Raw genomic sequence first — 71776 nt, 5'->3', positions numbered from 1 at the left:
TTATGATGATGATAAAAATAATAATAATAGTTATTATCGTTATTATTGTTATAATGATGATGATGAAATAGATGTCTTGTGAATAAATACGTTCGTGACGACGGTGATGAAGTAATTATAAATATGAACTTTGAAATGTTACTAACATCCTAATCGTCGTCATCATCATCTTCATCATCGTAAACAAGCAAATGATCATAAATGTTGCATCATGCAAATTCATCTCCACGCATGTTTTTCATCACGAATGGCGGGTTTTATCCTCAACTATCACTCACTACATTTCAATTGTTATCATCCTCATCATCATCTTATCATCATTAGCATCATCATCATCATTCCCTCTTGATTAAAGACTTTATCATTCATTGATTGTCACTGATATTATCATCATCATCATCTTCACTATAATCAACACCATCATCATCAACACCATCATCATCATCATCAACACCATCATTCATCATCATCATTATCAACATTATCATTTATTATTATCATCTGATCATCGTCTACATCATCATCACTAATATCATCATCTGATCATCATCGTCATCTTGTAATCATCACTAACACAACGTCATCTCATTATCTTCATCATTATCCTCAACTTCTTCATCATCATCATCATCATCTTATCATCACTAGCATCGTCATGTCACTCACCACCGTGTAAATTTTTACGACGCAGTAAAACTTTTGGAAAATTTTAAATTTTTCATGTTTGCTTGCCTTAATAATATTATTTTGTCCCTATTTGCTGTTCTTATTAGTCTTAATGCAAACAATAAACTTTGTTGTTATTCTTATTATTCTTCTTCATATTATTATTATTATTACTATTAGTACTACTCTTTTTATTATTCACTTTTTACAATTATAATAATTATATAACCAAGAGTAATTATAGTTAATCTATGATGATATTTATTATTTGTTATTAATTCTATTATTAACAGAAAACAATTTACATCATCTTTTTCATCATCGTCGTCATCACTGCCACCATCGTCATCATCATTGCCATCACCATTTTTATCATCACCACCATTATCATTACCATCATCACAATTTTCATGATCCTTGCCATCATCATCATCGTCTTCAAGTCACTGGTCTTTACTTTTATACGTATTTATTGTTCATCCATTAAGCAAGCTGGTCATCATCATTGATTGGCTGATTGATTGATTGATTGGTTCGTTAGTTGATTGGTTGGTTCGTTAGTTGATTGGCTGGTTTGTTAGTTGATTGGTTGGAAGTTTGTTTTTGAACACGCTATAATTCTATAGTTTTTAGATTCCTGAACTGAGCAATGTTATAGAATGTAACTATGTAGAAGCAGAAACACATGTAACATTCTGCTATTTTTTTCATGTTATTTAAGACAAAAATGGAAATATGACTTAGACGGTAATATATGGCTCTCATTTGGAAAGCTTTTTTCGTTTCAAGCAGCACCATTTGCGTTTATGTTTTGTGAATAAAAATTAAAAGAGCTTTTTTTGTTATTGAACTATGCGTAAAAATAACTTGTTTACTTGACCTATGCCAGACTTTGAGCCTGCTGTGTCTGCTGTTTTTATTTGATAATTAATTACAACCCTATCTGGTTTCTACATATTTGTTTATGGTTTTCATAAAAGTTACATCTGATAATCTTATCAAAACATTCGTCAAGGAAGGCACTGCAAACATACATGCAGCCTTCCTTCATTGCCGATGCAGTGTTTTCATCATCATTAACTGTGGCTACGAAAATAATTGCCGCACTAATAATATCGGTAGTGGAGGTGGTAATGAAAGTCGAAACCACAAATGGTTTTGTTTTTTTTCCTTTCGCGATGATAAATGAAATTGTTCAGCAAGTAAATAGAAAACCACTCTTCTCTTTGATTTTCTTTTTATTTGTCCGTTGTTTATTTATTTATTTGTTCTTCATTCTTTTGTTTATTAGTTGGTTCGCGTCAACTGCAGACTGACTTCTAATGGCTTTCCATCGAATGATGACGCACGAGCGAAAGTGTGTCAAGGACGTCGTTCACATTACATTTGCTGCTCGTGGATATTCAGTCTATTTGAAAGTTGCATAAATAAGTATTATGTCTTTGTTCTTGCATGTGTGTTTGTATGTCTTTGTTTGTTTGTGCATGTGTGTTTGTTTGTACTGTGTGTTTTTGTCTGTGTTTGTCTGTGTGCAGGTTGTACAAGAAAACAGGACTGACTGACTGAAAGCTTCGATCGTTGCTTGGATGAATGTGCATTTGCACGCTTGTACGTTTACGCTCGTCTACGTATTGTTGAGATGTTAATTTCATCTATGAGCAAGTTGCTCCCTGTTTTCAGTCAGTATTTGCATGTACAACTGTATAACTGTATGCATGTCTATGTGTGTTTGTATGCGTGTATGTGCAACCGTATGCATGTCTATGTGTGTTTGTGTGCGTGTATGCGCAACCGTATGCATGTTTATGTGTGTTTGTGTGCGTGTATGCGCAAACATGGGTCGACTCAGTTACTGCGTGATTTTTTTTTGCATCAGATAAACAAAACTCAAAAACAAAACTCAGATTTTGTTTGAAATATTTAAAAGTTTTTTTAACGTATTTAGTGTTTACAACTGTACTACTGTTCGAACAAAAGTTTTTCGTTAAAGAGAAGGAAGTAATGCTTAGCTAAGTTTGCTATCATGCAACTTTACTTACTATATAGCACACACGCCAGTTATTCTTTAATATTTTACTGTTGAGTGTGAGTATTTCATTTGAATCGTTATATTAAAATTTGTAATCATTGTAATGTAGAAAACAAAAGTCTTCATCGTACGCGAAACAACATAATCCATCCACAACAATTCAACGTCACTCACTCGCTTACGAACAACAGCAACAACAACCACAACAACAACAACTGAAGACTGCCTGTTGTGCAGTGCGGTCTTCGTAAATATCGTGGTGCAGTTTTATCGTGAGTGTAGCTTATTATGACACTTCTTATTTATCAATAAGCCATGCCTGGATCGGTTGGTGTATGAATTTGAATTGCATGCAATATATCTGTACAATATACACATATAGAAACGTACACCTATATATTATACACATTAATTATTTATTTATGTTTATTTACTTTTTTTTTACCTAGGTTGGAGTTTATTTGAGCTGTTTACTTTTCAAATTTATATTACGATTAACTTTCATCTTCAAATGTTTTGGAAAGTTATTCTGACTTTTCATAGAATTTATTAAATTTTGCTCATGCAAGCTGTAAATCCCAACTGAACTAACAAGTAACAACACACACTCATGCTAGTAAACACATCGGGCTGAGCAACCTTTGAAGGTTTTGAGTAACTTCTTTATTTATAACAACTATTTTTTCACGAATATTACAATGCACCTATTACGTTGACAGCCTAAAATATTTAGAAAATTATGACAACAGCTTGAAATTTTTCATGTTATAAGAAAGTATATTTATTTTTCAAAATCGTTTCCTTTTATCCTGCGTGATGTTGTGATGGATGCTTCAAGGTACTTCCTACCTAAGTGTACTTTCAGTTGTTGGTTGACCACCTGTCGCTCGCAACCTTTCAACTTTCTCTTTCTAGAGTCTTCTGGAATCTTCATCACAACTCGAGAAGTTACATTAACAAATGCCTCGTGTCAACGATGACATTTGCTTGCTTGCTAGCTGTGCTTTTGTTTCCGTGTTGTGATGTGACGGTGTGATATACGTTATGTGATGGTGATGTGCCGTAAGAATTGCAAGTTATGTTACGTTTTTGTGGCAGGAGAAACTTGCTACCTTCCCGATTAAAAAATTATTTTTGAAAATGAAAAAATCAAATTAACTACTTCCGTGCATTTTTTCTGGATTGAATTTGTTTCCAGATAAAAGTAGTAGGAAAAAAATTGTCCCTCTTTCTCTTCCTTTTTTTCCTCTTGTCTTTGGCTCTCTCTTCCTTCTCCTTTTTCTCTTTCTGTTTGTTTCGCAAATCTACTGTTAAGTAGATTGTTATTTGTTGTGTTGGGTTATTTATTCATATTCTTTTAACATTTTGAAATAATTGTTCTGCCTGAGTGAGTAGTTGTTAGGTGTTTGTTGTTGACGTTGCTGTTGTTGACGTTGTTTTTGTTGGTTGTCAGTTTGTTTGCAGATCAAAAGTAGTGGGAAAAAAGGTTAACGCTTGTGAACGAATGTGATACAAAATTATATGTCGCTATATTTATAAATTTATACCGATGTTGCGATGAGTTGTTTGAGTTTGGTCAAAGTTCAAAATAATTATGTACCTGGAGTACCTTATCACATGTTATTGAATTCCTTTAATAAATGTCAAGTGGATTCATTGAGATTTCCTATTTAAGATCTTCTTTGTTTGGGCGGCTTATTTGAGAAGAACACCTTTAGAAGCGGTGTTTCGAGAACATACCGCGCCATTTCATGCATTATTCTTCTTATTAAAAGTGTAAACATTGTTGCTATAATTAGCAATCATACATTACTATTATAATTATCTCTTCTTACATTCGATTAAAAAACATTTATAAATACGGCCAGGCAACAAACAAACAAACATAATTACCCTACTTGCAATCACATGATTTTCTGTTTACCCGTGCTGTTAAATGATCAATTTTAGAATATTTTTGTAGCCTGGAGATCTCATTAGAACAATTTTATTTGTTTTTTCTTGTTTTTTGATTATTTTTATCATCCTGCAAATGTGCCAATGGTATTAGTAATGAAGTTTCGAGTTTCAGCTGCTTTATAGCAGGAGCATTGATCCGACCTAACTCATTCCCTCTAGCATTGATCCGACCTAACTCATTCCCTCTAGCCATTCATGCAAATGAAGTGTTTTCGAATCCACGGAATTAGGCTGAAATAAGCCGAAAGCAGCAAAAAAACTAATTAAATATTTTTTTTTTAGTTAAAATTAAATTGTGTCACGGGAGATCGTCGTTGTTATGAAATCGGTATACAAATAGGCATACAATCAATCAATTATACACACACATACATCCTCTCATCATAATCATATTATCATCACGAAATCACATCGCCATAATTTTAATCACATTATCACAACCACTGATCACATCACAATCGCTGATCCCATCACAATCATCATCACATCTCAGTCACCATCACATCACAATCATCATCACCATCACGTCATCAACATCATCGCCATCTTCATTGTAAATATTATTCTAGCCTAACTTTGCAAGAAAAACTAAATCCTAAAAAAACTATTTAGGTTGAATACACGTAAGGTTCATTTTATGTCGGTGTAAACAAATTTTTGCATGCAAGCGTTTATAGGCTGGCAGAGCGGAGAAGTTTACTTTCGTTTCGAAAGTGATGAAATATACATAAATATCATATATTTATGATCATATATTTTGATCATATATACAATAGTATATATGATCAAATGTATATTGAAACTAGCAATGACATTTTTATCAATGAATAATCGGTTGTGTGTTCAATTTTTCGTCATCAGCTCTTCTCGTTTAATCGCTAAATTTCCTTATTCATATAAATGTATATAATTTATATGTAAAAAAATTACATAATTTACCTCGTTAGTCTTTCAAATAAGTATGTATGCATCACACACACGCATATATATATATGTATATAATATATATATATATATATATATATATATATATATATACATATGTATGTGATAAAATCTAACGAATTTTTAGCTTCTGAAAGTTTAAAATTGATCTTTGCAATATTTCTAACAGTAATTTTATATTACTTATTTTTATTAAATTAGTAAATTGAATAATAATTATTAAATTACTGTTAGAAATACTTAAAAGTTCAATCGTAAACTTTTAAAAGCTAAAAAATTCGGCAGATTTTAACAAATATTGCATCAATTATGGTCCTCTTCCAGCCATATATATATATATATATATATATATACATACATATATATATATACATATATATACACACATATAAATACATATATATAACACATATACCAAATATGCAGATACAAATATTCACGAACATAATTTCATTCGTCACTCGCTCATTCTTTCTTTCAATTCGTCATTCGTCACACACAGCTGTTATTTTTTATTAAGTATTCATAAAATTTTTTTTTTCGTTTCTTTTTTCTGCTGTTTGTACCATCCATCCATCCATTCATCCATCCATTCATTCATTCATTTTTTCGTCCACCCATCCATTCATTTATTCGTCCATCCATTCATTCATTTATTCATCCATTTGTTAATTGAGAGAATGAAATCTATAAATATGTTTTAAATGTTAAAAGATTTTATTCTCTCAATTAATTTTAATTTTACTACGAAGAATATGATAATATGTATTAATCATAACCCTGCTATAGTGAGTTGTGCTGTCATCATTTCACCTACCTTCATACAGGCTTTTTTAATTACCTCATCTTCTTTTAGCTTTTAACACCTAGCGGATAGATAATCTTCACTCACTTGTTGATGTAAAACTTCATTCTTGGACACGGCAGCTGTTGCTGTTCATAATTGAATTTGATGTAAACAACTGAAACAAAGAACGTCTTTCACGTACGGCACACGTACGTTGGATGGTTAGTTAGAGAGAGCAAGTGAACGGATTCAGCATATTTCTTACTCAATTCATGTAAACAACGTGAATATTGTTTCTTAAAAAAAAACAGGGTTTTGCTACTGCTTGAAATCTATTTGTCGTAATTTTGGTATAATTGGACAAATAAAAACGTCCTTTCAATTTAAAAAATTGTTTTATTACTAGAAAGGTAATAGCAATAGCAGCAGCGAAGTTTCATTTAAAATACACATTTTAATGGTATATCTTCTTTCTATACGTTTAAAGTTAGACATCAGAAAAGATTAACACAAAGCAGTTTCATTGCTTTCATTGCATTTTTTCTCTTATTCAGTGATAAGAGGAATAACTGAGTTGGGTTATGTAAAAACATTTGTTTCGCTAATTCTTACCTTTTTTGAATTCTTTGAATTCTTACCTTACATGTTTTGGAAACAATTAAAGATGCGAGCACTTGGAAGGAGAAATGAGAATATTATTTTTGTTAGAGAAAAATTGTTCATCAAAGAAATAATTTGTTTACAGTAGTTTCTGTTGATCTCACAGCATGATAATTATTATTTCGTTTGTGTGCAACATTTTTAACCAAGCATCACTCATTGCATTGTTTCCTTCTGTTTTTAAACAGTGTTAGACGTTATATGAGACGTTATGAGAATGCATAAAAAATATGCAACACTACTTAGAAATTCTCTGATGAAAAGTACAAACAAACGAAAAAGATGATATGATGAATTGATGATGTTGTGATGAAACATCTTAATGACTAATTGTAATGATGCAACTAAAAAATTATTCACAGAAAATGTTATCTTCCCCACAAACTACGCAATATTTGTTTTCGTCAGGTATAAATGAACAATGTAAATCTATCAATCAGTGGAAATTATGAACGCGCTCTTATCATGTGAAAACATAAACGTAAATGTTATAGAGCTGAGATGCTTCAGTTCATTTCTTTCTGCATTCAAACCCGGGAACCATACAACAACGCGTCTTTCACATGCATTTTTAAAAATAATAATCTGGAGCTTGTAACACAATACGAAAAAAAATTGTGACGAAGTTTTTTGTTGAATTATACGTTATGATTGTGACATGACCGTTAATTAATTTATTTATCCTTTTCTGTAGAACAAGCGAAACTGAAATATGATGCAATCTTGTCTCATATAACGTTTAACACTGTTTAGAAACAGAAGGAAACAATGCAATGAGTGATGCTTGGTTAAAAATGTTGCACAAAAACGAAATAATAATTATCATGCTGTGAGATCAACAGAAACTACTGTAAACAAATTATTTCTTTGATGAACAATTTTTCTCTAACAAAAATAATATTCTCATTTCTCCTTCCAAGTGCTCGCATCTTTAATTGTTTCCAAAACATGTCTGGTAAAATATTAAGCAAACATAAATGATGATTTCATGTAATTTAATAAATGTTTGATCTTTTTGAGACAAAAGGTTTTAAAATAAAAAAATTTTTCGAAAGCAATTTAATTTATCTTTAATTTGTAATAAAAATTGCATACTTTGCACAATTTACATCGATAAATTTGATTGAACGGGTCAAAGTTTGAAAAATAAATGGTTTTCAGAAAATTAAAAAGTGAGAAAAACAGATAAAGAGAGAGAGAGAGAGAAAGCAAAAGTAAGAGGAAGAAAACAGGGGAAAGAAAGAAGAATAAAAAAAGAGATAGCGAAATGTAACGAAAGAATGAGAGAAAAAGAAAAAAATGACGTAAAGAGAAGTGTATAAAAAACGAAAGGCCAAACAAAGAAAATTGCACACAGAGCAGAAATTAAAACGAAACGATGTTTTGTAGTTCGTAAATAAGTCGAAAACCAATTATTGGAGGTGCGTGGCGAAACCAAAAATTGAAAAACAGTTAGAAGAAATGTTGAAGAGGTGTGAAGCAACGTTGTAGATTATCGTTCTGTCTTGTATTATATTTTTTCATTGTTTACCTTATTGTTTTTTTCCAAAATTTTATAAAATAATAACTCTAAAATATTTGATTGTAATGTTTTTGATTATTGCTTCGACTAAGTAATAATACAAATATTTTACGTAGATTTGGTTTGTTTAGAAAATCTGGAATTCGAAAAATTCTGTGAATTAAAATATAAACCTACTTTGAATTCGCTGAGCTACTAGACTGCTTCTGGATTGGAAAGTGCAAAAAAACACAAAACAAACTTATATTGGCTCAGACAAAACGTCCTTTGTTAACCTAATTAAATGTTATTTATTTATTCTCGTTTTCTATTTAGCAAAAAGATAAACTCTGATTTGAAAGGAAATAACCTTCAAAACCTTGCAGCAGGGCAGTAATCCCAAGTAAGCACTCCTCAATTTAGACGTTGTTGTTCTTTTTTTCTCTGCAGGCCATCAATCATTCGTCTAATCTCTGGTGGAAACATTTTCTAGTTAGAGTCCCTAGCTTTCTACTCATCCCTTTTCAAACAGGCTAACTCATTTTTTTTTGTTTCGATCTTTTTGATTGATTCACCAAAAAACAAATTTTCAGTTTTCGTCACGTTTTAATGCCTTCTCATTTTTGGGTTTCTCCCCTTACAATCAATTTCTGTGTCCATTCTCGTGGTAAAATTACTTTTTGATGTAATAAAACTTATTCTGCCGTTTCTGCTAAAACGGTTGACAATATTAAAGTTTATTAATAAAGACTGGCTTTCTGTCTACACTGACTTTTCATTTTGTAAAAAAAGATCCTTCGAATATATTTAACAGTTTGCTTTGAACCGGCTAACGTATTTCATTTGTTCTGCCAAATAAAACTTAATAAAATGTTGATGTTTCGTCACATTTCATTTATACATTTGTAGAAAAAACATAAGATACAAATTAGTAAACACGCTACATTAGATAGAACACACAGCCGTTAAAAAGTGAATAACCGAGATCTAGATACAATCCAACGTGTTTTGTTCATGCAATAAATTATTCCACATCGTCTGATATCTGCTGCCTATGTTGTGTTGATGCATATGCTATGTACGACATACACACTTTCTACGTTCGTACTCTGTCATAGTTGGAACATGTTATGAATAAATATGTTTACCGTAAACTTATAATAGAATAAACTTGTTTTTATGTTTATTGTAAATGTTTTAACAGCGTGTAATTGATTCATTTCCATGGTCTAAGCACGTTTTGTCGTGCAAACGTAACAGCGCATTGTAATTCAGTTGTACGTATCAATTCGCGTGCATTCTTTTTTTCGCATTTAAAACAATTGTATCAGCTAAATACAAAAGTTTGTATGTTTTATAAAATAAGAAACCATTTCTAAGATATCAATGAATGATAGTTATAAAAATATCGAATTAGTCAGATGGTTTATCATAATCTTTCGGCCTGCTAGAACATCAAACATAATTTTTCCTCTTATCATTCGACGAATTATCTCTTATGAAGTAGTTCTGAGAGTAAACTGTAAACAAAATATCAGCGTTTACAATAAAATCAACAACAATCACACCTATAATAACAATAAAATTAATTAATGACGATGTGGTTATTGCTATACAACAACAACCATAACTGATGCCATTGTTAAAAAGATTTTCAATCGTGCAATGTTGTATCCACTGAAGTTTCCAACGGCAGAAAACCTCTGAACTGCTGTTACCTCGCAAACTTCTCAAATATTAACGGCTTTGGTAATTTTTTTGAATTCCTAACTGAACTGACACGATTGCACATTTACCACAATATAATGTTCATGACAGGGAATTTGAAGCAGGTTGAGTTGGGACTAAACGTCCACAATGTTTGGTTAAAATTTTAAACTTTTCTAATTTTATTCTTTTTGTTAAATTATATGTTATGCCAAAAATGGTATAATATTTTTATCAATAATTGATAAGTGCTACTTTTTCTTACAATGTCAAATCAGTGGAGAAACATTTCTGTACATGGCTTGCAGAAAACAACACCTTTGTTATCACTTTGGCTTGGAAGACAATCAATCCAACATCATCTTCAATCGTAATACATAACAACTCCTTCACTTTATTTGCAGTCAACATTTGTCATTTGTTTTTTGATAATTGAGTAGAAGAGATTTGCCTTGGAAAAAAACTCTTATATACATACAATCACATACAAATATGCGCAAACATGCGCATTAACAATACGCTTGAAAATCTTTCCACAATATCAGTTCATGGCCTGTCATTTGACATTTAATTTTTTTGTTTTAAGTATTTCGAGATCGCATTTTTTTCTGTAAAAAATATGTAGACATACAATTAAATACATCTAATTTCATGTTTGTATGAAATACATATACATGTAAAGAAGTTGGATATGGGAGCATAACAATAAATGTAATAACTAGATGAATTATCCCCCCAGGCGGTTAGTTTCATTATCGAAAATAATTACGGTAGATTTGTTTTTTATTTGCCTTTCGCTATTCAAGATTTTACATGAGATGCCCATACATCAACATACAATAAATCAAACTTGTTTGCTCTGTTCATACGCACGTGTTTGAACAAATGAATGAACGATGAAACATATGTGAAAGAGCAAACAAAGAAAAGAAGTTAATAAAATAAAAAATTCAATTATGTCAGCAATCAATTTCTTTTTTTTCTCTCACTTTTTTAGCCTAATTTTCAAGAGTTTTATTTTGTTTTTTATGTAATTTTTATACTTTTATTATTTTTTTTTTGTTTTATTTAGGAGTTTTTAAGTGCAGGGAATAATTCAGAAGTCAATTTTTCGACACACTTTACATACGATAAATAAAAAAAGTCTGCTGCTGAGTATTTTTAAAAATTTTTTTTGCAGTTTTTTATTTAATTCAACGTGATGTGTGTGAGAACAAACTAATTTATTCTGTAAAAAATATCAGTGAAAAAATCAATTGTTTTTCGTAATTTTGTCTAGCTCTTTCATTTAATTTGCTTACGTTCTGTTTTATGTTTTATACATTGTTAGCGTGCTTCTAGCTAATAAAATCTACATTCTACCTAATTCGTTTTTTTTATTATTCAGCAATTTTTTATATTGTTAATAAAAACGTACCGTGAGATTAAAATTTGCAAATTGTTTTAAAATCTTTCATCTAACTGCCTATCTATCACTTTCAAACTCCTTTGTCTTAAATCATTCATCATCCATCTTATCACCATCTTTACCGTTTTCATCATCATCTTCATCATCGCCGTCTTCATCATCATCGTCTTTATCATCATTATCATCTTCTTCTTCATCATAATTGTTATCAGCTTTTCAACTTCAACGCTATCATGATAATTAAATTAGGTATCACATTTCTTTTATCATCTGACATCTTATATATCTTCTGCTAAATTTTAAGTGTGGCATGAGTTTTTTATTATTATTTTATTGCTAGAAAAGAAAAAAAAATTCTTAACTTAATTTTCATAAATAAGTAAATTATCCACTACCCTAAACTCCAAAAATAAACAGATGCACAATACTTATTAGACATCAAGGCGACCACACAGTCAACATTTACTACTAACAATCACATCTTTGTTCATAAGCAGGCCCTCTTGTAATTAAATATGAATATGTATAAGTGTCCTTAATTTTTTAATATATATATATATATGTATATATGTATATATATATATATATACATATATATTTATATATACATATATATATATATATTTAAGACTGTCAGAAAAGCAATTATTATTTATGAAAATCACAGCATGTTCGGCTTTAGTTAACCTCCAATTTAACTTTTCGATTTTTCTAATAGTTGATCGTCTTTCATCTAACTATCTATCAATTTACAATCAACCTTTTGAAAAATCCAAAAGTTATATATATATATGTATATATATATATATATATATATATATATATATATATTTAACGTTATTTTTTCACGCCAAGAACCATGTTTATTGTTAATTCAGCCCTAAATGTATCAATGCGTTTATGGAACTACTTGCCTGATATAATTAAAGAATCAAACAGTTTTTATCTTTTTAAAAAATCAGTTACAAATTTGGTTTTAAGCAAGTTTTTTATTTCTACTAATAAATGAGGTTTGAGTTTTAACGTTAATTTAATATATTTAGAACTATCGATTTTTGTTATCCTTCTTTCTTATCTTCTCATTTTGAATTTATTTGGTTTTATTATGTTTATTGAATTACTGTACTCTTCAAACATATACTTATTGTAATTTGTATTTAAACATTTTATTTTCAAATATTTTATTGATTTCTGAACTGGTGGCCGATACTAGATCTCAATCTTCCAGGTCTTCAGGTCAAATCTTCATTGTTTTGATGAATAAACGAATTGTGAATTGTAAATATATATGTTTACTTATTTATTTATGTATGTGTGTGTGTGTGTCATGTATGTGTTTGTCCATGTGTCCATGTACAATACTATATATATATATATATATATATATATATATATATATATATATATATATATATACACCATACTTATACATATCCAAAAAATACTATTGAATATTTTCTCAAAATATAAACGTGTAAATATTGTTCGCAATGCAAACACTTATTCTTTGAGAGGACGCGGATAGGTTGTAAATATTCATTCATTCCTTCATCCAATCATTTATTTCATTCATTTATTCATACACTCACACACACACACACAACACACACATAATTCTACACAACACACACACACACAATTCTACTCCACACTTGCAACAGTTAACCTTCTTTCATATAAACTACCATGAATTATTCACAACAAGCATGTTGCGTTTGTTATGTCGTTGTTGAAAATGTTGTTTGTTGTTATTGTTGTTGTTGATAGTGGTGATGCTGTAGTTAGTGGTAGTGGTGCAGTTGTCGGCGTTGTTGCAGCTGTAGTTGTTGGTTTTGTGAGTTTGAATTCGCGAATGGTTGATGTCGTTATTAGCTAATTGCCGATGATTATGTTAATGTTGTTGCTGATGTTGTTGCTGATGGTGTTGACGACAGTTGCTGCAACTGATGACATTTTTATTTTTCCCGGAAGTCATCGGCGACGAAGCTGGTCAGCAGCCTACAGATGATATTCATACTCTCTTGTCAGTTTTATTTTTATTGCTGCTGTTGTTATTTTGTGGCGCCAGGCTTTTTATAGCATTCACTCACTCAATGTTAACAACATTTCTACCATTCATGCCTTAATAACCATTGGTTGAATGCAGCGTAGCTGCTGTTGTTGTTGTTGTTGTTGACGACGACGTTGGTGGTACGTTGAGGTATGCGCGTCTATGCAATGCAATGATGTTTACATGCGTATTGTTAGCTATTTGAAAGCTTTTAATTTATCGAATAAATAGCGGCATAAATTTTCTATTGTTCTGAAGGTTTCAATGTTATGAGGAGAGCTAGAGCAATAAAATCGACAACAGCATCGAATTCGTGTTAAAATTCGTTCTGGAGTGAGGAGTAGAAACGTAAAGATGGGGTGTCGTTCTCAACTTTTATTCTAGTTTGAAATATATTTTTTATTTCTTAAAAGTTAAAAAATGTTGTTTAACAATGAAACAAAATATTTGCGCGGTGGTTGAAACTGCTAGTGAGTGGCATAATTTTTAAAGTGACGTGCGTGCATGCTTGGATGCGAGCGAACACGTGTGTGCAACATGCAACAACCGAGTTTGTTCAGTGAATAATCCAACATGATCGGCAGGATTCAATTGATTAGACTTAAATTAACGAAACAGTGAATGAATTGTTGACAAGATAAATTATGAGATAAACAAATAAAAAGAAAGAAGAATGTTTATGTGTTTGCCAATAAATCAATAAACATAAAATGAAGTACACACGCGAACATGTAAACAAAATTGTTCATATAGATATGTAAATATCTATGTATATTGTTCTTATTGATGCATAATTAAATTTACAAACATATGAGTTGACGTTGTATTCCCTATAATGTTGTTTACAGTGTTTATAAATACATTGTCAATATTTCTACGCGTTGTTACAAATATAATTGCATCCGAAAGCATAACAAACAGCTGACAATGCCTATGAGTTGAACATGCGCTGTTTCGTTTATGTTGGTTTCGTTGACACCATCTATGTATGTTTGGATGTATGCGTGTATGTATGTGTGTATGTATGTATGTGTGTGTGTGTGTACGTATGTATGTATGAATGTATGTATGAATACATGTATGTGTTTGTGTGTTTCTGCTTCACGACACGACAATGGCAGCGAAACCACACTCATTATAAAAACGATGTATCTAAGGAAGCTTCCTTCACGTCACTGTGCTAATTTATGTCGTTAGTCATGCCATGCCATGCCTTCTCATGAACTCCTTCCATCAGTACCTTAATTTGGGCGATAAATTATATTATATGAAGATTAAATTAATCTGCATTTATAATCTTTGATAACATCGGATGATTTGCGTCGCTTGGTGCTATTAATAAAACTATTGTTTTTCGCGGTCATTGTCGAATATTTAAAGTATCATCATCATCGTCGTCGTCGTCGTCGTTGTTGTTTACGTTGTCACCATTGGTCATCATCATCGCCTTCATCATTATCTTGTCTGGTCATTTCCGTTTGTATCATCAATATTGTCATCACCACTTGTCACCATCATCGCAACAACAGTCTCTTGCTGCTTGATCATTAATGCAATCACGAAGGGACACTCACAACATCGCTAGTTTATCGTTCCTCTGCACAAACAAAACAATGTTGTTGCACATATAAACATGTACGCGCAAGCAAGAAACTAGGTTGCACATGCATATGCAAATGCACTCGTAAACAAAAACAATGTACGCACACGCACACACACGCACACGAACACAACCACACACACACACGCACACATCCACACACACACACGCACACACAGATAGCACACAGCACATTGTGGCGTTGTACACTATCAATTGTTCGGTTGGTGGCGTGCTGATGGTGTAGCAGCGTGCCACGAAAGCTTTCAGGCTTCTTCACGTAAACAACATTGTTGGTAAACATCGTCATGTTTAAATGACATCATTACATCAACATGTTTAGCAAACATCATCATGCCATTATGTTTGTATGATACTATTTTCAAAAACACAGCAGCAATGCAACAACACAACACCACAAAATTCGGAATCAACCATGCCATTCACATCGTTATTATCACTCACTCACTCGCTCGCTCACTCACTCGCCCATTCGCTCACTCACTCACTCACTCACTCACTCAATCTTACTCACCGAACCTTGTCTGCCGTTTTTGTGTGGTGTCCCTTCTGTCCTGTCTTCGTTGTTGATGTTTACGATGCTAAAAATAACTCGCAAAAAATTAAAAGATAAAGAATGAAGAAGAAGAAGAAGAAGAAGAAGAAAAAGAAGAAGAAGAAGAAGAAGAAGAAGAAAAAGAAGAAGAAGAAGAAGAAGAAAAAGAAGATGTTCATACGCTGTTGATGACATGATCATGAGAGTGCAGACGATGACAGAATGATGTTTAGGATAGTGAAGATGATGAATACATATGATGACGATCACTGATGATGATGGTGATAACGATGATGATGACAATAATAATAGTAAATGGTAATATTAATGGCGATGAAGACGACGATGATGATGGTGACGATGATGATAACGCTGACGATGATGATGACACTTATGAATGATTAATATGTTTACTTGAAAATGATGTTCTATCTATCTGTTATATATAGCTCATGTTGATGATGTTGGTTATGATTAAGACGATGATGATGAAAATGATGAGGATGATGATGCTAGCGATGCAGTCGATGAATTCAAGGACAAACCAGCTTGCATGGCTCGCCATGAAGTAGATGATGTTTTACTGCCAATATTTTATTTAATAGGTCACACCATCATCATTATGAAGCATTAACGCATGTAAAAATACATTTAAACAAACAAACACACGCACACTCAAACGCATGCATACTCACAAACACAATCAATTACATTAAACAGATGGGTATTGTTTTTGTTTACTGATTTTAAATATAAACATTCAATCGAAAACACGTAAACAAATTATATATATGCGTGCGTGCGCGTGTGTCTGCGTGTGTGTTTTTGTGTACGTGTGTACGCGTATTATCCTACCTGACATATATACATAAAAAACGGAAACATAATTATACATGCACTGCTCATACACACTCGTAAATAAGACAATACATAAATGTATACATACAACAAGCCTACTTTTGTGTTTGCGTACATACAAACGAACACACACCCACATACATACACACAAGCACAAACACACACACACCCACATACATACACACAAACACAAATTCTCACACCACACACTTGCAGACACTGGCACAACATAGTAATTGATTCTGTATTCATTAACAACAGGACACCTTTAATAATGAATGCGTTAATGTTTCGCGAAGATTGAATATAAAACAATTTGATGATGTGTTGTTGTCGTTGATGAAGCTGACACACACACACACACACACACACACACACACACACACACACACACACACACACACACACACACACACACACACACACACACACTTAAACTTACACAAAAACAAACACACTAACCAAAAACAAACAAACAAACACGAACACTCACACCAAAACGTAAAAGTTCGTGGTGGATGATGATGATCTGATGATGAAGACGAAGACGACGACGATGATGTTCACTAATCGCCAAACCAACTTTTTAAACATTATTGCCACAAAAAACCCTGAAAAAGTTAGTGAATGAACGAAATATTCATCCGTATTTTATGTAATTGATGTAATTGCTTTTAAAGTATCTCTGTTGATATTCCCCCTTTTATTGCTGTTATTATTATTGTTGTTATTATTATTATTATTCTTATTATTGTATTATTGTTAATTAAAATTTTACAAATACTGTTAGTACTGCTAACAACTGTTGCTGCGACTTCTACTACTACTACTACTACCACTACCACTACTACTACTACTACAACTACTACTACTACTAGTCTTTTTGTTATCATCAATCTCCTTTTATTGTTAATTTTAATAACAATATAAGAAATTATTTAATAGTATTTTTTATTATTTTTATTGTTTTATATTTATTTTCAGACATAATCATCTTAAATTTGCTAGAGTTGTTACAGTTAAATACGATCTCTAATTCCACGAAATATACATTTTAAACAATTTAAATTTGCTTGCCTGCTATTATTATTATTATTATTATTATTATTATTATTATTATTATTATTTATATTTTTATTACTTAATATTTATAATGTTATTCTTCTTGTTGCCTATTATTATTTATATTGTAAATGTTAGCATTGTTATTATTATTATTATTGTTATTATTATTATTATCACACATAATAAAACTTGTTTACATACTACTTATGATTGAAAGTTGAAACGTCCAAAGGTTCCCTCATACAACCAACTCATAAGATCGCACGCGCACACACACACACACACACACACACACACACACACACACCACACACACACACATTATTACATTATTAAGATTATCCCATCATTTCTAATCATAACAAGCTGAGCAACAAGCAAAAGACAACTCAACAACGACAAATTCATCATCATCCACATTTTTAGAGAAAGATAAAAAAAATCGAGTGTTTTTTTGTTGTTGATACTCAATTGAAATTTTCAATCGAATACATGATTATGTGTTTATATGTCTCTATGTTTGTTTGTGTGTTTGTCTGTATCTGTATGTTTGTGTGTGTGTGTGTTTTGTGTATATATATGCTCATACTTGCAGTAATAAATTAAAGAAATCAATTGACATATTGGCATATAAGAAGTAGAAATAAAGAATTATGAGAGATCTTTATTGAGCTTAGCATCGGCAGACCAGTCAACAGAAAGAGATTATAAATTTAATTATAAAGATTTTTTTATTATTTTTTATTGAAAAAATATTTATAAAGTGAATGTATTTTTGTGATAGAGAAAACAATGTTACCGCGTGTTTCAATAGGAAAAAAAGGATGGGAAAGAAATAAAGAAAGTTGGAATGAGAGAGAGAGAGAGAGAGAGAGAGAGAGAGAGAGAGAGAGTTGTGAGTGAAACAGAAACGATAGTCTGTTTACTACACTAATGTGATTAAGAACTCGATATAATTAATCTAGTATCGTGTCTCTCAAATGTAAACCAAATCGTTGTTATAATTAATTTTGTTATTGCAAATGTTGCCTGTCAAAATTCGGTTACTGTATGCAAATGTACTGTAAATAAATTAGGGCGTTTATTTTTTGGAAAAATGACCGAAAGTTATCTGATTTTTTTTCATTTTTTAAGAAAAGTCGTCCTGTTATTGAAACATTATTGATGCAAAAAATTTATAAAATTGCTACTTGAAACCTGCTTGAATTCTGTAATCAATAACTCTTCATACGTTTTATAACTTGATCTTCTAACGATGGTTTATTGGTTTATGGATTTTCACAATGAATTTTAAAATTCCTGACGTGGCATAAACAAAAGCTGTAAACATACACCCGAATCTCAATCATCACCTTTTTGAAGAAACTTCTTGAATCGTGCACTGAAAACTCACGGAAAAATTGCAAAAAAAAAGAAAATATTAAAAATTGTGAAGCAGAAATAATATTTTTGCAGCGATCAATTTTTTCTTTTTAATGGTGGGTGATTAATGTTTTCAAAGAAACGGAGTTAGTGCATTAGAATGCATGTTGGCTTCTTAGTAAGTCGATGCAGCACTTAACGTTCGGAGGTGAATGACTTTGATGGCAGATATTTCTTCTTTTGAAATTAATGAATAGTTGCTCCAAAAAGAAACATCGATTGTTAACAAGGAAATTAAAAAGAGGCAAGAAAATAAGAAATAAGAGGAAAAGATAGATGGAGAAAGTTTCTGTGAATTTTGAATGAAAATGTTGTAAAAAAATGATTTACGGCACAAAATAAAATAAATACACGAAAAACTGAATAAATGTTACTGAAAAATGATAGCCAAATAATAAATTTGAATAATGATGCGTGCTCAACTCCCTCACTCAAATTTGCATACAGTTTTATTAAGTGACTCAATTAAATCAATTGATTGTTTGAAGAAAATGTTATTGAAATGTGAAAAAATGTAAAAATGTTGAGAATTTCAAGTTTGGCGGGTAGGAGAGTTTCAAGGGCTTCAGAATTATATGAAGAGATACCTTTGAAAAAAACCTCACACAAAAGATTTGCCGATCAGACAAAATTTTTAATAAAAGCTTGGCGTGATGTTAAAAAACCTGCATTAAATTTTTGTTTGAAATATGAAAAAGCAGGAGAGCAAAAATTTGTTTTTGAGCATTTGATCTTTAAAATTATTTTCATTTTAGGATGAAAAAATCTCTTTTGTAAAACACGCCCTTTTTTTTTGAAATTGTAGACATCCTACGCACAAAAAAAACTAAATTACGTTTCAGACATATTCGTTGAGTTGAGTTAGGAGGTTGTGTAAAACCTTATTGAAAACAATTCAATGTTATCGATCGTCTCATCATGCTTCTTTGCTTGGGTCTGCACTTTCAAACTGCATGAAAGACATTTAAAGACATTAATATCCATTCCTAGAATGAAAGTGATTGATGCATTAGCCATAGGAGGGCGGTAACTTGATCAACATTTTGTCCACAGCCCATTTTTAATAATTTTTTTCTTCAAATAATTCAATTTGATTATCTGGAAAATATAAAAATAACATGTTGTTAAATGATTAAACAACTCATTGACACGTAAGTTAAATCATCAATCAAGACAAAAGTATTGGTAACCATTCTGTGGACCTTTCGATACAATCTGACATGCAAAACTGATATTCTTTTATTTTTTGTCCATCCTGTTTACAGTTCATGAGAGCTATCATGGCAACAGCCCCGAATGTGTCTGCCTGGATTAATAAGGTTTCTTATGCTACAAATATTTTTTTTATTTGCTCGATAGACAAGTCATTTCGTGTGTTTTCTTGAGACAGACTTTTTGCATTGAGTTTCATTAATTTTTTTCTTCACAATAGTAGTGTCAGTTAACATTTTGAAACTACGTGCCGCTACTTTCAGACAAAGATCCACACTCATAAACGAAAAGAGAGACACATCTATAGAAATAGACACATCTATAGAAGCCCAAGATCATGTCTTCAATCATGTACGCCTTTTTAAAACATATATATATATATGTTTATATGAGTACATATATACTTTTATAATATTAATAATACACATTATACAACTATATATGCACACCTATTCACATAGCACACACACTCTTGCAAACGAACAAACCATTAAATTTTTACCAGAGAAAGTCAATTGGCTTTTTGTACATTTTTGCATTTCTAAATAGCATTCTGTGCGTATTCAATTTTTTAAACTCGATAGCACGCAGACCTTTAAGACTGACGTCGTTGCTTAAAAATTGTTGAATAATAACAACATCCTACCTTTTGCTTAACTAATAACTAACTAGCTATCTAAAATTTCTACCTCACTTATCTACCTACCCACCTACATATCTTTTATCTAACTACTTACTCATTACCGACCTAACCAACTACGCAACTAAGCCAGTTTTTAATGTGGTGTGATTTAACTCTACAAATTATTGGCTGTATTTTAATGTAAAATTGATTTCTAATAAGAAATTATTAGTAGACAATGTTGATGGTTGATTTGTCGAATTTGATTCATCTTTCATTTCGAAACAATTATAAATTGAAAATTGTTATCAGACAGAGTCTGACCGGTTAAATTTTTCATACAAGCAAACGGGAGAGTGAAAATGACATGAAATTCAATACAGATAGACAGACATGAACATCTGCCTAACATGGTTTCTATCCTTGGGCATATTTATCGAGTTAATAAAGATTTTTTATTTAAAAAAATCTGCTTCTTGCTTTTTTCGTTTTAATCGCTTCTTATCTAAGCGAAATTCTAATTTGGACGGCTTTTCTAATTCTTAAGCGGATAATTAGCAGATAAATTATGCATACGTCTTTGTTATATTTATATAGAAGTATAAACCTTATGTAGAAATATGTTGTGAATGTGAAAACAAGAGAGAAAGAGAAATGTTTTATTCCTTTAGTTTGAATTTTTAGGTCACCGCCTGCGGACATCTCTTAAATCTTAAATAAATCTCAACTTGATTCCAATTGTCAGAAATTTCGTCGTCATCGTCGTTATCATCTTAACATCATAATTATAATTTGCTCTTATTTTTGCCACTGAGAACTAGATACTGTTTCAATTTTACTACCACCATGTTATCTTGGAACGTGATAAGCAAATAATCTTCCAAATATTTCATCCAACTGTCGTTATTCAATATTGCAATTCGTTAAAACCTGATACGTGTTGACGTACAACAGTCTACATCCATCCTTATCTCGCCTATTTCGCAGATTTGATTTAATCACTTTTACGCTTTTTCTGCAGTTCTTTGCAAAATCAAAAAAAAAAAAAGAACAAATAGCATAATAGGGCTTAGGAAACAAAGAAAGTGAAAACAATTTTACGGCGCCATGTTTGTTAAAAACCTAAGATCACTATCACAATTATTTTTCATTTTTATTTTCTTTTTTTATTTTTTTCTTCTTTTTTTTCTTATACATTGCCGTCAACTACGCTCGTCCTCGAAAACGTGATGAAGTTACTTCATCTTAATTACATTTCTCAAAAAAATCTTTCACGTAAATGGATGACGTTTGCTCTTTTCAACGTTAATTCATTTTGTAGAGCTGATGTATTTCTGAGTTTGGCTATACTTTATAATGTATATGCGAATAGGTATCGATAAGCACACACACACACACACTTTTTCTCTCTCTTTCTCTCTCACTCATTCACTCACTCACTCACTCACACACACACAAACACACACACACACACAAGTTCTACTACATCACCATCAACCTAGTTTGCGTTGAATGGATGGTTTGACGTACCAGTTGATAGATGGAGAGATGGATTAATGAATGAATGGTTTAATGAAAGTTTGATTAAATGGTAAATGATTTTTTAATGATAACGTTCATGATTAGTTTGTATGTATGTGTTTTTTGTGTTTATGTATATATGTGCGTTTCACTTTACAAAACCACACGTTTGCATTCACAAAAGTTTACATGGATATATAAATATAGCACCATAACAAAAATAGCATTTTGAGGACAGCTTCTCAAATAGTGCTATTGAAACGAAACGGATATAAAACGTAAATGCAATAAGAAAGAAGGTTGCAATGAAATGAAATCGATATGGAGGCATTTATTTATTGCTCCACTCTACCTATGCAATATGAGTCTTGCTTGTTGGTATGCATATTTGTTTGTTTGCATGTATCTTTTTTTGCCTGCTTGCTTGTTTGTTTATCTGTGTGTGTATGTAATGCATGTTTGTATATGTAAGCCCGTATGAATGTGCGTGCGTATGCGTGTTTGAAAAAACTTGGATGTTACACATAAGGGAACATATTAGAAGTTGACGTAATATGTATGGATGGGATGAATAAATAGATGAATAGATGATTGAAAGAATGAATGCACAGATAAATAGAATACGACTGCAAATAAAAAAGTAGATTAGTAAATAAACTGGTGAATAAATAAATGCGATAGAGAGATTGATGCACGATTGAGCGAACAGGATAGGAATGAAAGTACAAAACAAACAGACAGGTGCGTGCAAAAAATATGAATAAATATAAGTATAAATTACATAAAAAAGCGACGAGCAGCAAGTTAGAAGGAGGGCGCTGACTTCGAAAGACGAACCGATGCAAGTCGTTATCACTGAAGAACCTATACAAGTTGTTATCACTGATGCCATAACTCATACTCAGAAATAAGATTTAATCGGGAATCTGTGTGATTACAATCAGAGTTTTACTACAGTTGCTTTGTACCTCAACAAAGTTTCATCTGATTTTCATTTGTTGTGTGTTGTTTTAACTAAAATTAAACCACACCGAGATTGATTGGATAATTTGATTGACCAGAATATGTAGAAAGTTCATTGAACTGCATGTTTTTATCTTTGAAGTCGTTCAACTAAGAGATCATGAATTTGCTTGACGGCAGCGTTTTTTTTCGTAGAATTAATTGAATAACTAATAAATGTTAATACAAACTTTTTTTAAATAAATCATCTCCTGAGCAAATTTCAATTTTTTCCTGTTTTTTTTTTAATCAAACAAGTTTCTTTTAATTTTTCTCGAATTTAATGAACAAAAATATCATTTGTGTGGTAAAATGTTAACGTCTATTTTTAGTTTAAATTAGAGTTAATTCATAATCGATGCGTAATACAAGAAATAACTATAAAAATATCCTTTTTCTAGTGCAATTGAAATTAAACGTAAAAAAATCCAATCCAACATTTGATCTAATTATTACATTAAGAATTCTTTGCCAATTGTTCATTGTTTTTTCATAAGTTATTTGTTTTTGCTTAAAGAGCAAATTTCCCATTTAAGGATAGTCTCAACCCTAGAGAGATAATTGATAATGCTAATCTTCTTTATAGCGATGTTTTCAAAGCAGCAGACGTTTGAAGATGTTGCTTAAATAGATAGATAACACATTTATGAAGAGGGTTTTACTCGTTTTTTATTCTGTTTTTATTACTGTCAGGTGCCTCATAAAAAGTTCAATTCAAGAGTGCAATGCTTTCGGAGAGATTTAGTGAGATTCATTAAGATGAACAACATTGTGGAGATAGTGATATATCCGCCGTTCACTTCCTTCTCATTTGTTCTTTCTGAAAATTATGCTGAGCATTGATTTAAAAAAAAGATTTAAGTTTTTGAGGTTGTTGACCTCACAAAATTTCAAAGCGAGTCTGTTTGTTTACGTTAATAATCCGCTCATTCTTTCTTGCCTAATATTTGTTGTATTAAACAGTTTTTGACAAGAGAAAAAACAACAACTATGTCGATGGAATTTTGAAAAAAATGACATTTAAACAAAAATTAGAAAAAAATAGTTTCACGCACCATCTACTCTGGCACGTATGGGTGGTATCCAGAGTGCCTTCATTCCACTCTTGGATACGTCAGCAATGACCGCCACGCTTCGTGATGAACGATGAACCACAGAAAGAAAATTTTATTCCCACTCAACTTGAATGTGGTTCGTTTTTTGACGCTTCAAACGTTTCAGTTTTGCCATTTTACAAATGTTTGTTTGCCTAAATCGAGAATCGTCACGTTTTAACTACTGAGCAATAGGTGAAACATTAACAGAAATAAAACTCATTCTTATTTTAAACTCGATTCACGTCAATTTAAAAAATTTTTCAATCTGAAGTATGAATGTTGTGTTAAAACTCAATTTGAAGGTAAAACATAGCAACTGATGAAAAACAATATATAGACACACACACAAATATATATAGATGGTGGGTGAGAAAGAGAAAAAGAGAGAGAGGGTGAGAAAAAGAAAGAGGATATATCTGATAATTTATTTTTGTTTATACGATCGTGAAAAATAAACAACGCTATTAATCTAATTTTTCATAGACAAAAAATATTGTGTTGATTACCAACAAGTTTAAAATGCTAAGAGTTCACTTTATAAGGTACGTTTGCCTAAAGATTTTCAATAGAATCTCAGAATATCGAGATAATTTTGTGTATTTGTGTGTGTGTTTGTTTTGTATTTGTGAGTGTGTGTCTGCGTGTTTCTATACTTTAAGACAATGATGTAGAAGAACCGTGAACACAAATGAACATGCGTAAGAACACTTTATTTATATGTTTGAATAATTTATACATTTTTAAAAATTTGTTAATTAAATCTTCTTCCATCTTTCTGTTGAAATTTTTGTTTTTTGCAGTTATCCCGTGCAAGACCAACAAGTATTGTTTTTGTAATTATATTATCAGTTATGAAAAAACCAGCGACGGAGTCGGAGATTTTTGCCGGAATCGGAATTTTTTGACGGACCGCAGTTTTTATTTCAGTGGAAATTTAAAGAGGATCTACTTTTGTCGACGTTTGAAGTAAAACTTTTCTAGTTAAATTACGTAACGTTGTGCACGTAAGACAACTTCAAAGGAGGTTTATTAGTAGAATGAATGTGTCTGTTGTATTTTCTAATTTAAAAAGTTTTCAGCACAAAGTACCATGCAAACATGAAACACTCAAATTAAAATGTTGCCTTGAATCTGCATGCCTCTTTGGTTTAGTTGAAATGCTTGGCGAACTAGGTCATGAATACGTTAAGAATACTCTGGAATATTTTATGTTATTTGAAAAACGTGTTTATTTTCAAGAGACAAGGTCACCGGGTCACGAAATTTAAATCACGTGACTGAAAATAAACATAAAAACCTATCTTGTTCTTTAGTAGGGTTTTTCTCTTGAGTGAAGTTAACGCATGAAAGTTAGCTTCGGTATAGAGTTATTAAACATTATACATTTAGATCCACTTTGTAAATGTACATTGTACAATTTGCGTATGATGTGGTATTTTATACATTATAACGTTGTGGTATTTTAGAGTACCTGGTGGTATCAAAGTTGTCGCGCAGCTGTTTGAATGACGTGTCGAACGATGTTGCAATGAATACGACCAACATCTCATCGATCATTTAAATTTTAAAGCGTATGAATGAACGCTGTTGGTTTGAATGTATCGCTTCTCAGTAGCTCCCAGCTAATTCTTCATTCATTGCTTCGCCGCTTTTTATGCTTTTCAGTCATTAAGTTTTGAAATACTCTTGAAACTCATCCGATTGATCAACCTTTAAAGTTTTTATGATTTCAAAGGTTATTTAACTTTATTATTAAACAGATTAATTAACTTCATTTAAACGAGCAAAACGTTCGCATTTTTTTCTGCATTTCACTTCAAAATTGAAACTCAGAAAGCCGCAAGTTGCATGCGTACATCACATCTTTATTTACAACATTGTATAACGTTCATCAAATTTATAACGTTCACCAAGTTTATAATGTTAACAAAGTTTATAGCGTTAACACATGTTGAAACTTCCCCGATAAACTTAACTTAAAAACTATTTGATTCGACTTGTTTGTTGTTATGCACATTTTTACGAGCCATGTTTACTGCGCAGTCTTCATGGTGTGTGTATGTTATTCAGCATAACGGCATTGACATCTCACGCTATTGGCCAAAAACTCGATTGCAGTACCGTCAGTCGTTGAAATGATTAGAAGTAGGTTAGCGAACGTTGTTCGTTTATATTTATAAACAGGCATACTGATAATCGTACAGAGTTCTAATAACACATACAACTAAATTAGATACATACCGCCTTCTATTTAATATGTTTACCAGACTGATGAAGAAAAAATGAAATTTTTAATGAATTTTTAATCTTGAGTTTCCATTTGAATTCTCTGGGAAGTGTTATCGCGCCATACATTTGGTACCTTTGTATGCTGACCCCTACAAACAAAAAAGTTGTGATAGAAATAAACAGAATGCATTTTTAAATCATCGAACATCCAGTCGGCAACCATCATTAAGAAAACGACGAACCTTTACGAACATCATTTAATTAAACAAACAAAATGTCTGCCCAAAAACATTCTACACCATGCTAACGCGCATATTCGCTGCTCAAACAGACTAACGCGCGCATGCGCGTAAACAATAATAAAACGAGCAGCATAAGAATAAGGTTACTGTGCCATTACACACGCATGTACAATATATATTCACATATAATTATACAATGAATGTAAAATATTATGTTTATATTATTATGATTGTACAACTCATTGAATTATATATATATATATATATATATGTATATATATATAATATTTATGTACGTGTATGGGATGCGCTCGTATGATGACGCGAAATGGTATAAGCAGTGTTACATACACACAAGCGTTGAGAAGTGTATATAACGGAGAAACATTGGTGGATGCTGAGTAGATAGTTTCTCGACTCGTCGGTTCTTGTTCGTTCGTTATAACATTCGTAGATAATTAGAATAATAAGATTGGTCTATGTTTATCAGTACATTGAATTATTAAATATTTTCTCGTAGTATTTGCTTATTTTCTGTTTCAATTAAAATAACTATCAGACTATGTAGTTTTGATTTAATTTGTTTAATTAAGAAGAGTAACCGAGTGACCGTTCCAACAAACAACTAGGTTAGTTTTCTACATTTCTACATTTCTACTAAAATTCAGCGAAAACACTCGATCACACGCGAATGTTTTAATTAAAGAGACTGCAGCCTCTAGGGTCCTGCCACTTGAAAATTCATTTAAATGCAACTTAATTTGCTATTTTACTTGATTGTTTTTCGCAGTTTCCAGCGTCCGCGTGTATACCGCTATAATATTAACGTTGAAATTGAAACTAGGACGAGTATTGTATGCTGATGGTGGGTGATACTTACCCCTTCCTTTTCTACCTCTTCCTTTCCTGCCTAAACTATACTTTTAATTTAAAGGTAGATGATACAATTCGCAAAGCTCGTTTTTTTTAATTACTACTTTAAATAAGACAAACCGGGTAATTACTTTCAATTTTAATTTATTACTGTTCTTTGCATTGAATTTTTTACTAGTATTTTTATTAACTTTTTTTGCTGGAAGTCTTTTTCAAAAGCCGTAAGCGAAAATAAAAATAATAGTTAATAACGCTCATTAAAAATGGTGATAAAAGTTTATTTTGTTTTCAATTCTTTAAAAGTTTTTTAACTCTATTTATTCAAACTTTATTAAATTAGTCGTATTACTATTATTATTTAATTATTATTATTATTAAATATTAGGTTGTGCATTAAGAATTTTAAAAAAAATTAAGATTTTTATTTATAAGCTTTTTAAATAGTTAAAAATCTAGCTAGTGAGTGAATAAATCAGGGTTTCGATTTAGTTAGGTATCCACACCCTGATCCTCTAAAACCTAAGTATTTAAATTAAATTATATTAATTTTATAATCGTTATTCAAATTTTTTTCTAGTCTAAGACAAGTGTTATAAATAGAAAAATTAAAAGTACTATAAATCAAAATTTTTTATGATGTAAATTTATATATAATATAGAATGGTTTTTAATATAATTTTAACAATTGGGTCTTAATTTTAAATTTAATTAACCAATAATTTGTTGATAATTCTTAACAACATTATAAAAAGTTTTCTCTGAGCAAATTTTATCAATAATATTACCACACATTATTATTTACTTGAATGTTGAACTTTCTTTCATTACTAGAGATTTTAAAAATCTTTTATTTGTAATAATATTTTATGGAATTTGAAGACAGTTAGCTATTAATAAATAATTATCTTTGATATGCCTCTCTTGCTTGTATTTATGATTTTTATTTACACAAATTAAATAAATAATGAAACCTGCATTTACTTATTTGCAAGCATTTCTATGCCTCTAATTTTATTTTATTAATGAATCTTATAGTAAAAGTGAATTGTTGAAATAGCGAAAAATGTCACTAAATTTGAAATAATTTTTGATGTTTAATTGTTTTAATTTTGACTAGTGTTTTTAAAGAAGCAAGTGTTTTATATCAAATGTGAACTTAGCAACAACCGACTTGTTTTTATTCTCATCCTAATCTGTTTGGCTTAGCTGCTGCTAATAATTCTACATTAAATTAAATAGAATGTAATCTTTGTACTTATTATAATTAGTTTAAAAAGCTCATTCAATTAGTAGACACTTGAGCTTTATAACTTTATTATTATTTCATAAATATTTCAAATTTATGGAACTGTGGTGAAGAATTTTATCAAAAAGTTTTAGTTTTTTCTGTGCAAGTTTATCAAATACCAAAAAATATTTCAAAGTTCAATACAATTAAATTAAATTCAGTAAGTGAATTTTATAAGATGGTTTCTACTCTATGCTGTTGTTAGATCATAGCAAATATTTTGTTTTGTATAATTATTTTCAAATTATTGTTTTATTACATTCACATCATAGTGACATTCAATAATTAATTTAACTTTTTCTTTTTACTTGCAGGCTAGAATCAAAAAGTATTGGAAAATGGAAACAACAAATGTTAACGAAAAATCAATTGTACAGATAATGCATGCAATAAAAAACTTTATAAGAAATTATAAAACACATCATTCAAAGCTTGAAAAAAATGAAAGTATTTTTTCTGAAGACAGCTTTGTAGAGATGGACAGTGGTGGAGTTCAATTGTTTGATGATGATGCACTGTCCCTCACAGAGTCATCAAAAGTTTGCAATTGTAACAAATCAGTTGAAAAAAATTCTGGCTTTCAAAGTTTACCATTTGAATGCAAGTTTAAAGTATTTTCCTACCTGAACCCTGTTGATCGGGCCTCATGTGAAAGAGTTTGCACAGATTGGAGGGAAGTCATCACAAGTAGAACACTTTGGAGTGAAGTTCACTTTTCATCATTATTCACAACTTCGTTATTAGAAAACAAATCAAGAGCACACTCCGATGCAGAATTAATGACACATTCAGATAATGAATCTTCAGAAGGTTCAGTTTTGCAAAAATTGAACTTTGAGCGAAAAAAAATGGAGTTAGAATTTAATTATGAAGTTTACAAATCGAGGATTGTCTCATTCGTAAATTATTTGAAAGTTTTAAAGCCATGTTTGAAGGCATTAAGTTTTTCTTTTGACATTGGTGATTCAAAAGATAATTGGGGAAACTTAATAAAAGGATTAATTGATTTTTCTGAGGTGAAAAATTTAAGAAAAGCTTCATTAAATTGGAAAGAGACACCTGCAAAACCGTTTATTTTGCAAGATGGCAGTAACACTTGGTCAAACAGCAATTATTCTGATCTCATTTACAAGCATAGACGTCGTCAGAGGTCATTCATTTCGTTTTTTGATCACTTCACATCAAAAGTTTCAAATTTAGAATACCTGTCGATGCCTTTTGACTGGTCTGTTTCTTCTGTGTCGTCTCTGTGCAAATTGGGACATTCCCTTAAAGAACTTGTCTTAGAAGAGTACTTTGTACCTCAACAGTGTGTCCAAAATCTGCTAAATCAATTATTATCAAGTTTAATCAATTTAGAAAAACTCACTCTCAGTCTAGTCCTGGGAAGTGGTCCTGGTGTGATATTCTATGAACTAAGTTCCCAGTCTTTGAAATATCTTGACATTTCTAGGTGCCAAGGTTTATCTCTAATCAAAGTAAACATGCCTAATTTGGAGGAGTTATATATGAACAATCAATTCTTCCACTGTCAATCGCATACAGGCTCAGAAGGCAACTTATTTACTGAACAAAGACGCGTGCAGCCACTTACTAAGTCGTTATCTTCAGCACCGTCGTCGTCAACAAGTGCAGCACCACCAAGACCACCTCTGAGATCTCATTCATCATCACCAACACTGCCTCCACTATCGTCATCACTACCAGACGGCATGGAGTCGCCGTGTTTGTTCTCATTCCCTGCCCTCCAGTCATCTCAGACATCCTCACCTACGAGGCGTCGTCACAGCGACCAACCACAATTGTTGCCGTTGTCAACATCATCGTCGTCGTCGTCATCATCAACTCCCTGTTTGTATAAAGTGCTGTTGAAAGGTGCTCCAAATTTGAAAAAGCTGAACACTTATTTAATGAAGTATAATGAAGATGATTATGAAGATGGTACCTCCCATTGTTACAACAGCAGTTTGAACTCAGTCCTTCAAGAAACCTGTACTTGCCTTCTGCATTCTAAGCCTATATGTTGATCTGATACAAAAACTAACTATTTTTGTTCTCATAAGCGTTTTTCAATGCAAATTAAAACATTTTTTACGTTTATAATAATGTAATTTCAATGTATTTTATAAAGGCATTACAACTCAGAAAATTTAGTTTACTTGTATTTAGGTACAAAACGTGTACGCGCATACATGTATGTGTTAGGTATGTACATGCAGCTAGCATGTGTATGCGCAAATATGCACACACACGTTTGTATATATATATATATAAACAAAAAGCATTTTTAATGTCAGTCTTTTTTACCTATGTGTGGTATGCCGTGTGATGTTAAATTGAGAAAATTTCAGCTTTTTAAAGATGCAATTTAGTTTTTCGTGATTTTATTTGACATTGAAACCTGGTTCGATATGAATGTCAAAGACTGTTTCAAAAATTTTTGGTATTACCAAATGGAATGTTTTAAAAAAATGTTCTGTGATACGACTGTTTTTTTTAATTTCCACCACATGCAATTCATGAAGTTTAGATGCTGCTTGTGGATGTTGCGTATGTATATGAGAAATTATTGCATGTCATTGTTTTTCCAGGTGACTATGTATTGACTCAAAAATTTGTGAAAACATTTGCTGTACATCAGTTACGTTTACTCTCCAGCAACTAATATATATATATATATATATATATATATATATATACGTGTGATTTACGTATATTTATGTGTAGTATATATATATATATATATATATATATATATATATATATATCTTTGTAAAAATCAGTTGGCCACAATTTAACTTTTTATATGGTTGAAAGTACATCGATGAATGATAACATTTTCTCTTTATGAATTTATTATTTATTTTTTATTATTGATTCTTTATATAAAAAAATGCATTCCCACACTTTAAGTCTTCAGTGTCTGGCACAATTCAAACATTAACTTTCAAAAAAATTATTCTAAAAACAATTAAACTAATGCCGGCTAAGTGTTTGGATAAGCCATGTTACTTTATTTGTGCTTATGTAATATTTTAAACTTGAAAAGCTATTTATTGAACATCAGCTTTTCTATATTGACGGTGTTAGGAATATTATAAAATAGGTTTTCGATTTTCCAAAGTTAATGTCAGTTACAACGTGAGGCATTTATATCTTGGTAAAGAATTTTAATTCGATTAACAAACAGAAAAGAATTATATATTTAGAATTATATAGAATAATATAGATTGAAATGGTATCTTTATATAAACCATATATATATAAAATAATTATTGAAACGTTTCATAATTTTAGTTTAAAATTGGTTATCATCCGCACGTTATTGGCTACGTTTAAAGGGTTGGGCCAAAGCTCCTTGGGCAATTGCTTCGTTTAGGGCTTCAGTGGTTTTTTCTTCAATATTCTCTATTTGAGCGCTCCTCAGGCTGTTACTAAATATCGATTTATATTTGAAATCGTTGAAATCCATTTCTGAATTATTTTGTAATTTAAGAAAATATGCATCTAAAGAAAGTGATCCTAAACTCTTTTCCTTATCATTGTCGAATGCATCACTTTTGTTTCTTAGAGAAGTTCTTACGGATTCGTTAGAGGTTGAAGTCAATTTATTTTCCGTTTTTTCTGGTAATAAGTTATCACTGAGTCTTTGTATCCGGTATGGGTTTGAGTAAGAGGATTTACTCATACTTTTTGCGCTATCCTTGTCACTATCTTTATTTTGGTTGCCAACTTGTTCATCTTCAGTGACTTCATCTGACAATGTTTTGACAGAACCTTTCATTTTCGATATACCAACACGTTTTTTTTCAAGAGAACTATACTTTTTCTCACTGGACCGCATACTGCTCCCTTGGTCCTTATCATATTTTGCCGAAGCTCTGCTTGGAATGAAAATTTCTGGTATGTCTTTTTGCTCGATTTTAGAGTAATTATTTTCATTTTCTCTATTATCATTTTTTTCGTCAAACGCTTCGTAATGTGCATGATCTGCAAATGGTTCATCGATTAAATTTTCTTCGTCTTGTTCAGGAACTGGTGTCAAAAGGCTCGAAATCTTATCGATTTCTTTTAGTTGGTTTCCAGAATTTTTGTCATCTGTCCATGAATTTTTGGAACCAAAATTATTTGAGTCCTTTTTTGATACAACCAGACTTCTGTCAGTTTCCATATTAGGTTGTATCTCACCTGATCTTGCCACTTTAGTTGTGGGTTCAGAATGGTCTGATTCATTTAATGGAATGCCATCATTTTTTGGTTGAGCGGTAAGATATTCATCTGATACTTTTGGTTTTTCGTTTTTTGACACACGTTCCAAATATTGTTCGTTTTTTAATGAAAAATAAGTATCTTTTGATATTATAGAGTTGGGTGATTTGATGGAGAATTCTTTTTTATTTCCCAACGCTGGTTCAATTTTGCTTTTTCCTGAGAGTCGATCAGAATTTTCAAGGAAGGGTTTGCTTTCTGTATCATCTGACTTTTTTGCTTTTTTACTCATGTTTTTTAAATCAATCTTTGTTTCTCCCATTTGATTTGAAATAGATGAATATATTGATCTAGTTTCGTCTTTTGCAAGAACGCCTTTCCTGGAAGCAGATGATTTTTGAAAATTTTTTAAATTGCTATCCTTTCGCTCGTCAGGAGAATCGTCAAAATCTCTGGTTTTATTAGGATCTTGACGGATTAGTGCAATAGCTGGTAATTGTTGAGTTTGAATTTTTTTCTGTAACGATTTCCGTATTTCAGAGAATATTAAATCAAGACTTTTCTCATTCATTTTAGATACATCTCGGACATCTTTGTATTGTGATGATATCCTTTTTTCAACTTCTCCGTCTGAGGCAACGTTGGTGTATTGAGTTTCTTTGCTTTCTTTTTTAGTTTTATTATCTTTATTTTTATTTTGTGTATTATCTTCCCTGCTGCCTTTTTCTTCGTTCATTTCATTTTCATATTTCTGTTTAAAGTTCATTTTTTCTTTCTCTTGTTCTTGGGATGTTTTTAATTTTTCTGGATTAACTTCTTTCAGGCTTACACATTCACTATGCGTTTTATTCAATGTGTTAGTTGTAAGTTTTAACAAACTATTTATCTGCATCATGGTTAATTGCTGAAGTTGATTTTGAATTTGAAGTTGTTGCGCCAATTGTTGAGATTGTAACAAACGTTGTTCATTATCTTCACTTTGATTTTGAGGTTGGGGTTGTTGTAATTGTTGAAAATGTTGATCATTATTTTTACATTGTTGTTTGTCAGGTTTCATAAACTTTTCGTCATCTTCAAATGTCGAGATTTGTCGTTCGGCGAGAGAACTTTCATTATATTCCTTACTCTCTTTCAAATGTTGTTTCTCGCTAGAACGTTGGCTATTTTTTAAATTATTAGCCGAGGAACGTTTTACTTTTTGGCTCCTTTGCGACACTTTATTGTGCTCTTCTTTTTTTACACTATTAGTCAAACTATTGGGTCTAGTTTGAACAGCCAAATTTTTATTTGTTTCTTCAATTTGATCCGGAGTTTGTTCAACAGTTTTGTCATCGCCATTTTTTGAAAATATGTCTTCGTTGACCTTTTTGCAACATTTGCATATCAATTTCCAAATAATATCTAAAGTATGATTGCTTGTCGAATCAGAAGAATATGTGCTAGTTTCAATATCGCTGTTATTGCGAGTAGGATTTGAAGGTTTCTTTCGTTCCTTCATTTTGTTTGATATTGGTAACTCATTTTTATTTTGAGCAAACTTTTCAAATTTTTTATTTAAAGAATTTTTTCTGAAATATTTTGGTTTGTTTTCATGTTTTGAATCTTTATTTGTTTTGTTTATTTCATTTTTCGTACTTGGATAACTTTGAAGTAGATTTTCAGAAAATAACGCTAATAATTTAATAAATAAGTTACACAATGCACCAAACAGCATGTAGAAACAAAATATCAAATCAGAAAGCGATGAAACATTGCAAGGAGCACTTTCAGTCAAGCCTTCGTGTTTTCTCAATTCATTTTTTTTATTTTTCATAAATGAAAGGCGTTTATGTCTGTGTCGAAGACCATCGACTGTCAAACTTTGGTTCAAATCATTGTCACGTGCCTGATTTTTCTCTGAAATGTCTTCTGCTAATTCACTTTCACTCTCGTAAGGTGATGACAATTTTTTGAGAGATTCCAGTAGTTTAGGCAACTCTTTTGTTGTTGAGAGTTCTTTTGAGTTTTTTTTTCTTTGATTTTGAAGCTTTTTTAGCCGCAATAATTTTTTACATTTTGAATTTTGATTGATCGAATTTAATTTTTGTTGCTTAATCACACATTTATCAACAACATCGTCCATTGAAACATTGACCTTATTTTCTTGTTTTCCAGCTATAATGTTGCAACTTGTTTGACAACATTCATCAACTTTTATTGATTGCTTTATTATTGTTTCACTTTGAACTATTTGTCTGTTCTCTAAAATTGGCACTGTTTGGGTTTCACCACTTTTAGCGACGGATGCTACTTGATCATTATGCACGCTGCTAATTTCTTTTTTAGACTGTGAGTTGGGCTCGTTATTGCAATCTCGTTCTTTTCTCTTTTGTTTTTTCTTCCTTTTTTTGACAACTATTTTGTTGGAGTCTTTTTCGCTGCTACTATCACTATTACTGCAAACTTCAGATTGCTTGTTAGATATATGTGGTTCTTCAATTTTTTTACATTTAAGCTCCTTATATTTATTTGAATTTGTACATTTTTTAGATTCATAATAACAATCATTGTCGTCCAATTTATTTTTAAATTCTTTTTTATAGTAGCGATGAATTATTTGTTTATTTGGAAAAGCTTGGATGTTAACAGAAGAACTTTCGGAAATTTGACAGTTCAGTCTCACGTTTTTGACTCGGTTTTTTGGTTGTCTGACCGAATTTTCCTTATCCAGTTCATCGCAATTCAAGTCCACAATGCTTCGTATTTTCCCAGAACTTTTTTCTCTAAATGTATTTATCTTACAGCTAATTTCTAATGCTTTTGATTCCGTTTCATCAAAACCGTTATTGTCTGCAAATGGTTTATAATGTTTTTTGTCTACAGGAATTATTTGATTGTAAAGGTATTTGATGTTATTTTGTTCAAAAGATGTTTCGTCATCGCTTATCAATGTCTTCAGTGTTTTAATGACTTCATGTCCTTTTGAATACATTTCAAAATATGATCTTAAATTACTTATTATGCTCAATTCAGTATGGTTGTTTATAAATAAAACAGTGTTTTTAAATGACGACATCGAAGTTATTTGAAAAAACAAGCTTAAAAAATTGCAAATATTTCATCGGCTTATTTCAATAGGAATATTTTCAAATTAGACGTACAAGAAAATCAACTTTAAAATAATGATTGATTAAACTTTGCCCACCCAACTCAAGCAAATAATCAAACAGTTCAAACGTTAGCTCTAAAATTTTTAAAAATCACAATATTCACAACTAAACTCTGAAAAAGAGAATTTATAACTTGTTGCAAACTTAAACTGTTGAAAAATATGCCGAAATAAGATATTTAAAATTGGAATTACATATTCATCCGATCAATATTTCATAACATGATATTGAACAGCAATTAAAAATATAGTTAAATTTCAGTGGATTTTTATGAAAAACTTTCACCCACATTTTTACGAAAGTATATAGGTATACATTCTCACCATATTTTTTTCTACCACCAAAATAGTTCATGTCATTTTTATTGCTTGGTTGAAGGGAATAGGAGAGGAGAGTTCGTAAGATTTATGTACGAAAGAGTGTTTTAGGGTTGTGCCTATAAATCACAACGATGGCTAATATTAATTTCAGTTGACATTAGACAAAATATTTATTCAGAACAAACGCCAAAAAAGTTTCTATTTTTTTTACTTTCGCTGTTTGTGTCATTGCATAATACTAAAAATTCGGAAGATCAACAAACAAAAATAAACACAATTGAGAAAAATTAAAATTTTTTCATAAGGATAACAACATTTCTTTTTATTATTAAAACTCCCAATATAAAACACCAAAAGTAATTTTCATAAGTAAATAATTAATTAGTTGATTTAAAATTTAAAAAAATATGGCCATTACTTAATCTGACAACTTTTGCAAATGGCCGGTCACAAATCTCCCAAAAAACGTAAAACTCTTTCAAAAAATATCAGGTCATCAAAAAATTGCGCCCACATTCCAGTGAACAACTTGAACGACAGAACAGTGAGTTTGACGCCTTACAACCGCTACTTCTACAGGCAACTGCAACTACCTACCATCCCATTCAATGACGTCATCGTCAATTCAGAAATGACCGGGCGCCCTGCCATTGAGTACAGTGAAGACTCTGTCAGTCGAGATTCTTATACCATGCATCTATCCAAAAATGACATCAACATAGACAAAATTTTAAAATATGCTAAAAAAATTAAAGGAATGAAACGTAAAATTAAAAAAGATAAACTGTTCAACAGTAATCTCCAAAAACGAAAAAAACACAAAAAGATTCCTAATTCTTATTTCCAGGAGCATCAGGAAAACATATCATCCAATCAACATCGCAGCCGCCTTCGTCGACGTCTTTTCCAGAGCATTCACGACAAATTTAATAGAAAAGACTTGACAACGAGTGAATCAGTTGATGATATCGAACAGTCATTCAACACGCCAAACTCAATTTCCTGGTTATGTGAACTAGCTCAAAACTCCAAAATTGCAAGCAACAGTCTCAAGCCGGCAAAGTCTAATCATTCTGACTTAGCACCAAATTACCAGAACACAAAATATCTCAAAAAAGGTTATTTTAAAAATAAATTTGATGAATATGAAATTCTTCCATATAGAAAAGAAGATCAGTCAAAAAGGAACAAACAAAATGCACTGAGGAAACTTTTCGGAGACGAAAATATAAATTATGGCGATGGGAAATATGAAAAGATAAGCAAAATTATTAAGAAAAATCATAAAGAGGGATCGAAGATGGGAAAAATTTTGCAACAGAGTAAACATCGCAAACGTGTTGACGACCTCAAAAATGTGGAAGTTAAGCAGAAACAAAGTTCATCCCACCATGATCAATCAGTAAGAAGAAGGCAAGCATGCCACAACGAGTGTTTATTGTCGTTTAATATATTTGCCGTTCTACTCAACTTTATAGTACAAATATTTTTTGGTTTCACGTCGGTCTTTCGGAAATCAGAATCATATCCAGGAAGTAGGCATTGAATTTATGAATTTTATATAATCAAAATGTGTTTTTTTTATTAATAATGGAAGCGTGTTATTAAAGTAGTACAACTTGTGAACTTGTGACGTAACGGAACAATAACATGTTTATAAACATTCGTTAAAGTAGAGTGAAAATAATTTTTTATTACCTTTATAACTACAACGTGATGCGATTTTTTATAAGCGCGTAAAATTCAATTCATATTTTCATAACAAATAAAAACCGTTAGTGAAGTTAAAATTAATGAATCATTTTCAAAGATATAAATCCGAAAGAGAGCACAAGTTCAAACTCCAAACTGAAAATGGAACCGATATATAAAAATATTAAACCAAGAAAATCGAATTTAAAACCGTGTTATCAATCATCGTTTGGCAAATAACGTTGCCGAAGTTTGATCGAAACAACGACTTCATATCATGACTCGATCATCAAAGAATGCCATAAAAAATAAGAAAACAAAAAAATTATATTCGTTACATCGTAACTGTCAGCTATCCAGATCGTGTAACAATAATATTTGCCGTCATCGTTTTCGTTATCCTCGAAAATTTCATCCGTCTCCATCATCAACAGACTGTTGCAAACAATTTTTCTTCATACCTTCTTGCCACTGTTTTGATCATTCAAAAAACACTTCTTTGAAATATTATTGTCGTAACAATTCAAAGAGAATTGTCTCAAATGTTAGAAGCGCAAGAAGACGCGCTCGTGAGATGCAGTTTGATAAAGGCTATGAAGCAACACTGTCAGACGAACAAAGCCAAGTCATCGAACATTCAAAAAACGAACGTTTACGTACTAGAAAAAAGAAAAATGTGCAAGACAAAGCGGAAAAAAGAAATAGTTATTTAGGAGAGAAGCAGCAGACTCGACAACTTTACAAACCAGCATCCCTCAATGATAAGCTCTCTCTCAAAACGGCCAGCCAACTATGCTCTCGAATTCCTGATTTAATTTTATTCGTATTATCAACATTTTGGAAAATATTTATAAATTTTATATATTTTATATTTGTTATTAACCAGCAAAATATAAAAAGTAATGTTCGAAAATTACCAAACAAACCATATGCAAATGTTAATTCAGAATCTAATTTGGGAACACGACAAGAGCCTAACAACATGCTTACTGGTAAGCACTTTTTGAATTCACCGCACAATATCGATCGCACGTTAAATTTCCAACAACGCACCAACAGTGGTCATAATATTGGTCGCCAAATAAAACATAGAAGGTATCATCTGAATTCTCAAAAAGGAGTTCCTGAGAGCCATGTGAATGAAAAATACATTGGCTACGATAATCGAGAAGCCGTTTGTAACGTCTGCTATCAATTCTGCGTCACACCCCCAACGTTTTTGTGCAACAATCCTGCTCACTATGAGTTTCAGCTACCAGTTAACAACTTTTCTTCGCTCCAGTCTGCTTTAACATTAGAACGCCAACATGAATGTCATTCCGAAATGACGAATGTCGTACAAAACCATGAAACAACCGAAAAAGAAAATAATTTTCCAAAACGACCCATCAAACATAATTTGAATAAACAATTTCAAATGTGTGAAAATAAAATATCTCCTAGCAAACGCAAAAGCATTGAAAATTTTTTATGTTCACTAACTCGAAAAAGGAGGGAATCGTACGATAGTATTTGTAATGAACATTTGAACATCTGCAGAAACCGTGAAAAAAATGAAGATAATAAAAAACGTACAAATGAAATTGATTGCAATAAAGAGTCTAAAAATGTTGAAACAACATTAAACCAAGTTGAGGTTGAAGATAAAATAAAAAAAATACCACTCATTAGTTACGTTGAAACTATCAAGGCACCTGAAAAGACCAAGAAAAATTGTAATACAAAAACAGAAGCACAAAACCCGAAAAAAAATGATTGTGTAAAACCAGATTTTAATCAATATGCTGGGACTAATATAGATTCGGCAATACACTCTGTGAAAAATAAGAAATTATCCGCCTATAAAAACAGAGGAAGAAACAACAGCCGCTGTAGAAAAGGGCGACCTAGCAGAAGACATCTTGATAGAAGCACTGGAGTTAATAAAAACAAACATTCAGAATCAAATTTTGAGGCAGAAAAGTGCAAAGAGCAATTAGAAATAAAAAGTTCAACTAGAAAAATCGGACGTCACAAAAGTTGTTTGTCAAACAAATGTCAACAACCTGATTGTGTAATAAAAATGTCTACACCAAAATGCACAAAGACTGTTAAACGGCCTGCTAAATCAAATGAAATGATGCCAAAATTTTATAGCGAACAAGTACTGACTGAAAATCAACGACATCTGCTTCATTTGCCAACAAAATCTCAAAAACGAGACAATAATCACATCAAACAAAAAATGTTATCTAATTCATTAACAATTCAATCGTCCTCACCTGACATAATTGAAAGGGTAGGATTTTCTGATCTTCTGATTTTCAGCATCGACAAAACATCCCACATTAAAAAAGCCAATTCATCAAATGAACAAATTCCAAATAAATATTTTCCTGATGATGAACATTTTGAAAATATTCAAACGAATTATTTTATCGAAGATAAAAATGACAGACCAAAAAAAGTTGTTCAAAAATTGTCAACGTTTTCAAACAAAACTATAAAAAAATCAAGCAATTCTTGGGTAGACAAAATGTCGCACAATTTAACAAGATCAATCTCTTCCAATGTTTCATCTCATCAATCTTTTTTACAACTAGCAAACTGTCAGAACGATAGTTCCCTGGATGGAGTAAATGTTGAAGCACGCGAATCCAAATTAAACGAAATTTTTAGGAGATCAAAACAACAACTCACATGCACGAATATAACGTCTCAAATTCAGCAACAAAAAAAACGATGTAAGAAAATTCTCCAAACATGTGCTGTCCAACCTGCTCTTGCAATCAACCAACAAAATGAAGATTGTTGTGAAAATGCTATGGATCAGAAATTATTGATCGATAGAAATATATCGACAGTTTCAAAACTAAAATTAAAAGCAACTTCACCTGTCTTGATTTCAGCAGCAAGTTCAATAACAATAAAGTTGGCAGAATCTGTGAAACCTATGCAAGATGCAAGTGATCAGGGAAATATTTCACCCACACCCTTGATTGTTGATGTCTGCGAGAAGAAAACTGAAGATTTACATGAACAACTTCTGAGCGTACGTAACGCACAACCATTAAAAACTGACATCAAAAATTCTGAAAAAATAAAAAAAGATTGCCTAAGCAATTTCTTTTCAGAAAATAATATAACAAATAAAAAATCAGGGTCGGTGAATAGTTTGAAGTTGTTGATGAGTGATGACATCAAAAAACTCCGAGAAGAAGAAAAATTTCAACAAAATTTTTTATCCTATCGACAACAACGATTGCAATATCATCGAGAACAGCAGGAACATTTACTTAACCATCAGCAATATCAGATGCTAGAAAAACAATGTAATGAGCAACAAGAGTGTCAACAAACACAACAACGACAACATCAACAGCACCAACAACATCAAAATGAAGAACAAGAAAGAAAACAAGAACAATGTGAGGAGGTACAACAGAAACAACTGCGAGACCAGAAACAGAAGCGAGAACAACTAGAAAAACAACTAAATGCAGGACAACAACAACAACAACTGCTTACTACTTTTTTAAAACATCAACAGCATCAACATCAAACACTGCCACATCAAAATTATTCTTTTTCAACAAATCTATGTCATCTAAAACAGCAGAATCCTCTACGAAAACAAACACAAAAAAAGCAACAACATTGTTTACAACAACAACAACAACCACAACATTTTCAAAAACATCAACATGATGAACAACTTCAACAACAAAATTTTCAGAAACGACAATGTCAGCAACAACGTCAAGAGCAGCAACGTTCTCAACAGCAACAACATTATTATCAACAAAAACATGAATTGGAACATCACCAACGGTTTCAACATCCGGAAACTGACAAAAAATTAAAATCTCGTTTTAATCACGAAACATTCGACAGAAGTCAGTCGTTTTGTCATACTGGAAATTATCATGATGAGCAATCTAAATTTTTTCAGCCACCCAACGAACGTCAAACAAGACATTTTTATGAAGAGTCGAAAAATGATTCTCTTGAAATTAATCCTGTTAAGAGGAACCAGGACAGAAAAACGAATCCGTCTAATTGCCATAGAGAGAAAGAGTTGCAGCAACAATTTGAGAATTTGCAGCTCATTCAAAAACAACAATTTGATCAAATATTGCAAAATCAGTTTGGCCCCAGCAGTACATCATTACAAAATGTTTCAACTTCACATTTAGATTTAAAGCAAAGAAAACGACCAAATTATCAGAACCAATTTCCCGTGTCTTTAATGTCAAACACTGACAACATTACAAACAAAGTCATCAATCCTTCAGAAGTGTGTTTTCCGGGGCACGCGTGTTTGCAAAGAAGCCCAAGTAGCGTTGTATGTCACAACCGCAAGCAGTTCGATATTTGTTCAAATTCAAATCTGACATCGCCTAGTCTCTACCAGATAAACCACAAAACTAAACACATAGCGCACGAAAGAACGCTTCAATACCTTACAAATAATATTAACTGCCTAACATCTGATAATGAGCAGATTAAAAATTCTGTAAAGTCTACAGACGAAATATCAAAAAAATTTTCAGAAACTCCAAAAAACCAGACGACATCTTTCAGATTCTCGCCAGTCGTGTCAACAACATTGATCACATCGGCCTCACCCACTTCTTTAATAACTACAACGCTTCTATCGTCTCTTCCTCCTAAGAATGAAAAATCACAACATTCAACAAAACTGAAGAGAAAGATGTTGGAGAAAATATGCAAAATCGCATTAAGTCCCTTGCTGGAGATAGATGATGACAGCCGGAAATATGATAGCGACAATAGGATAAACGATGATACAGATTAAACTGAACATAAAAGAGTTCCATTCTAAGTGACACACTTCCATCTTCTAATTAAAAAATTAAGATATTAAACAATTTTTTCAAACATTGTTGCGAAGTACCAAATAATTACTTCACAAAAATAGCATCTGCTGCAATTATTTTCGCAACAAAATTTTTTTTATGCAGATGTTAAACCTAAAACATGGAATTCAATAAATTTCTATCTATATAAATGCTGTATTCTTCATTGTGTATGAATATAAAATATTTGCTGTTTGAATGCACGTAATGACGTATCTGTTGAACCAATAATATTTACAATAAAAATAAAACAATTCATCTGTTTAAATCTTAATTTTATAATTTTTCAAACGTATTAAAAAGATTTCAAGGAAAAATAAATGATCAATAAAACTTGTCGGTGAGTTATATTTACGTTTAAAATGATATTTGCGTTATGAAAAAATTTCACCAGTTAACGAACCGGGTGGCTCGTTTTGAACGTACGAAGCTAACATGACTGTTATTCATTCATTGTTGATTAAATTTGTTACAGCTCTATGCAATCTCCTAGCATTCAGTTGAGCTCCAACACACCTTCCAATGCTAACAGGGACGATTCACTTTCGGGGAACACGTTAAAATTCGGATCAAGGCATTTTTCCAGTAAATGTTGGACCAGCGGTTCGGAAGATCAGTATAGAGGATGCTGCAGCCAAACAATCACACAAAGCATGAAGAGCTTCGTATCTGAAAGATATAATGAAAATTATTACAATGATTGTTACAAAAGTTTTAGTTGCAGTGACGTAAGCAGTGGCGCGCAGCAGATAACAATTTCACTGAGAAGAAATAACCAAATTTATAAATGTATCGTTCCATTGGAGGCACTTGTCAAAATTTTCGAAAAAGTAATTTTTTGAATATTGTAAGAAATCAATCAATTAGCATATTTTGAAAATCTTAAATCAATTAAAATTGCAAATAATCAATTGATCAGTTAACGATTTATACTGTTCCAGCAATATTTACAAGAGATGCAGCCGCAGTTAATACATAACTTCAACACGTCTGAAAAAAAATTTCACTATGCTGAAAGTAGTGTCGAGGAAGTTGAAACTACAGAAACATTCAAAAATAAACAACATAGAGAAAAATTTAACCAAAATGGAAAATGTAAAACAAAGTCATCGACATTTCGTGCAAAAAATTCTTATAGTAAAAAAACAAGCGGCAAGAATGATTTTAGCAAATTAAATAAGAATGCTAGCAAGTGCAACGCCAGCTATAAAGTGTTCTGTTCGCAACACGGTACTGTTTGTAATCATATAAATAAAAATACATTTTATTTTATGAATAAATAATTATATTTATATAAAACAAGAAAAAATCGATCTACTAACAAATTTTAAAAATTTAATTGAACGCAAATTTTTTTCACCAGGTCACCACTCAATCGCTCGAAATTTCAACACTGCAGGCTGCACTTATCACTCACTGCAAAAAAAACAGAACCATTTTCTTCATGATTACAATTGTTATTACGATAAATTAAACGCATTCGAATATATATGGACCAATTTTAAAAGGTTGATAAATTCACTGACAAATTCAAGTCTTTTTTATGAGAAGAAAAATGCTGTTAGAAGAAGAGAGATCAGACAAAAGAATTCGCCAGAGCAAGAGCATTCAATTTTGTTATCAAATAAAATAAGCGAAACTCCAAAAAAGTCAATTAAATCTCGTCAAATTCTCTCGGCTCCAAATTTATATTGTGATTCTCAACGTGTAGAACAGAAGAAGAAATCAATGAATAAAGATAAACTGCATGAAAACACCGAGAGAAACAAAAGAAACGGCAGGTCAATAACATTTGAAAAAGATTCATTGGTAATTATCAACGTTGAACAAGATAACGGTAATAAAAAACCTAATGAAGAAGAAGAAATAAAAAACCACTGGGAATCAACGTATGAGGAAGAGCAAGATGATGGCAATCTCTTTCCAAAAATATCACAACCCACATCTGAACCATTGAAACGTTTTTCCTACAAACGACAACCATCAAATCCTCGTACAAGTTCAGCGCAGAATAAATTACTAAAAGATAAACTATTGCTTGCAAAACCAAATAACTCAGTAGATGATGTGGTTAGGAAAAAACAAAAATTGAATTTAAATGAGTCACCATTAATAAATGAAGAGGGTAGGAAAAAAGATCTGACAAAAAATGAAAATAGCTTATTGCTTTCTGAGAGTGATCACGCAAGAGAACCTGAAAAACCATCATTAATTTTGAACGTTAAAGACCATCAAACACCAACTGAAAAACTGTCCACGCCAAACTCTTTTTCAAACTCTAAATTAACAGGAAAATCGCCATCAGACGAAGAATTTGATTTAGATGAAATGAAAAAACTATCAACAGTTGACGAGAGTACTGAATTAAAAAATTACAAAAAAAAATGGCAAATATCAAACGATGATAGTTTGAATTCGTTCACATTATTGGAACCAAAGGTAAATGTTCCATATTCAAGACACAACCACGAAAATGGTACAACTAAAAAGGACTCACTTGGCTCGTCTAAAATTTTGAATTTTGTCAAAACGATAAATAGCCCAACAAGAAATCACCCTTCTATTGACTCAAGCAGAAGTAAACAACATTCGCAAATTTTACCACCACCTTCTTCTTTGGACACATTGTCGAGTTCCCTTAAAACGCATTATTTCTACCCCACTCACACGAAGGGCAGTGTTATTTTGCATCAGCACAGTAGAACGTATAAGCATCTTTTAGAACATACAAATAATACATTCGTCGATGATATGATAAATAACAAAGATGTATCGATTCCTACTTTGCCTGAGCAAAAAGAGAGCAATTATATTGGGAATGTTATAGATAAAGAGGAATCAATAAAAAATAAGGAAAATAAACAAATATTCAATGACAGTTCTAACGCATCCACAAATTTTAAGCCATGCGAAACGATAAAATTTGTTAAGAAAAGCTACAATACTTGCCATCAACTTTCAAAAAATCTGCCAAAAACCAAGAGCAAAATGAATTTTGATAAAAATGATTCGCCTCTCCTCAAACCTGATTCAAAAAGAAATAAAAACGCAGACAATCGGACAAAGCAGTCAAAAAAAATTACAAGTAGTCCGTTCAAGAAAAAAGCAAATTTAATAAGCGTAACAAAAAACGAATCGTTAAAACATGTTAAAAAACATTTAACGATTTGTGATAAAACGCTACCATCATTTTTAAATAAAAAAAATTTTAAATTAAATTTTAAAAATGAACGTAAATTCCACAGCGTCAAAGTAGGAAACCAACGGATAATGAGCAACAGCATAGGGACTGATCTGAAATTCAAAACTGCTACGGAAATTTCAGAACAATTAAAAGCAGTGACAAAAAACATCAATAAAACTGATTCCAAACGTCAATTGATGATATCAAAAAGTTGTAGTGATAAAGTTGTTTGTAAAAATTTGGTGGCAGCTACCAAGGAGGAAGAAGATCTTCTTGTACCAGCGGATGTGTCATTTGCTGCTACATAAGTGCATCGAAAATCTGAGTTGTAACGAATAAACCATTAGATAAGCGTATTTATAAACGTAAAACGCTATATATGTATATCAATAAAAATAACAAACATTATATATGAAACAACTGACGTTTAATGGTTACAAATATTTTATATTTTCATTTTAATAAAGCTTTTCTTAATTTTGAAATTGGAAAATGTTATTATTTTGTTTGCGTCATTGTTTACATTTTTATAAATTTTGTAACACCAAAGTAAATTGACAACTAAATAAAAATATATTTTGAACAAATAAACAAACAAACATACAAACATTTCGTAAAATATATCTTACAATATTATTGAAACAAGCAAGGCTAAAGATTTATGAAACGCACAACAAATTGAATAATTTAAATGGAATAATATCTGTCTGAGCAACAATTAGCAAACGAAACTTTTTAGAAGTATAACTGTTAAATTCTTATACTTAATAATACGTAGTAATGGCTAAATAATTTGTAAAAGCTGTAGAAGCAAATTTGAATAAAAATTTTACGCGAATGAATGCAAACTGCCAACCCCTTTGCTGTTGCATGCCACAGTACTGTGCTGTTTTCTGCCAACAAGCTTGTCCAAAACCGCAACAGCAATGCCAGTTAAAGCAAAAAACTTTCCCGAGCAAACAGCCGACCAACGTACAAACGCAGCAACAAAACAGTGCCCCACCACAAACAAATTATCAAAATGGACAACAAATTAATGGTCAGCAGCAAATTTATAATCAGCAACAAAGATGCTCACAAGCACAACAACAATCGTATTTCCAATCTAGGCAACAAAACAATTGTCAACTACAACAATGCGGACCTATGCAGAACTATCCGCAAACGCGTTTCATGTGCCAGCAAAATATTGTTTCTGAACGACCGATGCAATCTCAGTGTTTAAATGAGATGAGTGAACTTCCAAAACCGCAAGGTACTCAACAGAATGATCCTAGCAACAACCCAGTTAACCACTTTGCTGAATCGCATGCAAAACTAGAAAAATGCATTAAACTGTGCCTCGACAAATGTCATTCGATTCAAATGAAACACCATCAACAAGTGTCAAGTTTTTACGAAAAAAGTTACAATCCTGCAAAAACAGAGTGTATTCCGAAACAACAAGACGCTTGCTTTTCTCAAACGCCATGCCCAGACAAACAAAGAACATCATATCTTGACAGGTGCTCTCCCAACGAATTGCAGTCTCCACAAATTCAACAAAATCATCAAAACTGCAATGAAGGATGGAAACACGGCACGAACAACCAGCCTACATCTGACGCTTCGCCAATCAACACATTGAATTTCATTGATCAGTGTCAGCCAACTTCGAACGTTACAGATGATTTCAAAAGTTACCAAAAGTGCAATAAAAACGCTACCTCATTAAAAAAACCTACTATAAATTACAATGAGGAATTTTTGAAATGTCAGCAAAAGTTCAAATCTTTAAACAAAGAATTAATTAATCCATCAAGCATCGTCGTCCGCAAAGGGTCGCCAAAATTATCAAATCAGTTTAAGAGTCAATTATGCAAAGAAGAGCCAAATAATGAACCAATGTTTAAAAATTGCTCACATTTTAAATCTATTTGGGATTCAGAAAGATATCCAGCCATTGCACAAACCCCGTTCGGACAAACGAATGTTATAAAAAAATCAATTGAAAATAACGATCCATCCACTCCTCGAAGACGTTTCGACCACGTTGCCGAAAGTGTTAATCCATGCTCAGAATATATACAAGCAGTGTGCAACTGTTTGAAACAAAATTTCAGTGGCTCAATAAACGAAGCTAAGCTTTCCGTAAGTGATAACCAACGCAAACGTTCAAAAAAAGAGCGAAAAAGAAAGGATTGTCTGAGAATTAAAATAACGGGAAAAAATTCGTCCGAGGAAAATATGTTGTTTCAAATACCAGTAAATGTTTTTGAGAAAGGAATAGAATTTATGAATAACTGTCCTGTTCAACCATTTTTAAAACATAACAAAACTAAACTCAGTGAAGACAGATTACACCGCAAAAGAAGCAAGTCTATTAGTGAAAAAAAATCAAAATCATCTGACACAAGCAATAATCAGTCAATAAAAATAAATAATCGAGAAGCGCTACAAAACTTTCGCAACGGAAATGTGTTGATGTTCTTCTTTTTCATTTGGCAATTTATATGCGATATGTTTCATAGATTGAGGTGTAGCAACGTAAAAAATAACGTTAGGAGATACGGCAACAAAAAACATTCAAAAGAATCAAAGCCTTCAATTGATCAGCAGCGGCAGCACGTTGAAAAGATGCAGTCGGGCAAACAAAACAAAAGAACATCGGACGGCACTTTGGAATTTGGTTCACGAAGGCCTACGAAGTCATCCAATAAGAGTCGCAAGTCAAAGTCCATCAACGAAGAATGCGATGACTCATCAGACGGCAGCTTATGTCACTTTAAAAGTAACTGCCCCCAATTCGAATGGTCTTCAGAAAGCAATATTAAAAGGCGAAACGGTTATAATAATTATTCTAAAAAAAACAATACATCTGTTAAAACTAAAAAGAATAATTTTATCAAAAACAGTTGCCAAGGATTTGCCCAAATAGATTTTCAGCAATTGCAGGAAAAATACAAGTTAACTTCAAATTACAATCGCGACAACTATAGAGACATGATAAACGACGATTTCATCTGTAGAGTGTGCTCTGGAATGATTAGGGCCAGAGATATTCATACGGAAACAATATCAACTGTTAACAACTCACCCGAAAGCAAGATAAATTCAAAATATGATAGCAAATGTGAAGAATTTGAAAAAAAATCTTCGACAAAGCGCTCTTCCAATTCAGTAAACCAATTAGAAAAAACAAGTAACGAAAATATCAGAGAACCTAGAAAAGAAAATTCATTCGAAGAAAAATTGGATAACGAGAAAAATGAAAAAAAAAGTAATGACGTTGATTCAATAAAAAAAACAAATTCTACTGATGAAAATATTTTTGAAGATAGCTATGAATCGAACCAAGAAAATAAACGAAAAAGTAATTTTGTTAAACAAAGATATGAAAAAAATTTTGAACAAAGTAACGAATTGCAAAATAAAGTAAAAAAAAAATCATCAGAAGAGGAAATAGGAAAAAAAATATCGAACCGACTCTCATCGGAATCAAAAACCACAAATGAGAAACGTTTCAAAAAAATGAAGTCGCAAGATGACACCAGCGAGCAGAAGAAAAAGAAACCAACAAACGTCACAGAAGTACGCGGTAAAAAGTCTATAGCACCTATAAAAACCAGTGACAATAATGGAATTTTTAGCAAAGAACAAAAACAATATTTTTCTAAACTGTATGAACAAACTATCAGGGAGTCGAGAAAACAGGAGAGTGAAAAACCCGAAAATACTTCTAATACTGATCACAATAAATCTTTTGAAACCGCTAAACAAAAGGCAAGTGATGAGAAAAATAACACAAAAAACGAATCAATGACAAACAGTAGAGATGAAGCAAAAGACTCAAGAAATATTCAAAAAGTTTCTTCCTCAGACCAGAAACAGTACCAAGAAGTAAATAAAGAGGATTACGCTAACTCGCCAACCACAAAAAGAGAGAGTGATAAATCAAGTAAAAGTGAACGGAATACAAAAAATGAAGAAACAAATAAAGTAAAAAATCAGTCACAAGATGAATCAATCACTGATCAAAAAGTTCTAGAGAATAATCCTATTAAAAATGAAAATTCTGTCCAGCCCACCGAGACAGATAAATTAGCAAGTTTGAAAAATGACGAAGTGTTTGAGGCGAAGAAAGAATCAAATGACATAAAAACATCAAGCGATGAGCTCTACTTAAGACGAACTAATTCTATAAAGAAGAAAAAAGGCATGGCGCCAAGGGACAAAGAAAATCCTTCCACCGTTTTGAAAAACTTGAACAAGAAATCTTCCGAACAAGTTAATAACAAATCAAACGAAGAAAACAAAGAGCAGAAAACCAATAGCGGTGAGACAAGAAGAAGTAGTGCTGAAGCAAAAAAAGATAGTGGTGAAATAAGAAAGAGCAGTGAAATGAAGAAGACTAGCATTGCTTTCAAATTGGCAGAAAAATTTGACGAAAGTTCTTCCGATATAAATGCTGTTGAAAGCCAGTCAAAGGTTGAAAAAAACAGCATCGGTGGGCCAAGTAGGCAGGCGATGAAACCAGCCAGCAGGAACACAAGTCTCAATCATTGACCATTTCCCATCCTTTTGTTTACACCTGTGATATTAATTTCATTAGAAACTTCTCAATTAAAATATTTTTAAATTATCCATTTATGTTTGTGTACATTTATTAAAATTTGAAAGATTTACTAATTAAACAGATGTAAAAAAATATTTTAAACTATTTGGCATATTAAACATTTATGAATAAAAAAAAAATGAAAAAAGTTTTAATTGAAGAGCGTGATGTAGAAAATGTTATTTTTGAACTCAAATACATTAATAATAACTCTAATAATAATAATGCTAATAATAATGAAAATAATAGTAATAATGAAAATACCGGTTATGCCTATAAGGATGTATAATTTTTTGCAAGTAAAACCAATAATTTATTATTATTAAGCATGCAGAGGCACGACAGAGCTTTCAATTCTCTTCTTCACCGTTCGAAACGACGCACTCTTCTATTCATCAGAGATTACATTCTCTCACAGTATCACTCATGAAATGCTCCTATGCAAATATGCCTTAATTAGCACAACATGCCAAGTGTGCCTGAGTTTGAGTAGTATGATCGTGGTGTCTGCTTGTGTGTGTGTGCGTGTGTGCGTATGTACGAGCCCATGGTTAAAAAAGACAGTCATAAAAACAATCATTTTGCCTCAACTCGCTTATTAATGTTAGTTAATGGGTCTTCGCACAGTGTGTATAATATATGCTGCGTGTATGTGTGTGTGCTTTTCATTTTTTAACAAAAAGATGAGCTGTTAATGAGCAAACAGCTAGAAACTTTAAGGCAACTAACAGGAGCTATCAATAAAAACGAAAAAATTTTAAAACTTCATGTAAATTATTAACAACGCACTATCTTATCTGTTAGACTTGCCACTTATGAAACCATTCTCTTTGCTTGAATGCGGATGAGAGCCAATGTCCAGTCAATGTCCAGTCCACACATCTATCCGCTGGTGAAACTGTCGAACGAAATATCTATCGTGTGTCTGTGTGTATGTGAGTGTGTGTGTGGCATGTGTGTGTGTGTGTGTTTGGCATGTGTGTGTGTGTGTTTCTATTTGTGTATAGCTATACAATTGTTCATTTGCTAAAATATCAAACCATATTAAACCTAAGGCAAAATTCATTCTTTGTTTGCACCATATGTTTGCATGTATGTGTATAAAAGTATAAATGTGTTTTGTGTGTGTTTGATTATTAGTGTGTGTGTGTGTGTGTGTGTGTGTGTGTGTGTGTGTGTGTATGACTGTGTGTGTGTGTGTGTGTGTGTGTGTGTGTGTGTGTGTGAATTATGAGTGATGAGTGATGGTTTGCATTGCATGACTGATAATTTCCTAAGCAGAATTCTGATTGAAAGTGCTTAGCGAATTTGAAACAACGCATCCATTGTTAACGTTATTGTATTATTTCAGTTATTTTATTCGCACTCTTAATAATAATTTATTTCGATATTGTTATTTATTTTATGATATTTATTTTAGCATTTTTAATAGAACTCTCTATAACGTTTACTACAGTATATTTGTAATTTGCACCGTCCTTACAATGATCAAATAATTGATAAATTGATTGACAGTTTGAATGGTTAATTAATCAATCGATTGATCAATTAATAAAATGATTAATTTTTTAATTCATTGATTGATTGTATAATTGATTGGCCGATTGATTGAGTGAATAAAAACTAGAAAACTTTATTTGAAACTTCAAGCACTCTTCTAAACCTAACAGACTCTCAGTAATAAAATAATAAATAACATTGAAATGAATAATCACAACCGCAACAAACGCATTAAGTATCTTTCGCGCCAAATTGTTTGCCTTAATGAAAAGTGACGAGGGAAACAACAAAATTAGTTTAGCAATTTAAGCACGCTAGATAGATGTTAATTTCTCATATAGTTCTTTGTTTGTTGCAGGGCCTTTCATTCGAATAGCTCATTCAGTCATTCACTCTGCTAATTGCGTGTGAAGAATTCTTAAACAATGGCGTCTTGCTGAAGCGGTTGTCATTTTAAAAGTGATTCGAAATACGAAAACATTCCTGCTAGCGTAAGTAATAAATTTTTTCGGAGTTGTGTTCCTTTGTGAATGCTTAAGCAGTAGTTTTTTTTAAAGACTTTGTCATCATTTTAAAGATATTTTTAGAAAAATCATGAGAATATAATCCATCATCTATGTCATTCCTGCAATCTTGATCATCGTCATTATCATCATTATCATCATCATTATCAGCATCATCAATATCGTCATTATCACCACATCATCATCAACATCATCATTATCACCACCATCACCATCATCATTGCTAACATTTTCAAAGGGTCTAGTAGCAAGAAGAAGTGTTTTCAAAAAATTAATAATGTTAATAAAGTTTTGAAAAAATGTACAATCGACAACCTCAACAAAACACGAACAACATCAACTAAGACATCAACAATTTTGGCAGAAACACCAGCAACACCAACACTAACACTAACAACAAAACATCCATAACATCAACATTGACAACGACCACCAAATTACGTATCTGTTGAACCATCAAACAACAAACAACAATGACCCATAACGCAATAAAACAATGCGTTTTGTATGATGGTTGATGTAATGAAATGGATAAATGATAAGAATGAACGAATGAACGAACGAACGAACGAACAAACGAACGAATGAATGAATGAACGAATGAAAGAAGGAAAGAACGAACAAATGGATGAATGAATGAACGAATGAACGAAGGAAGGAAGGAAGGAACGAATAAATGAATGAATGAAAGAATGAAACTAGAACACATTTGCTATCATATTTTGAACTGCTGTTGGCGGGAAAAAACAAATTCCTTTCCAAAGCATCATCAATTAGTGAAAAATTTAAATGAAAAAATAAATTTTAACTCCTTATACTCATAAAAGCCTGTAACCTCGCTTCATTTGAATTTTTTAAAAACGCTCCTTTACTATTTTAACATTCGTGAAACATCATCCACTAATCATCGAGGTAGTTAGTGATTCTTTGATACTGTGCAAGCATTAAGATGAATACGAGGCAAACAAACTCACACACCACACACACACACGACACACACACACGCCACACACACACGCCACACACACACGCCACACAACACACACACGCACGCACGCACACACACACGCACGCACACGCACATCAAAATATAAATGATATTTACAAAAAAAGCAACGAATTTTTTTAATGTAAATACGCCACAACACACACGCACGCAATGTCATTTAATCATCAGCTAACAGACATAACATGACATAATTCTAAACACATCAATTAAAATTATTACATCAAATGCATCATCACATGTTGATACATAATAACATTATCACATGACAACGTCGTATCAGAACTTCATGACATCTCATCGACATCATCATCATCGTCGTCATCATCATCACCTTCATCATCATCATTACATCAATCGACATCATTACACTATAGCATCATCATCACATAGTTACATCACCACAATGCTTTTTATTACGAGATGAACGAAATTACCCATTACCCATTTTAAATACGGCACAATTATATTTTCAATAAAATAATTTATTATTATTGTTATATTTATTAATTTATTATTATTATTATATTCATTATTATTATTATTATTATTGCTGTTGTTATTGCTGTTATAATCATACTAATAATAGTAATAATAATAATAATAATAATAAAATAATAATAACATTGTTATTATTATTATTATTATTATTATCATTATATTATTATTATTATTATTATTATTATTATTGTTATTATTATTATTATTGTTATTATCATTATTGTTATACCTTGTTATACCTTATTCGTTTAGTAACGTACCTTTCGAAACGACAGGCTAACAATGGTCTTTAATGTACACACACGAATTATTATTATTATTATTATTATTTTTATTAATATTATTACAAAATTTTTTTATAACGTTTTGTTAATAAGCGTCTTATATTGAGATTAGAAAAAATTTACAAGCCGATATAAGTAAAGTTTAATTTAGCGTCGAGAAATGTCCACACACACACACACACACACACACACACACACACAAATCAGGCATAAACACACATACAGAGAGAAAGATATAAAGAGAGAGATACATATATGTACACACCACACAATTATATTTATTACCTTTATAAAATTATTGTCGTAATAACGACGGAATGATAACGTTACAGGTAATTATCATTATCACTAATAGCAATACTGTTTTAAAGTTATCAAGTAATTAATAAGAGTTACTAATTTCTGAAGAGAGAGTAATAGAGAGCAAACTCAATTATTGTTTAGTCTGTTTGATCACGTGCTGTTAATTAATCAGCGGATATGACGTAGTCGTAATGTAATGTTTCAGCATTCTAAACCTCAAAAAATACATACCATTCATCAACATCATCATCATTACGTCATCGTCGTCGTCATTATATCATCTCAACATAGATGAGGATAATGGTGATGATGACGATGATGATGATGATGATTGTAACTCAATTAATCGTCAAAATAAATCATTATATTTCGAAATAATCTTAATTTAATTTTAAAATAATAATTAAAACTGGTGTTAATGATGATGATCCTGGCGATGATGATAATGACGACGACGATGATGATAATGATAATGCATGATTTTTTACAAAGACAAAAAAGAATTTTTTTCTAGATAACAAAACAGGAAGATGTGAACGATAAAATTTTTCAATTTATTTAATTATGATGGTGGAGATGTTTACGAGAATGATGAAGATGATGGTGATGATGATGATGGTGATGATGATGATGGTGATGATGATAATGGTGATAGTGATGATGATGATGATGGTGATGATGGTGATAATAACGAAAATTGATGATGGTGAAGAAGACCATCTTTAAACACATTTAATGCCGATGGGCAAAATATGAAACATTTTTATAAGTTATAATCAAACGATTGAAAATGAGCGAATCCCATTACGATCAATTTAATCTTATCAAGAAGATACTTAATTAATTAGTTAATTATTTAATTAGATAATTAGTTAACGAGGCAACCCTTCGCTCAAGCAGGCAACAAACACCGTGTAACGAAAATAGTTGCACACGCTGCTGACATTTTTGATTATCCGATCACACAGCAATGAAGGATTGTTTCTGTATGAACTAATTACTTCCCAGTAAAAAATACTCATGCATATTCATCAGTAACTAAATTACTAACTTGCAGCAACACAATTTTTCACTCTCAGGTAAGAGTTTTTCAATGGCTTCTATAGGTCACGACAGCTATAACGAACGCGTTGAATGTTTAATAGTAGTTGAAGCAGAGATTTCAATCGTGATTTTCTGACTTTTATAACTACTCATGCCAATGTTTCCCACCGACCTTCCCAACAACTACATTTAGACGAATGCAGATTAACGATGCACAAACAAAATGGTGCAATTATACAAAATAAAACACTCAATGGATAATCATAATATAATATAGAAACACTTCAGATAATAATACTAAAATTTTATACTGTTATAATAATTTCTTTTATAAAAATTATTTATAATAATTATTTATAATAAGTTTTTTAACTAAAAATAGCCGAACCATCATATATAGATATAATTAAAACCGATAATTAATATTTAACAAAAACATGTAAATAACATCCCAATTAAAAAATTTCTACTCAATTATAACTATAATAATAATAATATTATAGATATTAATCTAACTAATATTACTACTGCTATTACATTCTGACTTGTTATCCAGTTGAACAGTAAGTTCATCTCTATGGAGATGTTTATTCATATTAATATGATCAAACACCTACTGAGGCACAGTTATGCTTATAAATCCTAGTTCGTTTCGTTTATTGAAACGTCATAACAGCAAAATATAACAAAAAACCAAAGAGAGAGAAAGAGAGAGAAAGAAAGAGAGAGAAAGAGAGAGAAAGAATAACGGGAAAAATGTATGTTAGAGAAAAAATAAAAATTCAAAAGTTAACATTAAAATTTATAAGTGAAACAACACCTACACCTAGTAAATCAGCACATGAACACACAGCTGCATTCATTTATTTATCAATTTTAAAATGTATTTACTCAGCTGACACATGCACTCGATACGCAGTGCCAGTTTTAAAACATAAAATAAGCTTAAACGAATTATTATCATAAGCTTCCCCGTCTCCAACTGCTGCTGACGTGTGTGTGTGTGTGTGGCACGTTTAATATAGGGCCTCTCTCTCACTCACGTCATTCTGTCTCATATTTTATGACTCCTCAGTGTTATTTTGCTTTTTCAATAATATTAGCAGTAATCAAAAATTTGTTAAAGATGATTCTGATCATTTATACATTGTTGAAATAGTAAATTAACAATAAAATATTCGGATATAAAATGAACTAAGAAAAAATTTAATTTGAAATATTTGAGACTTTCCATTCCATTTCTACCGAAACTGAGTAAGGCTTGCATGTTTTTGTCATTAAATAAGTTGAATGAATGAGCAAAATATTGATAGAAGAATGAATGAACAGGCTTATAAATGAACGAGTGAATAAACAACAGATGAGTGACTACTAAATTAATGAATAAAGGGCTAAAATATTGAATGAATGTCGGTTCAATCAATCAATCAATTGCCTAGATGAACTTTAAGTATTAAAATGTCATAACAATTTCATATATTGAAACAACAATGTTGAGATTATTAATACATTCTTCAAAAATGGCTAGGGAGGTTACATTAAACTATTTGGAAACATTTCGAGCAAGGAACCGTTGCAGGTTAAGATTCGCAAGTTAATCATAGATTTTTTAAATACTTTATTCCTTTCTATAAAAGTTACATCACTGCCAATCAAAATTTCCCAATACCACATAATTTATACATAAACGAACAATCAAATAAACAAATATTATTGTCACACTTGAAACAATCATGAGATACAACCAGAAATACTGAGAAATTAACTGAGTAATCCATCACAAAACTCTTAAAATCTAATTTTGAATTTAATTAAAAGTTATTAATGTGTAGCAGCAAACATCAGAGATTAAATTTTTGTATGAAACAGAGCAGGTATCGTGAGCACATGTGCGCAAATGAATGAAAGTTCATTTGCTAGAGACTTCAAAAGGTTGAAGAGCACTTCCTTCTTGGGTAACAGTCGGTTTTGTCTTTTAATACCTGGGAAATTTCACTGTTTATAACCAGCCTGCTTATCGCGATTACCCAAAATGTTAACTTAAATGAGATCTTATACATAAGTTATTTAATGTTATCCTGTTTCAACTATTTGTACACATTTTACACGTTATTTGTTACGCGATAGCTTCATGGTTTATTCATTTTTTTCATGTTTTTTAAAATTATCTTCGACAAAAGCTAACTTGCTTGTCAGAAACATGAAAACTTTAAAATTTTTATAAACGAACCCTCGTTTTAATGAATCATCTGCTAACGCTGCATCATAACAATCATAATGAACGTCAACAATTATGAGCAGATTTTGCTTTGAAATCTCTCAAATTGGTTCAGGATCTTGGCGAACTGACAACGTTGTTAACATTCTACTGCTCGAGCTAACACAAAAGCTAACCTCAAAATTTTATTATTAGACATAATATTAATCGTGCGTGTATGTGTAACACATGTGTTCGCGCGTGTGTGTGTGCTTTTAATAAAGTTTAGTAGGCAAGAATTAGCTATGGTGATAACAAATGAAATTCTACGGAATCCCATGAATAGGTTGGCAGGCAGGCAGGCACGCAAGTAGGTAGGTTGCTGGTTGGTTAGGAGCCTTCGTGTTTCATTTCACCATTCTTTCAAATAAGTAAGTAACAACCAGGCACTCAAAAGTTAAGTAACAATACTTACGTATATACATAGAGTTTTATATCTATGTATAGTGTTTATTTATATTCATATATATATAACTGTATATGACATAAGAAGTCTGATACGATGAAAGAAACATGAATGTGCACAACATGTTGAGATTGCCACATGGTGTTTTAGTGTTTCAGTTCAACATTAACAACGTTCATTGTTTAGTCATCAAACTATTAATTAATTCATTAAGTTTTGAAATAACTAAATAAACGAATGAAGAAACAAAAGAATGAATTAAAGTAAGAACGATTGAACAGTTGAATGTGTGAACAGATTAAATGCGTACAAAATATGTAGCGTTCACGTAAACGCATGTACATTTACACGCAATACGTCACACAATACGCAATAAATTCTCGCAGATTGTTTATGTGGTATCCAATCAGTAGAGGGCGGAAGAAGATGTAGGTATGAGGCGATAGGACGTACATTGCACGGCAGATTCATCACATTTCTTCACCTCACCTGCTGGTGTTCCGATGGATGCAAATCATCATGCCCGTTTCAGTTCTTCGTCAACTGCAAACTAAAATAGAATAAAAAACTCTTTGTTTGATTTATTTTCAAGAAATAAAAATAATAAAAGCGCGGCGTTTGTTTGTTTGCTTATGTATTTATTTATTTATTGCCATTTAAATTCCTGCTTTGTTATGCACCTGCGTTCGTTGCAGTTCATGAGTTTATGTTTATGTAAACATTATTTATGTATAGTATTCTTGCGGAAATTTAAATGCGTGCTCATGCTTTAAGTTTTGTCAATGATTTATTGTTGATAAAGTGCACGTGTTTGTATATTTTGTTGTCGGTGAATCTGTTTTGCGTTTATGATAATGCGTTTTTCAGGTCTGATTTTTTTGTTTACCGATTCATCGATCTGCAGGTTTTTGTGTGTCGTTGTCGTGTGAGAGAGCAGACATTAGGAGGTCCATTTTATTCTTGAATTTGTTGAAACACGACATAAGACGACTGCACACAAGACACGACACATGCCTTTACAACTTCAAGACATCACCGAAAACAATAGTTTTGGTACAACTGATAAATTGTTAAAGCAAGTTTGGGCGCTTCAATTGTTATGGAAAATTCATCAGAACTAAATGAGTTTTTGTCCCCTGCTTGATAATAGAAAGTGTGTGGTTATTGCTACATTTCAGTGCTACATTTTGGCAGAAAAACTTATATGAAAGTTTCCGTAGTCAACTGTTTAATGATTATTTCAAATGTTCAACGACAACGACACCTCGTGACAAGAGAGGAGATGGTTCCTGAATGTTCCAGTTCCAGCACTGATAACAAACAACAACTCATTTCTTTATTGGCGCTTATTCATCCACGTCACTTCAAAATACCGCGAAAATTTTATTTTCAGCTTACAAGATGACGAACAGCTGAAAGTAGAGTAGATGTGTAATTTCACATAATGTCATTATCTAACTATTTATATTCTTATACTTCGTCGAATGAGCCACGTTATATTTTGAATGTGTGTGCATAAGCAAGACAATATTATGTATATATAAATGCATTATATATATATTATATATTATATATATATATATTTATATAATAAATATATATATATATATAACATTATTTGAACAATTAGCAAATAGAGATTTAACGACGCATTAACAACGCTGATGAATATGCATCGAGCGACATTTGAACATCCGTCGGGCCTTATTAATATTCATGAGCTGAAAACGATCGTCTATAAAAAGCTGAGAGTGATAGATGAGGAGCATTTGAAGATTTTTCGTCGGTTGGACAAGTTTCAGCTTGACGAACAGAAATCATTCGTTTTGCAAGTTTCACCCAAACCATATAATCATAATTTTGACAAGACAAAATTTTTACCCTAAATTAATTTTTTGAAAATTTTTAAAAATTATATTATTTCAATTCAAATATTACAAAAATATTGTGTGTGTAATCGTTTTTAATATTACTTTTACTTATAAAATATTGGAATTTTTTAATAAAAATTAAAACTGGAAATGACAATGTTTGAGCAAAACCTTTCGCTGTACACCGTCCTACAAACAACATCAGTTCAGAAGTTCAACTCTTCTTCACATGTAAGTCTATTTTTTATAACATTTTATTAATTTTCTCGTCATTCACTTTTTTTTTATTAACCCATTTAAATTTCATTTGTTAACTTTAAAAAATTTACGAAAGTAAAACAATTTCAAATAAGTTATATTCAAATAAGTTTTAAAAAATAAAAAACCTTTCCATCTTTCAATCGATGCAGCACATTTAATTGAAAAGATTGTTTGCAAGTTTGTTTACGCTTATTTGAAATTGTTTCAGCTGAATTGTTTAAAAAATAAGGCAATATAAGATGTACTTGACCATCTTCACTCCAGTTTGATGGAAATTATTCAAATTTCTAGTAAACACCAAGTACATTACGATCAAGTAATAGTAGTTATCGATTCCAATCGGTTAAGAGTTTAAACGTGATAATTTTTATCTGTGTGAATTAATGTTGAATGGCAGACGAGCGCGCAGAGCAAGGTCTATCACAAAAGAGTAGAGTCATGCATGCATGCATGTTGACGTGTGCTCACCGTTCAGTTCGTGCTCGAGACCAGACATTTGAGTTTGTTGACCAGTACAATGCTGTAGGTGAGGCGGTGAGAGTTCGAAGAAATCGAAGAAACACGTTATCGATGTTGTTGTTTCTAAATATTTCATTAAGTTTCGCCAAACATGCTATCAATATGAAGATCAGACACTTGACACTCTAGCAGATTTTTGAAATTCAAACACTCGACAAACAAAACTATATGAGTCTTGAAATTTGTTGAATAAATTAGAGTAGAACATCATTACTATGACAATTTTTTTTTCTAGATAAATACTTATTTTGAAATGTGTAAATTGAAAATATTGATGTTTGATAAGCCCACTAATAACATAAATATTAATATTAAATCGGCACGCTTATTCATTATTTTTTCATTTATTTTTAGTAGAAGTCATCCTTTCATTACAAGCCGCAACGAAACTAAATGAAGAAAATGAGATGATGATTACTCTATTCTGTGAACTATTAACAATACAGCGTTGATTATTTATTAGGAAAGCTCGTTTCATGTTAATTTATTTTGATTAATTATAATTATTATAACTCACTCTTATTAAATGTCATAATGAATCAAACAAAAAAAATAATAAGATCATTATGTAATAATATTCATAATAATAAAATGATAAATATGGCTATCATATAACAAATTAATTTATTCATGTAAAAATATATGGCGCATTTGATATCATTATTAAATTACGCTTCTGTAAAACTGTTTTTAATATATGAAGCATTTAATTTTAATGGCCACTACTGATAGGTTAACACGTATTTGTTATTTACATTTCGTTTTTTTATGTTATTCGTAAAATTTTCTTCTCTTATTTTTATGTGTTTGAGCACTTTATTACGTTCAGGCATATAATTTTTAAAAATAACAATGAAATACTCGAACATTTAGAGAGATAACAATTTTTTGATTACATCGTATCTTCGGTGAATTTTTTGATAAAATATTAAAAAATTATTTAAAATAAATCTTTTTCTTCCAGGATCGAAGAGGGTCGTTAACGGAGAGATTGCCGTCAATAAGTGAACATCACATGTTTTCGCTTCCAGAAGCAAACAACAACAACAACGATCTTTTGAGGAACAATCGTTCATTGAACAATGACACAACGTCATCTCCATCTCTAGTCCACTTGTCATCAACATCCTACAACGACAACGACAGCCAGGGTGACGACGACGATATATTCAACAATCTTCTACACAGCCGCACAATCAAACACAACAAAGATGGTAACACATGTGCATCTCTGCCTTCCGATGCTTCAGATATCTCCGCTCTCTTATCTAAACTTTGTCTTAATTTTGAAGCATCGCCTTATTTGAACCATTTCAACAAGCAGCCTGAAGAACATAACAGCAACACTCAACAGCCGCAGCAGCACTGTCAGCAGAAACAGTTGAATAATGACGACACAGGCAAACTAACTTCCAAAACATCAGTTAGGTATTGTAACGAAACAAGAGAAGGCAGTGCAAACAACAGCCACATCAAATTGAATCGCAGCATCAGCGAACCGTACAAAAATGGTTCCAACAATCAAAAATCTTTGAAGGAAGGCACCAGTTACTGTCGCTACAAAACGGAACTCTGTCGTCCCTACGAGGAAAATGGCTCGTGCAAGTACGGAGACAAGTGCCAATTCGCTCACGGTAAACATGAACTCAGATCGCTGGTTAGACATCCAAAGTACAAGACAGATCTATGCAAGACGTACCATACCACAGGACTCTGCCCGTATGGACCGCGATGCCACTTCATTCACAACGACGAAGAGCGACGTTTGAACCTCATCAGCAAACTCTTCTCAGAGCATAAAGCACTGCTTGAACTGCAAAGCAGTCAGTTGTTGAGACAGAGGCTGGTGGCTGTTCAGAAATTGCAGATGATCAGAGAATGTAATAGCGCTGCTCTTTCTAGCGCTGCAGGTTCCAGTAGAAATGGAAGTTGTTTCGGAAGACAGATGTCGTTAGATACGGCAATGGACAAACAGCTGCCTATGTTGCTGGGTCTGCAATCTTGTGCTGCCAATCCCTCAATGCCATCAACATTTCAGTGCCAACAAATGCAAGGACAATTGACGATTGATTCAAATGTATCCTCTGCAAATGCTTCTCTGCCTTCAAATGCAATCAACTCATCGGCAGCTCTCAGTTTGATTGATCAGCTTATATACAAGCAGCAACTACAAAAACTTCAGCAAACTTTGCAGCAGCAACAGCAACAAGAGCAACATCAATCTCATCCTTACCTTTCGTACAACAATTCGTTAGATTCGACATCGCCATCTGCTTCCTCCAGTATCACAGACAGTCCGACACCTAGTCCTACAATGTTGGACGACTATCAGCAGCTGCAACAGCAGCTGCCTCACTTCCAGCCACATAAAAGCACTGAAGATTCATTATTCTTAAGAACTGTTTTAGAAAACATTTTGAAATCTTCCACAGCAACGATGTCCGTTTAATGAACAAAGCTAGAAAATCTTTTTTTTTCGTTTTTAAACATAAACTATTAAAAACAGATTTTGTTCTATTACATACATATTTTAACGTTCATTTTTTTTTCTTCATTGTTGGTTTTTCATTTCAAAACATTACGAAATTCAAAAACATTTGTAAATTTGTAATATTTTTCAAATTCTCAATGTTAAAATAATTGTAAACTTCTGAGGTATTGTTTATTTATATTATTTATTCATTCTAATTTATTCAAATATTTTTTTTCTAAATTTATTTATTTGTGCCTTTCAAAATACAGATTTTTTTCTCTTATCTTATGATAACTCAAAACTAACATGTAAATAACAAATAATTCTGTTCAAAAACAAAACATTTATACATATATATATATGTTTTGTAAATATAAATAAATATATATAAGATTCTTATTATTTATAAACGCAGCTCAAACTTTAAATTAACTTCATTGCAAGGCAACGGGGCAAGTTCGTTTATTTTATACGCAGCTACTATTTAGTTATCTATCACTTTTAATCAACATTGATTTCGTTTTACCTATACGTTATAATGATTAACATTTATATTTTTGTTCATGTATTTATTAACACTTATTTATTAATGGTTGTCGGGACGAACGTTACTTACGTTGATGTCAGTTAGACCGCCTTCAATTTTTTTTTTGTTTAATTTCTCCTGTTAGCAGCATCGTTGATCTTTAGATCTTTACATCAACTATATTGCATCCTAACTTAATGTAATGCAATGATGTGGAATAAAAATATTTCATGTGACGATAATATTAATTTCATTTTATTGATGGCACGCATTTTATAATTGTTTGCTCTGCGAACAAGGAATGTTTTTTTCTACATGTATCAACGTTATCATAAAATTATATTGTTTCAAGTTTGTTTCTTCAATTGAGCCAAAACCTCTTCACAAGTTAATAATATATTTCTATTAATATTTTTGAACCTTGTTTGATCAGAGACATTTAATTGACAGACAGCTCATTTTCACGTTGTCATTCATTGCAAAATCAAACTTTCTTTTCAACTGTTACAAAATTTGTATCCATTTAACTTATAAAAGTAACTTAATTTATATATTTTTCTAATAACTTAAAATGTTATGCCAATTCTTCTATACAATATTATTTGTTTGTTTGTTTATTAAACAAAAATGCTCCTACTTGTCATGTACGCACACAAGTTTAATATCAACTAATACTATTTTTTTAGTAACAATGCAACGAAACAATTTATTTTACGTGTAATTAATAATTGTTCATCGTTAAAAGTCTATAGAAGCAAAATATAAAAATAATTGTTTCATATGAAACCTGGCCAAAAACATACACGTGCGCTGTTTAGTTTCTATGGGTGTGAAGTGGAATGTGTGTATCGTTGTTTGAAGCCCACTCGTAAGCCCTTGTTCAGTGTATATCCAATCCATACAAATTGCCATTGGTGTCAAAATGAATTAGGATTAAAAACATAATTAGATCAATGCGTGCCAATACCGTACGACAGTAATTTATTTTATGAACATTATGTCTATATCAAATGTTAATTTTTTTATTCAGTTGATGTATTTTTTATGAAAATGAATATATGAAATGAGAGCAAAAATTAGTTCAGTTTAATGTTTCTTTTTGTTTTATTAATTCGCATTAACGTATCAAACAGCTAATTGAAGATTTTTCTGTTGTAACGTTGACAATATTTTATTTTTATTTTATTTTAAAATTCAAAATTCTTTTATGAAATAAACATAATACAAGTTATTAACATGAGGTTGTTTGTGGAAACTAATAGATAAATAAACAATCACACGCACACACAGATACAAACACACACAGATTAACATACACACGCGCGCAATTATTTACTCACCTACACATACGATACGATTCATCACGACATTTTTTGATGAACGCGACTTGTTTGTAAGTAAGAAAGAATTATAATGAGTCATTCTCAATTGAATCATCTCATATTAGTACACTATGATATCATCACATTATCATATAACCACATCATCACGTCAGCACATAATCACATCAGCAAATCGGCAGACATTCAATCCGGAAGTGTTACTTATAAATTAAGTTATTCAACAATGGCTGTTAAATCTTTGTCTTCGCTATTGTCATTATTATTGTCGTTGTTATTATTAATGTTATTGTTATTAGTATTGTTATTATTGTTGTTGTTATTATTATTATACAGTTATTTATAAAGATAAAAAGTTATTTTTTCAGGCAAAAAAAAACAATATTAATTCACAAATTTATAAGAAATATTTTCATAAAATCACAACAGAACTATTTATAAATCAGATTTCAAATTAGATGCAAAATAAAAAAATTAATTATTATTATATATTTATACTTAAACGTTCAATAAACCTTATACTATGATGACAGTTGAACCAATGAAGAAGTACATATTTGCAATAATAATATTAATATGTTTGACGATAAATTATCGCACGTAGAAAAAACACTTTGCTAAGTAGTCTTTGGAATTTGCTTATTTACGTAGGCATTATTCCCTTTAAGAAACGTTGTTGTTATTACTGTTGTTGATGCTGTTGGTGCTATTATTATTTGTTGTTGATGATGATGTTTTTGAAAGTTATGACTGTATTTGTTGACGTGATTAATGCGTTTTTTTAAGTTGATAATGTTCTTGATGTGATTGTTATGTTGATGTAGTTATTAATGATGTTGTTGTTCTTGATGCGATTGTTATGTTGATGTAGTTATTAATGATGTTGTTGTTTATGTTAATGCGCTTTTTTGGGTTGACTTGCTTTTTTGTTGGTAAATCGATAATGATGTCCTGTATTATATTGCTACAGAGGGTATACAGTTTTTTTTAATTTGTGTTACATGTCGCATGCCGACGTTTTTGTTTCAGGCTCATGTAACTTTTTCATTTGGGATGATGTTTGTGTCACGTCAAATAAGCTGCTAAAGTGTTTTGTGATTTTTTTTGTCAAATGTGTTATGCTACGTTGTTGTTTTTAGCAACTTTTTTTAGCAATCATAAGTTTCTGCGTTTTTCCAATTGCACTTGCACTGTTTTGAATACAAAGACGATCAGGATATAGATCTCTTGCATTGAAAATCGAATTGAAAATAGTACAGCACTTGAATCACGTTTGCAATAAAAATCATCTTCACCATCAAAGCTCAAAATTTATAGAGCCCAATTAATTACTTCATTCCGAAGGCGTGTGAATATAGACAGTCAAACCTCTCAATGAAAATAAACACGTGCACTTGTAACATACACATATGACAAGCACAGACAAACACTCATACACACATACAGACATACAAACACAGACATACAAGTATATATTGATACATTTATTTACATTATAAAAAGATTGTGTCAGCTATTAGAGACATACTCTTATTACATACATGTTTGTTATGCATGCATAATACAATGAATGAAATCGCATAAAGTAGCAGTAGCAGCAATGTAGTAGTAGTGATACGTCGATGCGATAAAATGTTTCAAAGTTCAACATTTCGAAGATAATAATTGAACAAACTTTTTTACACTCAACTTTTAAATTAGTTTATTATTTCGAGACATTATCTGCTTCTTATTGATACGCTGTGAGATAAAATGTTTGTGTGCTTGTGTTCGCGAGGCAATAAGTGTGTGTATGTGTGTTTGTGTATGGGTTTGTGTGTGAGTGTGTTGTGTGTTGTTCAAATATCGTGACTGAAATTATATAAGGAGGGTAGAATAATTGTAGAGATATGGGAAAATGAGACAATCGTCATCTTAAGAACATATGTGAGGGCTTAAAAATAGCAAGATAACATGATGACGGTGATAAAGTAATCTCTAAGTATCTCTCTTTTTCAACTTCAGAACGTGATCATTCATAAATTTTTACTACAAGCAGACAGTCATGTGATGAGAAAACAATTTAGAAAGAGAGAGAGGAAGAGAGAGGGAGAGAGAGAGGGGGGGAGGGAGAGAGAGGGAGAGACATTGTTATCATCAGATCTTACAAAGGTGCAGTGCCACTTCACTATCGCTTACAAATAAGTGATCTTTAATCATCCCATTCTTCGTCATCTTCTTCATCATTATTTTTATCACCGAATCTACATCATTTTCGTTCTTATCTAGCAATTAGCTTTTTCAATGTTATCATTACGTCGCTGTCGTTATCATTATCATCGTCGTCATCGTCATATTCACTGTCACCATAAATATGTCACCACAAACAAACGAACCTTCTTAATAACTTCATAGTAGCAGGCACAGCAGCACAAAACTACATTGGAACTAGAAGATAATTAAAAACACAACACACCATTGCAACATCATACAAGCGCAACATCACACGAAACATCCTAGCTAAAGAAAGGCAAACAATGAATTTTATTTTTGTTTTATTTTATTTTTCTTTTGCACCTCATTCCCGGTCACAAACACAAAACAACTTTTCTTTAAAACTTTTTTTCTGTTACACACACACACACAAACAAGCACACACAAACAAACAAACAACAAACAAACATCAGACAAAAAGCACAAACACACAACGCACACAACGCACACAGAAACGCGTAAACAAACACACAAGCTCTGACGAAATTTGGTACATTCTCTGAATCATAACTAGATATTGTAATTCATATATTTGATTATTTGTATAGAGGAGGTTAAATATTCAAATTGTATTGGCTAATAATAATAATAATAATAATTTTATAATAATAATTATTATTATTATTACCATTAATATTAATCAAAGGTAGACAGAAGCCAGTTATTATTATATAATCTGATGATCGAATCAATTTAGAAAGCTCCAGGTTTCATAATAATTAGAAGCACAGTGTAACAAAGCTACCTACGTTATAATATTGCAGTGCTACTATAGTTCAATTTACAATAGTTTTACGGTACTAAGAATACAACAGTACCAATGGTAGCTCAGTACATTATAGTTGTATAGCAGTACGGCAGTACTGTTACATGATTGAATGAATAATGATTGAATGAACAAATACATGAACAAATGAATAAACGAATGAACAAACGAACAAACGAACGACTGAATGAATGAATGATAGGTAGTGTTATAAACCATGGCTTATTGAAAACTTACCCAAACATTTTTGCCTGCAACAAAAAAAAACCTGCAATATTAATCCATAATATTCTGCTTTGTGCTTCACAAAAATCATATGAAAAAGCAAAGGTAAAATTTGATTCATTTAAAAAGTGTCAAAACATAAAAGTACAAAACCCCTACAACACCAAAATGTCATAAAACATGCGGACCATTGGCATGCATAGTGACAAACACAACCTAGACACACACGCGAAATGAGAAGGTGGCGAATAAAGAAGGTTGCAACAAACTCCACATTTCTCAGAGGACGTCATAACTTTTGCTGGCGTTATCGTTGTGTGTTATTGGTGTAATGTGTTATTGATGTGGTGTGTTAGTGATGTGGTGTGTTAGCGATGTGGTGTGTTAGTGGTGTGTTATTGGTGTTGTGTGGAGTGTTTTGATGTGGTTGTTTTATTTAGGCGACGCTGTTCAGCCCAATGTCACCTTAGAGCAGTTGTGATGTGATGTTGATGTGAAAATGTTTGGCTGAAGCTTTTTGCACTTTTGTATTGTTTGTTTTGTTGGTTTATAATTTTGTAGAAGTATATTGTTTAACGTCAAACGCTGTGGTTTATGTGGCGTTGTTATATTTGCTTTTATGGCTGTGGTTGCAGATGTGTTACGCATTATTGCAGACAAAAGAACATTAATCCTATTTATAGAATTTAATTGAAAATTTGATTGTTATTCAGAAAGTTTTTAAAAAATTTGAACAAAGGCATGAAAGTAGCTATAATAAAGTTTTTAGAAACACTAAAAAAATTTCGATTCCGAGCATTATACCGCTTAAATGCATTTATTAATGTATGCAAATGAATGATCGATTATTATTACCTATGTGGTTCTGAGAAAGAACTGTTTAACATTTTTAATTGCGTTCAATAGACTTGTGGCAAATCTGAGTGAGTGAATGAATAAATGAATGAATGAACCAAGAAACCAACGAGCGAACTTATGCAAATTTGTGTTCGAAAGTGTAAGAACCTGTGAGAACTTAGCATAATAACGATTCAACAAACATGCAAGCACATCACACGCGCACCCATTTTATATTATGTCTATAAAACACATTTTTAAACAAAAATTCACTTGCGGACACACACATACAGCAAACATAAATTCATCTAAATGCATTCACACCTACATAGAAAGAAAGACAAACTTAAATAATCACACACACACAAACATAAACATAATTTCATAAAAACTAAACACGCACACACGCAAGCACACACATACACCAACAAACACGACGGAACTCTTATTAACGATCATAGATATTTGTTGGGGCAAACGGATTTGTCAGTTTTTCACATACTCGAAAGACAGGCAGACGGACAAACAAGTAGACAAATCGACAGACAGACAAGCAGAAAAACAAACAAACACATATTATTATTGTTTTGTTGTTGTTACGAGTATTAATATAATTTACTATAATACATATAATGCACGTATTTGGTGTGTCATTATTTAAATATTTTATTCGCAAAATCTTACATGTGGCAACGACGACGCTGTTGATGATAATGATTAAAGTCCGGCTCGTTTGGAAGAAATGAAATTTAGACTTCTACAGCTTAAGGTGAATGCTCAGTATTGAAGATTCAAAAACGAAACCTAGCTTAAATTTTTTAAACCATAATTACACACAAAGACATTCACACACACACAGACATTAACACACACACACACACACACACACAACACACACACACACACACACTGGCTTGTTCGGCTGTATGGCCTATGTTCTTCATACAACACAATCGTTTTTACCCGCCAAACCAAAATCATTCAAAATTCTGTACACTGAAAACCAACAACACCTCTTGCACCGACCTCACCTGGGTTCAACAAACACCATAACTCACGCTGTTTTATCTGTTCTATTAGCCACGTACGGTACAGTCAGTTTGGATAAAATAACAGTGTCTGCTGATACCGACTGTACCCCCCGTCGGGTCTCCCTCCTGCATCCTTTATGAACGATAGGTAGTTTTTCATGCCCTCTAAATCTGTCTGTATGTATGTATGTATGTATGTATGTATGTATGTATGTATGTATGTATGTATGTATGTATGTATGTATGTATGTATGTATGTATGTATGTATGTATGTATGTATGTATGTATGTATGTATGTATGTATGTATGTATGTATGTATGTATGTATGTATGTATGTATGTATGTATGTATGTATGTATGTATGTATGTATGTATGTATGTATGTATGTATGTATGTATGTATGTATGTATGTATGTATGTATGTATGTATGTATGTATGTATGTATGTATGTATGTATGTATGTATGTATGTATGTATGTATGTATGTATGTATGTATGTATGTATGTATGTATGTATGTATGTATGTATGTATGTATGT

The 71776-nt window shown here is 31.6% G+C and overlaps 6 protein-coding genes across 6 annotated transcripts; 5 read left to right on the top strand and 1 right to left on the bottom strand.

The window, feature by feature from the left end:
* Positions 1-28212: 28212 nt before the first annotated feature.
* HELRODRAFT_188363 (hypothetical protein) lies at positions 28213-31326 on the top strand (the record flags this gene model as incomplete). Its single annotated transcript, XM_009017575.1, has 2 exons — positions 28213-28277; positions 29614-31326. Exons 1-2 carry the CDS (start codon positions 28275-28277, stop codon positions 31324-31326), a joined length of 1716 nt encoding a protein of 571 aa, XP_009015823.1. The 5' UTR covers positions 28213-28274.
* A 1295-nt stretch (positions 31327-32621) lies between these two features.
* HELRODRAFT_160626 (hypothetical protein) lies at positions 32622-36479 on the bottom strand (the record flags this gene model as incomplete). Its single annotated transcript, XM_009017574.1, has 1 exon — positions 32622-36479. The coding sequence occupies one exon, from the start codon at positions 36477-36479 to the stop codon at positions 32622-32624; it is 3858 nt and encodes a 1285-aa protein (XP_009015822.1).
* A 937-nt stretch (positions 36480-37416) lies between these two features.
* Positions 37417-43467, top strand: HELRODRAFT_160625 (hypothetical protein; the record flags this gene model as incomplete). Its single annotated transcript, XM_009017573.1, has 2 exons — positions 37417-38512; positions 39104-43467. The coding sequence occupies 2 exons, from the start codon at positions 37417-37419 to the stop codon at positions 43465-43467; spliced, it is 5460 nt and encodes a 1819-aa protein (XP_009015821.1).
* Positions 43468-44007: 540 nt separating this feature from the next.
* Positions 44008-47020, top strand: HELRODRAFT_160624 (hypothetical protein; the record flags this gene model as incomplete). The annotated part of the gene is made up of 3 exons (XM_009017572.1): positions 44008-44358; positions 44470-44758; positions 44892-47020. 3 exons carry the CDS (start codon positions 44008-44010, stop codon positions 47018-47020), a joined length of 2769 nt encoding a protein of 922 aa, XP_009015820.1.
* Positions 47021-47549: 529 nt separating this feature from the next.
* On the top strand, positions 47550-51257 carry HELRODRAFT_160623 (hypothetical protein; the record flags this gene model as incomplete). The annotated part of the gene is made up of 2 exons (XM_009017571.1): positions 47550-49536; positions 51001-51257. The coding sequence occupies 2 exons, from the start codon at positions 47550-47552 to the stop codon at positions 51255-51257; spliced, it is 2244 nt and encodes a 747-aa protein (XP_009015819.1).
* A 12080-nt stretch (positions 51258-63337) lies between these two features.
* On the top strand, positions 63338-63541 carry HELRODRAFT_64152 (hypothetical protein; the record flags this gene model as incomplete). The annotated part of the gene is made up of 1 exon (XM_009017570.1): positions 63338-63541. A coding segment is annotated over one exon (204 nt), but the record flags the coding sequence as incomplete, so codon positions are not given.
* Between the last annotated feature and the right edge of the window lie 8235 nt (positions 63542-71776).

This window comes from Helobdella robusta (genome assembly GCF_000326865.2).
Source record: "Helobdella robusta unplaced genomic scaffold HELROscaffold_2, whole genome shotgun sequence".
NCBI lineage: Eukaryota > Metazoa > Annelida > Clitellata > Rhynchobdellida > Glossiphoniidae > Helobdella > Helobdella robusta.
The sequence above is the reverse complement of the archived record's forward strand: the minus strand, read 5'-3'. Positions and strand labels throughout refer to the sequence as shown.